Genomic DNA, 72,089 nt, shown 5'->3' with positions numbered 1-72,089 from the left:
TTTATTTGAATAATTCAATTAAATAAAAATCACTAATTTGGTATGCAAGGAAGGGCTTAAAACTCACTAAGAAGAAAAGTTAATGGATGTTAATTGGAAACATATGGTTAAAACTTATCGATAGTTATTACAGTTTCATGTTTGTAAATAAAGTAATGTTTAATTTATTTTTGATTATCGTCAAACGACATTTTAGTTCTATTTTCAGCACTTCGGATCATGATCACTTAAAATTTAGTACGAACACTTCCAGCACTTAAATTTTTAATTTCACCAAACAAGTCCGAAATGACATGCCAGTTTTGTTTTGACTGATTAAAGAAGCTAATGATTCAACATATGGGTCCTACTTGTTTCAATATCCAATTGAAAATTGCCACGTACTCTGTAGAAAAAAAAACTCTCCGTGTTTCTCCCATTTTCCAATCAACCGTTTCCCTCGTGTCGAAATTACCAACGTGGTCAACTTTGATGGCCCATGCAGCTGTACAAATTATATGCCCCTTCGAAGAATTTGAATATTAAAATTCATGACAACCTAACTTTTCTCTTCCAACTTTTTTGATTGCCCACTACTCCAGCTACCAAATTATCACTTTTTTTAATTAAATATTCAGTTGCTTGGCTTCTACAAATTTAAGTATAGACGCCTATGTTGATAACTTACTGATAAATGCTGATGGACATTTCGGCCCGCGGGTGATTCGTAATTAATGCAAACCACGAGGGCCTGATGATGGAAGGAAAGCCTACCAGGATGAGCAGAGAGCGTGGAGGCGCGTTTGGTGAGCAGGACGCGCAGATCGCCCTCGCCCCCGCCGCCGCTGCCGCCTTCAAAGAGACAGATCAGAACCGCAGCTCTCGTCGAACGGGGCCTGCGGCGGAGAGACTCCGGCGCAATCTCCGACCCCTGGCCGGCGCCTGTCTCGGAACTGTCCAGTGTTTCGGGCTGCTGCCGATCCGTTTGCCGGAAGGAGGAGGTGGCTCGTAGCAACGGAGCCGTCGCGCCAGAGGGGCGAGCCCGTGGGAGTCCGGGAGAGCGAGCGGAGAGGCTGTTGATGGAGTAGTACTAGTCATGGTTCGATTGGTGGGTTGGTTGCAAAATGGCCAGTCAATTATATAGGTACGACGGGATGTCTTGGGTAACAGTCGTGGCACGTGGCATAATGGGTCAAGAAGGATAGCCTGGACAAGCCATTCCCTTCTTGGGTCCATGGGTCCATCCACTGATCACACCTAACTTCTACCACAAGACCAAGTGTTACAAGATATTGAGTAATCCTAGAGTACTACAAATGAGTAATAATCCATCTGGAAGGATTTCGGTAACGAGCGACCTTGGATATAAATTAATATAAGCACGCTAAAGGAGAAATAGTTTATTTTTCGATATAGTGATTGCGCATGACACGAGACAATCGTTGCATTTGAGGCCAAGAAGCTCCCTTGGCTGTCCCATCTCGCGCGGCGGGAAGTTAAAAAGACCGAGCGCCCGCCTATGCAGTATTCACCTTCCATACGTGCCTGGTGGATGTTGTTTCAGATTCCGCCGTCTCGGGATGGAACATCGCGGAGAGGGCAGGAATCTCCATTTTGCACCCGGCTCGGTTCATTCCCGTTGCTCGGGAAGCCCTGAAGAAAGGGAAGTTGAGACCGCAGCTTCTTGATCGGTTCGGTATGCACGCACAGGTAGGGACAGCGAGGGATGCGGAGCTGAGGGTAAAGATCGTGGAGGGAAAGCGAGATTCGACAAGGAGTTACCGTGATTTTTACAAAGCAGAGCAAGAGAAGTTGCAGCAGCTAATAGTTTCGGATAGGAGTAATCTCTCTTCTGTCCACATTGACCAAGATCTCAAGGTGAAAATCTGCAGGGTTTGCGCCAAAGCTGGACGTGGATGGACTAAGAGGAGGTATCGTGACTAACGGAGCAGCTAAGGCCTTGTCTGCTCTGAAGGGAAGAGACAAGGTAACCACGGGAGATATCGCCACTGTGATTCCAAAGTGTGTGAGGCGTCGGCTTTGCAAAGATCCCTCAGAATCAATTGAATCTGGTTTTGGATAGTTTTCACGCCGAAGTTCTTCTTTTATGAATGAAATGCTTAAAGTGAAGTAGGAGAGATTGGTTATGGACAGTGATCCTCCTGCAAGAAGTCCCTTTTTCTCAATTTTCTTGCCATTCGATGCGTTTGATCTGCGATTCCATGTTGGGTTATGAAACAGTTGCGATTTTCAAACCGAGTTTCCATTGCAGTTGTGTGCTTTTCCTCTATCTGTTGCAACGTTCCTTCTCCTCTATTCGTATACATCACAATGTATCGATCAAATGGCAAGAAAAGCGTGAAACAAATTCTAGGTAGTGAAAACGGCGGAGGTGCTAATTCACGGCTAGCTAACAGATATTGATCATGATTTCGAATTTGCTACCAAGCACTACTGTTCCAAGGAATGAGACTTATTGACAGTCACCAACTTGGCAGCTTAAATTCAGGTTTTTCTCTCTACATTGGATTAAAACAGATAGCTACTCTCAGAATGTTGAGGCAGGAGCTGCATTGAGATTGTTAGTGATTATGCAACAAGACAGAACATCCTAGGAATGCCATAATTTGGAAGAGAGCTCTGCAAATGCCGGTGGCCGCTCGTAAACGACGGATGCGATCCCTATCAATATCACAGCTGTTAGACCAAATATATCATACTTTTTATCCGCTGTTTGATAGTCGAAATGTTGGAGCAGATACTTCACTCCCATCCACTCCGCTTCCTCCGCTCTCCTGTTCCTGTCCTGTAACACACACATGAAATTTAAGCGGCTTCCTAAGATAAATTTCTCAGTAGAGCAAAACGTTTTCCCGACAAAAACAAGGAGCAGTCACCGTACCTGAAGAAACATTTCTAAAGGGGCATCGAAGATCGCTTCCACCTCAGATGGATTCGGGGTTGGACGATATGCACTCTTGTCAAAAAGAATGCCTACCACAGGAATCACCGTGATACCAATCTATGCAAATTGAAGACGGCAAAATGAACTCGAGACAGAAATGTTTCATGATCTATTTTCACTCATAAGATTGGCAAGATCAACAATATCTGCTGATTATTTCGCAATTCCAGCACTAAATTCTGAAGAAACGTGGAGACTGCAGTTTCCTCGAGGCTCCAATTGTGATTGTCGGTAGTATGATCTCCAGCAAAGTTTCCCCATGTCGACGAAACAACATCGTTCAGACAAACGACTAGCTAAGCTTCGGCATCACTAAAACCTTAATCCGAAGATGGAGCGAGAGGGCAAACGGTCAAGGCTCATGTAGCTGCAATAGAACCGATGTATTTACAAGTTGGATTTATGTCCTTACCTTGGTCGCATATGGTTGAAGAACAGTGACGACTTCAACAAGAGATGGGTCCAATCCGATCTCCTCCTTGGCCTCCCTCAAAGCCGTCGCTACGTCGTCGGCATCGCCTTCGTCCTGCTTCCCACCGGGCAATGAAACGTGTCCTGCAGAAGTGAAATACACCGCACTGCTCATGTCTTCACTCATGCATGGAAACAAGAAGTCATAACAACGGGGTAAAATTGAGATAGCTAGTACAGTACCTAGAGGGGGTGAATAGGTATACAAAAAAATTTCTCGATGTTTGCACGATATTTAAACAATTAGAGACTTTGCAACAGTTGAAAATTCAATCGCAAGGCGAGTAAGGGAAAGAGAGAATTGAACACTCGGTTTATAGTGGTTCGGCTTGATTCAAGCCTACGTCCACTCTTGCACGCGACAGCCGATTGGCTGGATTCCACTATGATCAAAGAGATGTTACAGTGTTGATCTTCCTTGATTTCTAGGTGTAGATGATCTACCACACTTGCTCAAGGCGTCACCAAGTATAAACACTCTCAGTATACAATTTCGCTCAGTCTCAACTAACAATCAAAGGATCTTGGACTGGAATTTTTCTATCGATCACACACTTAAAACAACTAGAACGTCTTCCTTTTATACTCCTTCATGCCATCATAGCCGTTGGCACTTACCAAAGGAATTCCTCCAATCTACCCGTTGGACGGAATCAATCAAGAAAGATCATCCGAGCTATATAAGGAATCGATGATAGCCCATCAATCTGTTCGCCCATACAATCGGGATCTCGGTTTCCAAGAATAGAATAATCCAAGATTATTTCGTCGACCATCGGATCTTCAATCGTTCTTAGATAAGATATAAAGAATCGAAATGATTATCCAACCAAAGAATCTATCCTGTGAGGATAGGATCAAATCCTCAATCATAAACCTCGACTTTGGATTTCCTTCAACACTCGGATTAGAAAGACTGTCGGTGAGAATAACTTTGAGTCTTGAGTCTTGAGTCTTGAGTCTTGAGTCTTGAGATAACAAAGTCTTGAGACTATAAAATCTTGAGACTTTAACTATCGATATCCGAGACTTAGATCGATAGAAATGTTTTGTCGGCTTCAAAATATTGCAGGAAAGATTTCTCCAACAATCTCCCCTTTTGATGGTGACAAAACTTTCTTGAAGATTTGAACAACTTTGACCTGCAAAAACATTTCTCAAGCAATATGGCTAACTCATAAAGATTAATAAACAACCAGACTCGCATCCACTGACAAATTGGTTAGTCTTTCATGAGTAATACCATGTAACAATACTTGATATAAATGCAACAGTCAAGCATCAAAATCCACAACCAATTCAGTCTAACACTCAAGTTCAAGTTCTCAAGTCATACTCAAAAATAAACATAACCACAAAAAGTCAAATAAAGTTTTAAAATAATGTTTGTTCAAATTGGTTCTCCCCTTTTTGTCATCATTAAAAGAGGGTGAGAAAGGAGTCATGTCTTGGGAATGCGCACGATCCGGAAATCCCCAATGGTGGACTACTCCTTCGAGCTTCTTCGGATCTTCTCGCGAGATGAGCTACCTCTTCTCTCTTGGCATTGGCTTGAAGTTGTAGAGCGAGGTCTTTGTATTTTTCTTCCAGAGATGAAGATGCTTGTCCAAAGATGCTTCAAGACTTGGATTTCACAATCCGAATATATATCTGGTTACGCATTTCGAAGAATATTCATGATACTACGAAGATCTACGAGAATCATCCGTCGTGCAATGTACTGGCATTGGCTTTCTCGGATGTGTGTGTGCAGACGATGGCGCTTCCGAATGGTCTTGCAGATTTGGAATCGTCGTATCATCTTCTTCGAGCAATTGAGAGACCCGAGCTTCTTCCTCGGGTCTTCTCGGAGATTTTCTTTGATCTTGGCAGCATGAGGTGGAGACCTCTCTTGCTCGCTAACTCCCCCTGTCTCTAGGACATCGAAAGGGGAAGAGTGATGATCAATCTCTTGATTTCCCTTCTCTCATTTATCAAGACCGATCTTTTACTTCTTCTTTTTCTTCCTCAACTTCTTTCTCCTTCTCTCTCTGTTCTTCTTCTTCTCCGCTCTCCGTGAAGTTCTCGTCGAATAAGACCGAACGTCTTGTTCTTGTCGATGCTGGAATAGTGGGATCTTCATCATCATCATCTTCATCCTCATCCTCAGGATAAGAATTCTTTTCCTCTTTTCGAAGAAGCACTAAATGCCTTCTTTCCTTTTCCTTTTGAAGGCATTCGGTTTGGAGATTTCACTTTGAATTTCTCCATTGCCTTAGAAAGTTCTTGCAGACGCATCTTCATTAACATTTTCAACCCTACCACCATCTTATCACACGGTCTAACACAAAAAGTATGTGGCAGTTCAATATTCGGATGTATGAAGATCTTGGTCACTGATCAGGATAAGGCAATTGTCCTTTGTCTTTTGACACAGTTACTGTACATATGAAAAGAATAGTGTGCGGGAGAGAGAACTTCCGTCCGAGTTGATCGCATACATCAACTTTGCTTCGAAAGAGACACGAAGTCTTTGAAGTAGACTTAGGTCTTAGACAATTGATCACAATCTTGTGAAGCACAATGTTGATAGCGTTCATTCTTGAATAGATAATTTTCTTATCTACATCCCTATCTTTGACAAGATCCGAGTAGTTCGAGCGGTGAGACTTTAATTGGGAGATAGCGTCCCAGTTCAACTCCAACTATGTCCGCCAACATATTCACATCTACCACATAGACTTTGTCTCGAACATCGAATGAAATTCTATTCGCATCCAAAAAGCTAAGATTTGAATAGAAATAAGCAGTCGAGATGATCATACCGTCGTAGAGTCGGAGCGAAAGTCTCAAGTTGAAGCAAATTCAACTTCTCTCTTAGGTTCAAGTTGATGGAATCCGGGAAGTCAAAATCGACACTTCTAGGGTTGATTACCCCTCTTTCAACAGGTGATGTAATACACTTTTTCTTGATCCTTGGATTTAAACAAATCCATCCGATTTCCTTTCGCCTTTGCCGCCACACCCATTCTAGGTTCAAATTCAAGGAACATTTTGTCATCATCATTCGCGTCAATCAGATTTTGTCTGGCATACGAGGATCTCTTGGAATGTTCGCAAGAGCTTCCTCTGCTTTTCCTTTTGGGGCAATTCCCATTCCTCCATTTTCTTCAGAAAAGATACTCATTCCCATAATTTTTGTCCTTAAGGAAGTCATCTATGTAGTTCAATGGAGTACTGTGCTTTTCAATGCACAATAAAGTTTATACAAAAAGGAAGGCTTTTGAACTCTTGCTTGGGTCGGCATCCTCGATTATCTCTTCTTCCAGATTATGACTTTCACTTTGTGGGGCGGGGAGATGCTGAATGACGTGGAGGAGAGCGAATCGGACTTTGTCGCCGACAGATAAGTCTTCTTCCTCAGTGAGATCGAAATGAGTCGGTCCCTTCTTCATTCTTTGTGGTCCCCGTTCGCGATTCTTGATGATTTCCTTGAAGACGACATCTTTCTTTGTCTATTGGAGGATTCCTTCACTTGCTTTCCCAAGAAAAATGACCACTTTCTCGACGATGAACAAAGAGTAGAAACAAAAGTATCGAGAGAAGAGTGCTTTTTAGGGTTTTGAAGATTTGGGGAAAGAAAAACTATATATATATATAACTTAGTTTTTGAAAAGGGAAGTTCAATCGGTGCAATGGAAAGTGAACGATTACTTCTTTTCAAAATCTATAATTGCCAAAATTATTAAACAAAAGATCGTACCTTTTCGACTAAATGACAATTAGTACCTTTTAGAAGAAATACAACTTACGTCTTTATCCACGAATGTCCGAGTCTCGGGACTTAGAGTCTAAGAGATCGAGTCTTTAGAGTTGGTGAGTCTCTAGACTTTAACTTCTTCAAGCTTCAAAATGTTGAGTCTTGAGCGGATAAAGTCAAAGCGATTCTTCTCCAAAGGCTTTGTGAATATGTCTGCTAGTTGACTTTTTGAATCAACAAATTGAATCGAGATTTCTCCATTTTGAATATGATCTCTAATAAAGTGATGTCGAATCTCAATATGCTTTGCTCTTGAATGAAGGATTGGATTTTGGTGAGATTTATAGCACTTTGGTGTTGTCACATCGATTTACGTGCATGAGTCTTCAATGCCAAAGTCTTGTAGCCGTTGTTTTATCCATAGAATTTGCGAACAGCAGCTTCCAAGAGCTACATACTACCTTGTTGTTGAAAGAGCTACGGTGCTTTGTTTCCTCGAAAACCAAGACACGATTCTGTTTCCAAGTAGTTGACAAGTTCCGGAAGTGCTCTTTCTATCGATTACGCAACCGGCGGATCGCATCCGAGTATCCTAGAAGATTAAAGTCTCCCTTCTTTGGATACCAAAGACCGATGCTTGAAGATGAAGCAACGTATTTGATAATTCGTTTCACGGCCTTTGAGATGTGATTCTCTAGGATCGATTGAAACCTAGCACGAGATACAAACACTAAACAAAATATCGGGTCTAGAAGCGGTAAGATAAAGAAGTGAACCGATCATGCTTCGTACAGCTTTTGATCTATTTTCTTCCCTTCTTCATCCTTGTCTATCTTCGAGAACATGACATTGGTATGTCGATCTTTTTGCATTTTCCAATCCAAACCTTTTGACAAGATCATTCGCATATTTTTCTTGATGGATGAAAGTTCCTTCCTTCATTTGTTTCACTTGGAGTCCAAGAAAGAATGTTAATTCTCCCATCATACTCATTTCAAATTCATCTGCATAGACTTAGAAAATTTCTTGCAAAGACTTTCATTAGAAGATCCAAAAATAATGTCATCAACATATATTTGAACAAGTAAAAAGTTTTTGTTTTCCTTTTGATAAACAAAGTAGTATCTACTTTACCTTTGACAAAACCATTTTGTAATAAAAACTTACTTAATCTGTCGTACCAAGCTCGAGGTGCTTGCTTTAGACCATACGAGCCTTTTTCGGTCAAGAGGCGAGTCGCTTCTTTGGGTCTTCAAATCCGGCGGTTGTTCCACATAAACTTCCTCATGGATAAATCCATTTAGGAAAGCACTTTTGACGTCCATTTGGAATAACCTGAAATTTTTGTAACAAGCAAACGCAAGTAATAGACGAATAGCTTCTAACCTTGCAACGGGTGCGTAAGTCTCGTCATAGTCTATTCCTTCTTCTTGCGTATACCCTTTGGCCACGAGCCTTGCTTTGTTTCGTACGACTTTTCCTTTTCGTTCATTTTGTTCTGAATACCCATTTGGTTCCAATAACAGTTTTACCTTTTGGTTTAGATGTCAATTCCCGGACATCATTGATGTTGAACTGTCTAAGCTCTTCTTGCATAGCTTCGATCCGGCTTTCATCGGATAAAGCTTCTTCTAAGCTTTTTGGTTCAATTTCAGAGATGAGAGCCACAAGCACTAGATTCTTCATGAGCGTCTTGATGATGGACTTCGGAATCCGAGATGCTTCTTGAGATGTAGACATTTGAAGATCTAGAGCGGATTCGGTCTCATCGTCGAGTCTCAATGGATTCATCTTGCTTGAGTCTTGGAATTTGACATTCATTGATTCTTCCATGATCGGCTTTTTTATTGTAGACTCGTAGGCTTTGCTTGATGTAGAATATCCAAGGAAGATGCCTTCATCCGATCTTTCTTCAAACTTACCAACTCGATCATTTGCATTTTTCAAAATAAAGCATTTGCAACCGAACACATGAAAGTATGAAACAATAGGCTTCTTACCTTTGAACAATTCATAGGGGTTTTATCAAGAATAGGTCTTAAAAGACTCTATTTATAATATAGCAAGCAGTTGAAACAGCTTCAGCCCAAAATCGTGAAGAAATTTTACTTTCAATTAAAAGTGTTCTAGCCATTTCTTGAAGAGATCTATTCTTTCTTTCCACAACTCCATTTTGCTCTGGAGTATACGGAGAGGAGAACATGTGATTAACACAGATTTATCATGAATCTCGTAAAAATCTTGATTTTCAAATTCACTTCCATGATCTGTTCTTATACTAGAAATAGCACATCCTTTTTCATTTTGAACCTTTTTAGCAAACTTTTCAAAGTACGAAAAGGTTTCGATTTGTTTGCTAGAAAATATACCGGGTAAAACGAGAGTAATCATCTACAATTACTAGACAATATTTCTTACCTCCAATGCTCGGGTTCTTGTTGGTCCGAAGAGATCCATATGAAGCAATCGTATTACATGATTAGTAGATACATGATTTATTTGTTTAAATGAATTTCTTACCCTTTCCTGAATGCATGGAGTACATAAGTCGAGACTTTTGGTATGGTTTAGGTAGACCTCTAACAAGCCGCTTTGAAGAGATTTTGGCTAATTGCTTCTTGTTGATATGGCCAAGCTTTCTATGCCATAGAATTGCTTCATCTTGAATTGAAATTAAGCATTGTTCTTCATTTGGCTTTACATCAAGGAGGTAGATGTTTCCATGCCTTCGACCCATGAAAGATCGAGTCGAATCTTTGCTAATTCGAACAAATGCCTTCTTGAAAGAAGATCTTGTAACCAGTATCACACAATTGGCTAATCTTTGAGTAGATTGTAGTTGAGTCCTTCCACTAGAGAGACATTGCTTATTGTGAGATTTCCAATTTTCGCAATTCGAATCCCACAATACTTCCTTTGCTATTTCCTCCGAATGAAACTTTTCCACCATTCACTTTAATAAGCTTTATGAAACACTCGAGTCTCTGTCATGTGTCTTGAACATCCGCTGTCAAGATACCACTTTACCTTCTTTTTGACAGAGACTGCATTCAAAAAAAGAGTCTCAAGCTTTCTTTGGTACCCAAATTTTCTTGGGTCCTTTCGTGTTAGTAGGATAAGCATTATTAGGCCATACTCTCTTCTGAGGCTTCCAAACCATAGGACACTCTTTTCAAAATGATCCGATTGTTACACTTAGAACACCTTAAAGCATTTCGACCTACGGAGGCTTTACAAAGACTTTTTTGAAATGATTTTTTATAAGCCTCTCTCGATGGTCTTTTCTTAATTCTTTCTTTTACTTTTGGAAAATCAATCAAAGGGATTGTTTCTTCTGTCATACCTAGACCCGACTTATTAAAGTAAGGTCTTTGGATTGAAAAGAACTTTTCAAGTTTTTCGGACCCTATTGAAAATTTCTTTGAAATATTTGATAAATCAGTTTTTAAGAAAGCATTTTCTTTTGAAAGATTGTCTTCACTCTCTTTAAGAGTAGAAACATTCAAGTCTAAATTTTTACCTTTTCTTCTAAAATGATTTCCTTTTGTTTTAAAATGAGTTTTCCTTTTTAAGTTCGGAAATCCTTTTAAGAGAAGTCTTAAGACTAAAACATAACTCATTAATATATTTAGAGACTTTGACAGGATTTTATAATTACTTACCTCAAATTCACCTCGAGTCCTGATCCAGTACGAGTCTGATTGCGCCATTAGACACGGGTTGGCATATTCCTCATCACTCTCTTCACACTGTATCGCTCCAGGTTTCGGCTTTAAGAGCTTTTCGAAATTTCTCAGCTTTTCCTCTTTTCTTTTCGAAGAGGACGGGTTGGGTACGATGTGTCCCTTCTTTTTACATTCGAAGCAAACTACTTCTTTGTTTGGTTCCTCATCATCAACAGACTTGGTCCGCTGTCTCGAGAATTTTGTTTCCTTGGGATAAACCTTCTGCCTTTTCTATTCAGTTTTCTGAATCTTCTTATCATGAGGGCGAGCTCCTCATCATTCATATCATCTTCAGAATCTGCATCATCGTAATCATCATTTGATTTTAGTGCAATAGATTTCTTACCTCTTGGATCTTCGTCTTCATTAATTCGTTCCACTTCGTAAGGCGAAGAGTTCCAATCGGTTCGTCTACGAGATAATGGCATGATTCTTTGCGTCTCTCTTATTGAAGTCTTTATATGATTCCAATCCTTGGAGAGTCCACGTAGAAGCTTGTTCACCTTCATGGGATCAGAAATTTTTTTGTCCTTGGTTCTCAAGACCATTGACAATATCTGTAAAAAACGACTAAACATATCGGGTTATAGATTCTCCTGGTTTCATTTTGAAGGATTCATATTGACCAAGAAGAATGTTAATTGGTCTCCTTCACTCGATCCGTTCCTTCATAAGTGATATGTAACTGTCCCAGACTTCTTTGCTGTGACACAAGAAGATATTCTGTTATATTCAGTTGGTGACAAAGCACAATATAAAGAATAAATTGCTTTAGCATCAAGTGCTTGTCTCTTGTTTATTTCTTCTTGAGACATTCCCCGGTTTCAACGGTTTCTTTTCCTCTTTCGGTGTTTGATGCAGCAGCAATAGTGATTCCTTTTTCCACTACGTCCCATTCCAGAGGATCCTTTGATCGTAGGAAAGCTTTCATCTTGTTCTTCCAGATGTTGTAATCCTTTCCATCGAAGTAGGGAGGTCGGTATTGCTTTGCCCTCCATCAGCCCGGTGCTAGCATACTAGCCATGGATCTTTTACTGAAGTAAAACACTTCAAACAAAGTAAGAACACAGGCTACGATACCAATTGAGATAGCTAGTACGAGTACCTAGAGGGGGTGAATAGGTATACAAAAAATTTCTCGATGTTTGCACGATATTTAAACAATTAGAGACTTTGCAACAGTTGAAAATTCAATCGCAAGACGAGTAAGGGAAAAGAGAATTGAACACTCGGTTTATAGTGGTTCGGCTTGATTCAAGCCTACGTCCACTCTTCGCAGACCGATGACACCGATTGGCTGGATTCCACTATGATCAAAGAGATGTTACGGTGTTGATCTTCCTTGATTTCTAGGTGTAGATGATCTACCACACTTGCTCAAGGCGTCACCAAGTATAAACACTCTCGGTATACAATTTCGCTCGGTCTCAACTAACAATCAAAGGATCTTGACTCTGGAATTTTTCTATCGATCACACACTTAAAACAACTAGAACGTCTTCCTTTTATACTCCTTCATGCCATCATAGCCGTTGGCACTTACCAAAGGAATTCCTCCAATCTACCCGTTGGACGGAATCAATCAAGAAGATCATCCGAGCTATATAAGGAATCGATGATAGCCCATCAATCTGTTCGCCCATACAATCGGGATCTCGGTTTCCAAGAATAGAATAATCCAAGATTATTTCGTCGACCATCGGATCTTCAATCGTTCTTAGATAAGATATAAAGAATCCGAAATGATTATCCAACCAAAGAATCTATCCCGAGAGGATAGGATCAAATCCTCAATCATAAACCTCGACTTTGGATTTCCTTCAACACCTTTGGATTAGAAAGACAACCGGTGAGAATAACTTTGAGTCTTGAGTCTTGAGTCTTGAGTCTTGAGTCTTGAGATAACAAAGTCTTGAGACTATAAAATCTTGAGACTTTAACTATCGATATCCGAGACTTAGACGATAGAAATGTTTTGTCAGCTTCAAAATATTCTGGAAAGATTTCTCCAACAAAAATGACACGACGATGATATCGGTGAGAGCATGTAAAGCAGTTGATAGATGACGATCAAGCTTTTGGATCTCATCTAACTTTTTTATACATGAGAAATTACCAAAAAAATGTCCTAAACTTATTATACAACAGTAAATTTAGTAAAAAACTTTTCAACTTAGCCAATTTAGTTATAAACATTTTGAAAATTTGCTAATGAGTCATTCGGACTAATTTTGTCCGGAAATCACTAACATAGATAATGGCCATCCTACATGGCACGGCTAGCACTAATGTAGACAACTTTTGCAATTCTTTAAGAACATTTATGAGTTTTCTTCCTTTTTTTCCCTTTCGCCCCTTTTTTCTTTCCTTTCTTCTCTTTTTTGAATTTCCGGTCAACAGGGCCACGGTGATAGCCGACCACAGGAGACAAACGGCTCCGACCAGCCAACAAGCGAGGGTCATGACTTTCGCTTGAAACTAGGTGATGGCCTCGAGTCCCTCGCCTGTGGTTGACGAGGTTGTGACCCCTCGACCAGACTAGGCAAACATTGCTAGCATCATCAATATAGAGTTGGAAAAGAAAAGAGTAAGAGAAGAACTAAAGAGATAAGAGGAAAAGAAAATTAAGAAATAAAAAAAAAATTATCAACATCGGCACTGATCATTTGGCAAAAGATGAGTGTTATCTATGTTAGCGATTTCATATTAAAATTGGCTAAAATAATTATTGGTAAAATGTCAAATGTTTAAAACTAAATTGATCAAATTATAAGGTTTAAGACTAAATTGGCCGTCGTATAATAAGTTTTAAACTTTTTCGATAATTTTCCCATCATCAAAGTGTTCATTGCAATAAAGTTTGTCTACCACCTCATTTTTTTCCTAAGAGGCTTTGGAGCCTCACTAAACCAAACACGCCCTTAATAATAACTCTAGCATTTTTCATCTTCTAATGAAAGATTGGATTGAGAACTTAGCAATTTAATTATTCCCCTCATGTCGATATTGCCAGCGTGGTCAAATATTGATGGCTCATGCAGCTGTACAAATTCAGCCGCTTGGACAAATTATGCTTGAAATCGCGACGTACTGAGATGCCGACAAACCTTTCGGCATGGATTAATTCGTAAATTACGCAAAATATAATGCCTAAAAATCGAAAGAAAGCCTACCTGGGCTGGTGGCAAGAGTGGAGGCGCGTTTGGTGAGGAGCACACGCAGATTGCCATCGTCGCCTTCGAACAGGCAGATCAGAACGGCGGCTCTCGCGGAGTTGGGCCGGCGGCAGAGAGATTCCACCGCAGTCCCTGACCTTCGACCGGCACTCTTGTCGGAGCTGTCTGGTGTTTCGTGTTGTTGCCAATCCGTTTGCCGGGAAGGAGGTGGCGGCGGTGGCTCGTGGTGACGGAGCCGTCGTGCCAGGGTGGCCAGCCCATGGGAGAGCGGAGAGGCTCTTGATGGAGGAGTAGTCATGGGTTCAGTTGATTACACCTAAAACCGGCGGTGTATTATAGAAGAGATGGAACCTTCTTGGGTCCGTCCGTTTGATCCCACCTAACTTCTGCCACAAGACTAGGGTGTTACCAAACATTGAGGGGCCTGGTAATGCTAGGGAAATAAACTTGATGGCGAACCTTCAAGATGGAGTATCTATAGATGTCGTTAATTAAAGCTTAGAGTACTCAAAATGAGCAGCAATTTTATTTATAAGGACGTTATTAATCAACGTTCTTGGATATTGATTAATTTAAGCATGCTAAAAGAGAAATATAACTTAATTTTTCTAAATCCGTGATTACTTGTAACACGATACGATCAACATTATGAGATTGTTGCTGTTCCACGAGAAGGTGAGGGCGTTAATGAAGATGTGAGTATTGATAATGAATCTCTAATTGATTTTGATGTTGATTATTTTGAAAAAAAAAAAAGCAAGCGACTATTTTTACACGCATGAGTAAATTTGGGATCTTAGTGGAAGTCGGGAAATTTAATTTCAGACAAAAAAATTTCGGAATGGAATTGAGATTAGAATTAAAAGTTGGGGATCATTTTAGGAATTAACCCATTATGCTTCCATCAACAACCTAAGATGTCTCAAACTGAAAAAAAAAACAAATATATACATATATATATATTGGGAACCTATTTTTGCAATATTCCATCAAGAAAAAATGTTCAGCTTCTTCAAAAGTATTTTAGTAGGATTTAGTATATCCAACAATTATAGAAATGGGTGAGTTTGTGCTTAAAACATGGCGACAAGAGAATGCTCGGATCCTGGTAAATGCTTTTTCCTAATCTAAAGTTAACTCCAAGTCTCAAGAAAAGGGGATGAGCGGCTATTATTGTAGTATGAATTGGTAAGATTGTACTGATATAGAGAAACATTAGCAAAATATTTCTCTATGTCTTCATATTGTTGATTTTGTGAATAAGACCAGTCAATTAGACTTTGTTACGCCCCAACTGCATAAAAAAGAAGAAGGGAAAATGACATCACTATCCCCCTACCAGTAGGACGCAATCCCAAACACAACAAATGTGAACACGTTATCAAAATTATATATTCATCTATATACTTACGGAAAATTGGTTACCAGATCAATCAAGAGTTTTGGAATTCATAAAGAAAGTATATATACATATCCAAGCTCAATTAAACCCCAAAATATCATCTTAGGCATATACAAGTATCTAAACTCATATCCAAAATCTAATTGTAAAAAATTTCTTGTTAATAGCGCTCCCATCGATTCAAATCCCCACTTTCTCAGGGGGGATGAGGTGGGGACGTGTAAGTTTCAAGATTGGGGTTTGACTCCCACGCCCTGCAAGAGGCAGGACAAAAGTCTGAGAATAAGTGTAGAGTAGGACTAACAAAAAAAAAATAGTGCTCCCATCCTACGTAGCTTGAAGAACTTGACAAAGATTTGGAATGAATAGTGTGAGAAACCACAGTTTAATAAGTAACACAAATCTCTTTTAAGTAGATCGAGCATCTGCTATGCAATTAAAATTGGAGACTCATTTATCCAAATTAAGTATATAATGTACTGTAAAATCTAAATATGAGTGCTATCACTTTAACTCAGTTTTATACTTATCAGAATATTTATTAAAATTCCAAAAATCAAAAGGATGGTAAACGCTCCATTCGGCTTTATGCAATAAATATGTTTTAAACATTACTTTTTCATTTTAACAAAATCATATTGTGCGATGCCTTTTACAACTTATGATATATCAAATCCCTATCACTTTCAAGACATGAGTTTACAAATTTGTATAAGATCACAACTCCAAATCGAAAGTTATGCCACTTGAAAAGTTTCCAAATCCTATTAAAGATTAACTAAATGTCGAACTTACAAGTCAACTAAAGTCGACTAAAACTTTAGTAGGCAACACCATATTCTTGAGTCGAATCGTCTACTTGACAAAAAAAAAAGTTGAACAATTACTTTGCCAACAAAGTCGATCTCATCTTTGAACTTCAAGCTTATTATCAAAAGAAAACTCTTTTGAACTATTGGAAAACCATAAACCCAAAAGATGGTCAGAGACGGGCGAAGAACCATTGCCATACACAGCAGTTCAAAAAACTGTTTCCAGCAGTGCACAAAACTTTAAGAATTTATCCATATCAAATCATAACCCTAAATTGACTTTCCCGAAGTCCCAAGCGGTGCACAAAATTTTAAGAATTTATCCATATCAAATTATAACCCTAAATTAACTTTCCCGAAGTCCCACTTTTTGATACCCTGAATTTTTTTTTACAACATAATTTCACAACTTAAAAACTCTAGAATCAACCCGATGACCTAGAATCCGAACAATCCCTAATTTACAGCATAACTACAAAAACTCTTTCAATTAGATAAATAAAAGTTTCGAATAATTGCTATGGAACAGAAATAATCCGGCTTAACCAAGCCTCTGAAGAGTGCGTGCAGCGAGAGCCCCCCACGTCTCCTCTTTGTTTTTTTGTCCGTTTCTCCGGACTCTGCTTTCCTTCTTCTTCCTTTTTGGGGTTCTTCTTGGACAGACTGTGTTTTCTCTCTCTCTATCTGCTCTAGTAAATCCCCTTGCAATGGCATCAATTGAAGCAAGACCAAAGAAAGGGCTTCAACGAGACGCTTGGGCTTGGGAACTTTATTCATGGACATGAAGCTTCGAGGTTATTACCCATTGATGCAAACTACGCGCACACATTCCGCTGAGAAGAGAGAAAGGATAATTCAAGTAGGACCGAACGAAGTCTTTCTTTTTTAGCACAAGAAAACGTAAATAGGAAAGTTCAAAGGCGTTCCTCCACTACAGTGGTGGGGTGAGGGCAGGGACAGCAGAGTGGCATAAAAGACGACAGTCTGAAACAGGAGCAGACTCCAAACTGACAGTGGCAGTGAGCAGACTTTAAACTGACAGTGGCATAAAAGACGACAGTCTGAAAGTGGAGGGACCACTTTGGAGTCCGCTCACTGCCACTGTCAGTTTGGAGGGATCACTTTGGAGTCTGCTCACTGCCACTGTCAGTTTGGAGTCTGCTCCAGACTGTCTTCTTTTATGCCACTGTGCATAAAAAGAACCACGAATAACGTCCGTACCTTGATCCCTCGCCGCGCCATGGATTGTACCTCCATTGTCTCTATCCTGGTCGACTTCATCCAAGTGAAATACCAGGGGAAGTTGACTTCACCCTTTGAAACTCACCCTGTTGCCGGCGGCATCGCCATCTGCAGCCTGCTCCTGCATTCCTTGTTGCTGCGTCTTGCTAATTGGGCACCATCGTCTAGCAGCCGTGCTCCTCCTTGTGATGGAGCATCGAACCTGCTCATCGACTTCGCCGGTTCGATATCGGTGGCTTCACTCGCGTGGTTGCTGCTCCGTGATTCCTTCCACTCCATCCCCTGGTTCGTGCTGCTCCTGTTGCTTTCCATGAATCTGTTGCGCGGCCTCAGTCGAAAACTTTGGCTGTGGTATTACCGCAAACTTGTCCTCATGATCATCCGTGCGGCGCAATCTTGTGTATGGTATGGTGGAAGAGCACAGCCACATTCGCCACGTACGGACGTTGATCTGTATTTCATGCTGGAAGTCTGAGGGCCATTATCGTTCAACTGTTCCCTGCTTGGAAAACTAATTTAACCACATTAAAACAAATGATAAGTACTTCAGGAAACTTGCTAGTTTTGGGGCTTTCTTCTCTTTATCTGATGCGATAAGGAGTCCCCAAGCCTTCGGCATCATCATCTTCCGACCGCAAGAAAGGAGAACTGGGAACAAGTACAAAACCACCTAGTATCGTTCCTATACCTGGCCATGAACCATGATGGACCTAGCAACTAGATCTGATCAAGATAAGCTAAGCCCCCAAAAGAAATTGGGATCTATTGTTGAGATTGAAGATACCTCAACAATTATTATGACGAGGAGAATGGTGGTATCTGTTAGCCATATAAAGGGTAGAAATTTTTCTAGAGGTTAAAGCTTGACCCCTTCGAAAACATTGCAAGTGTTGCAGATTTCCTTCTTTTTTCTGGTGAATCTCTTTGTAGCTTTCTATTTGGCCAGCAGATCGGTGTGTTATTTTAAATTTGTTGCTGGTATACAATGGTTTTGCTCATATATCCGTATGAACTGGGATAAATAGATGCCATGGAGACATGAGCACAGCCGCAATTTCAAAAATCTTCATTCTAACATCGAGTGATCCAAATCAAAATGAAAGATGCCAGCCTTTTCATCTGTCCCAGATACACCTTCACTGCTTACTATCTATTCCGATGATAATATAGCTGTAGTTTGTCATTGCAGAATGTGAGTCATTACATCATTTAGTCTTCATTTGACCTCTCACAGGAGACAACTAAATCTTTGCTGTGGCAAATGCGTTAACTTGCAATCCAAGACTACGTTGTCTAATTGGCTGATTGGTTTTTGGCCAGGAGCTTGAATTGTTGCTCCAGTCGGACATTCAAGTTGCTGGGGCGGTGAAAAAAGAACACTGAAATGTAGATATCTTATCAGGAGACTTTAGTTCAAGATAACTGAATTTTGGCAGACAGTAGATGTTAGAACCAAACTTTTCCCATCTTCATGTGCTGGAAAAGAACTACAGTTCACGAATGCAAAGCTAGATGGATAGTATCCAGAAGCTTGAGATTAGTCTGTACAAACTACACAAATCTGATGTTCATGTTTGTGGAAAGAATTAGACCAGCAAGCTTCCTGACAAGTTGATTCATAATCAAATTATGCATCCCAATGTTAATACTTCAATATATGACATAAGCACAAATGTCTTCCAGTTCAAAAATATCATATTTATCTGTTTTTACTGCAGAGAACAAATTCTTAGATGTCAACTGTAGCAATGAATCCAATTGACTTGCATAAGAACGAAAGTTGAAACATCAAACAGAAAGGTGTTCTCCTGACTCCCAAATTCTTTTTGTCTTGGTAAGGGTACCCCCGACTCTGCAACTCCGAACATTTTGCTAGCTGCTTTTGGAGACCAGCATTGCACGTCTTTTCTTAAGTACCTCCAATTATGTGCCCACTTTTTTCTGCAAAAATTCAATTTTTTCATCTAGTTCAGCAGTAGCAGGGTCTTCAGGTACTTCCACTATTCCAGCAACCTGTATTAAACGCTGTTTTGTATTAGCGCATTTTCTGTTCATGATTACTTATTGTGGAGATGAGTCTATATATATGATATCAAAAAGGAATGTGGCTATTCAGCACATCGCATGGCAGCATCTTGTATTCAATTTTGGGTAAAGTCTATTTAGCCAGAGAGCACTACTGCAATACAAGCACGCCATGGTAAAACGCATTTGATAAGTAATCAATGGGCAAGGGCATTCATTGCAGCCATAAGCACCCACCTTCGTGTCCCTTATCTTATTACAAAGGGCACAATAGTACTACTCACTGGTATCATCTTCGATGAACAAAGCGTAAAGTGTGAGTTGACGGAAGTTAATGACAATCTTTTGCTGTAGTGGAAGGCAATCTGTGATGATTATGATTGCACTGCAGACCACTGCAATAGCCAAACCTGCAAAATTTACTCCAGACACTTTGTGGTCGCATGGTTAGGTGGATTTAAAATAAGAAAGAGTATATGCTTGTGGATCTGATGTTTCAAAGTGAGCCCTTCAAAAGTGCACGGAGTGTTGAAGTCATTCTCACTTCCGCGCAATGAAAGACAGAGCGTCAACATTCTTCACGACATACGTCAACAGTGCTCCTGATACAAGAAGAAAAAGGATTTGTGGGGTAAGCAGGTTGTTGCATCTGAGGGCAATGCAGCACATAATTTATGGAGCAGAGTGGAGCAGCTTTGCTCAGTACTGTGATAGGCTAAACATTTTACACATTCAAGACAAGCCTTGCACGCACCACCCTTCACATGACAGTTCCAGCGGCAGAGAATGATCATGCAGTGGAGAAAGATGAGGCAATCAAGACAACCAAAGACCTCACCTATATGTTCCATTCACAAGCTTTGCACCCGGTTCTGCAGTCGAGCTCTGTGTGGATGCCAGGGGATGCTGATGGTCGAAATGGTAAAGAACCGAGTCATTAAGCACCACGAGAAGGACAAGTAGATATTCTGATGATAATATTGTTTTTGTCATTGCAGAATGACAGATTGGTTACATCATATAGTCAGCATTTTACCTCTGAGAGGCAACAACTAGATCTTTGTTTTGGCAAACGCGTCACGTTGCTTCAGCAAATAAGATTTATAAAGACAGCAACTTCTTTTGTGATATATCCTCTATGTATCTGGAAGCTCTTGGATCTGAATAATGCAATCTAAGACTATGTTGTCTCACTGGCTGACTGGTTTGCATCCAGGAGCTAGAATTGTTGCTTCAGTCAGAGATTCAAGTTGCCTGGGCCAAGGTGAGAAAAGAATACTGAAATATAGATTTATTTTTTTGGGAGGCTTTAGTCCAATACAACCGAATTTGGTTGACCGCAGATGTTAGAACCGAACTTTTCCCATCTTGATGTGCTGGAAAAGAATTTTCAGTTCATGAATGCAAAGCCATATGGATAGTATGCAAAAGCTTGAGACTAGTCTGTACAAACTACACAAGTCTGATTCAGTTTTCGAGGAAATAATAAGACCGGCAAGCTTCCTGACTAGTTGATTTATAATAAATTACGCAACCCTATGTCAGTAATCCAACTCATAACATAGAGTAAACAAGTCTTACACTCAAATAATGATATTTATCTGTGTTTCTGCAGAAGATAACAATATCGGATGTGGAGTGTTAGCAGTGATTCCATTGACTTGCATAAGAGCATAAGTTGAAACATCAAACAGAAAGGTGGTCCTCCTGCCTCCCTATTTCTTTTCCTCTGGATGAGTGCCTCCCCAAATCTGCACTTACATGCACTTCGTTTGCAGCTTTTTGAGACCAGCACTGCACGTCTGTTTTTTCAAGTACCTTTCAATTGTGTGGTCACTCTGTCCGCTTTGTCCTGCAGAATTGGAATTTTTCCATTTTGTCAGAAGATGCCGTTTTCAGGAAGACAGTCTAAAGATGTCGTTTTCAGTCTCTTCAGTCCACTTTGCACAAAAGAACCATCAATGATGTTCGCGCCTTTACCCCTCACAAAGTTGGCATAAAAGACGACAGCCAGAAGATGCCGTTTTCAGGAAGACAGTCTGAAGATGTCGTTTTCAGTCTCATCGATCCACTTTCCATAAAAGAACCATCACCCTTCACCCCTTGGGGCGCCCATGGATCTTACCTCTATCGTCTCTATCCTTATCAACTTTATTCAAGTGAAATACCAGGCGAAGTTTCACCCTTTAAACTCACCCAGTTGTCACTGGGGTCGCCATCTGCAGTCTGCTCCTGCATTCCTTGTTGGCCCGTGTCGCCAATCGGGCACCACTGTCTAGTGGCCATGTTCCTTCTTGTGATGGAGCATCGCGCCTCCTCACCGACTTCCCTGGTTTGACATTGGTGGCTTCCCTCGCATGGATTCTGCTCCATGACTCCTTCCACTGCATCCCTTGGTTCGTGCTGCTCCTGTTGCTTTCTGCGAATCTGTTGTGCGGAACCATTCAAAAACTTTGGCTGTGGTTTTATCGCAAACTTGTTTTCATGATTATCCGTGTGGCGTGGTCTCGTGTATGGCCTGGTGGAAGAGAGCGGCCACTGTTGCCGTGCACCGTCGTGGATCTGCGTTTCACCCTAGAAGTCTGAGTGCTGTAGTTGTTCAACCGTTTCCTGCTTGGAAAAAAGTAATCTTATTCTATATGGCCACTTTGAAACAAGTGATAAGTACTTCACGAAGCTTGCTAGTTTTGTATAAGAGGCACTTCGGGCTTTTTCACCTTATCTGAAGCCATAAGGAGTCCCCAAGCCGCATCATCGAATTATCTCCCGACCGTAAGAAAGGAGAACTAGGAACAAGTAAAAACCACCCACGTATCGTTTCTATTCCCAGCCATGAATGGTGATGCAACTTGTAGCAAGTAGATTCGATTAAGATAGGCTAAGCCCTCAAAAGAAATGGGGATTTATTTATTATCAAAGAGATTGAAGAGAACCTCAACAATTGTTACAACGGGAAGAATGGTCGATTCTAGATATTGTTCTTAAGGCGAAAGCTTTCTGACCTCCTTGAAAACATCATGAGTGTTACAGATTCCCATCTTTTTCTGATGAATTTCTTGGGAAAATTGCCTGAAAAAATCTTAACCCTTTTGACAATTTGTCAATTTAGCTTTTCACGCTAATTTAGTCCAAAAAATGCCTATCTGAATGTCCAGCCGGCGCCGGCCATCCTGCGGCGGGAGGCTGGCACTGATGTGGTCGCCGGAGATAAAAATGGCGGCGTTTTCCACAATAATTAAAAAAAAGAAGGCAAGAAGAAGAAGCCGTCACTATGCTCTTTTCTTGCCCAAATCATCAAACGCTCGCCCAACGCCCCAGTCCAAAGAACTCTAACCCGAAATCAACTGAGATCTCGCTCAAATCTCTTCAAATCTCAACTCAAATCAAACGATTCTACTCGAGCCCAAGTTGTACCTTTCCACATTTAAGAGAAAACGCAGACGTTCGTTTTTTCTAAGCAAACCTCAACCCAAACCGCGAATTACAGTGGAAGCTGCTTTATAGCTTGGACTTGGAACTGCTCTAAACATGATTCGGATGAAAAAATCGTTGGCAACGGAAGCCTTGCTAGCGATGTAAATTGTGTTTTGACGACTTGATCATCAGGTGGGGACAAATGGTTGTTTCATTCTCACTTCTGCTAGCTCTTTGTGAAAATGCCTAAGCGAACTTTTGTGAAAATTTCCTTCTGGATCTGGATATCTGAACGTTCATCACGTATCCAACTCGTAATGAGCACTTTTGATTCATTCGTTTACTCTCATTTTATGATGTTGAACTTGCTTCAATGCATTATGAGTAATTAGATGCTCACAACAATCACTAAGGAAAATACTTTGAAGTGCACACTTTCTGAAATGCATTTGAATTCTCTTATAGCATCTGTTCCTATTGAAAGCGTTCATCTCATAGCATCTCTTCGTCTATTCATCATGTTTGCTTATTGTTTTGACTATCAGAAGTGTCCCTTCGGATTCTCTTTGATCTTATGCTATCCTCACTTTTTCCCTTGCAGATGGTCAAATCACAAAAGGAAACTCTGGTGTGTCCAATTGGCATGGAGTGTATCCAAAAGTTTTCACCAGAGCAATGTTGAACAAGAATCAATGTCAACCCATCATGAGGATGATACTTGTTTGATAGATAAAGCTCTTAAGGCACAACCAAAACTTGTGAAACAAGATTCAGCAAAACCTGAAGAAAGAAAATTCTAGATTGAAGATTATGTTAGTTGTGTTGTTGATTTTTATAAAAATAACACACTCTGAGTTTGCTGTAAATTGTGTTATTTTGAACATGTTTTGTACATGTATGTACATTGTCTGTGGGATAAATGAAGTTAAGGTTTTTTGCAATCTGAAAAGCACATATGTTTGTGACAATGTTCTTTATGATGTTTGGGTTTTTAACAGTTCAAGGGGTTATAGCCCCTATTTATAAAAAGGTTTCTACAACCTCAATGGTAAGTATGGAATTGGGGATTTAATTAAGTCAATTCTTTTCTGCACCTCTCATGGCTTTGTTGTTGATACTGAAGAGAAAGGCTTTTTGCAGACTTGCGTATTTATCCTGCACCTCTCATAGCAAGTTTGTTGTTGGTGGTGAAGATAAAAAATCTCATTCAAGATTGTTCTTGTTTTTCACCCGCGAAATCTGATATACAAATTTGTTCTTAATAGCTCGAATGTGGAAGATACACATGGAAGAATTACGTAAAATCTAGAGCAATCTGTGCAGACAGTAAATTGGATTTCTTGTCCTCCAGGGCAATCTGTGCTGGTGCTGAAAAAAGCCACACTCACTATATTTGTGCTCGCAGTATATTGATTCCCTAACAAAAAGAAACCCAACCAAGTTTGTCGTTGATGACTGTCTTTGTGCTGACAGTGAATCGATCCTCCAAACCAATGAACCATCATCGAGCCAAAAATATATATATATATATCTCAACAGTACTTCATGGAGCTAACCTATCATCGACAAACAAAAATATGGGCGATTACGTCACTTCATTGAACCCATCAGCAACAAAAACTTTTAGCCAAGTCGCCTGCACTAAACAAGCTGACTAGATCTGGCCAAACGACGTCAACGATGGTCATGGACGAGCACGCGTCGCTGGCAAGCCGCTCGTCCAGATTTGGCTTCACCTTTCCTCGTGCCCCTCTTTGCCAAAACCAACTTTTGATCTCGAATTCTATTCCTAGGGAGCAATTACTCAGCTGCCGCAAGGGAATTGGCCACTTTGGGGGATCTTGGAGATCGCTCTTTCTTCTTGGTGGTCTCATGGTGGGAAATGCATGCGCTTCGTGAAGGACGCACAAGGAGGTCACTGGGCGACGCCCAGAGGGAATTTCTTCATCTCTCTAGCTATCTCTCCTCATATGATCGATCTTTTTATGGGCATTGGAACAGAGGGCAATGGATCATTGAGAGGGAGCAAAGTACAAAATCTCCATCCGTTCACAGATTCGTTCACAGATTCGAGAGGTGGCTTCTCCATCAATATCCATCGCCCATCATCTCCGGTTAGCGTTGAGCCTCCATCGCCTTGCCGGCCACAGCCCGTCCTTCGGATCACTTTCGAGACCAGAGCACATTCAAGAAAATCGATTCAAGAATTATATTTGGAAAAAAGTTATATAGCATGCTAGTAAGTCACGTTGAACTGAAAAGTTAATAAAAATTCTTCACGTCAGATTTCGAACGGCAATTGACACGTGATAACTGACACTGATTGAAAAAACTTTTAGAATAAAGTAACTTTACACAACTTTTAATGTGTCACTTTTTGCTGTCGGAGACTTCCCATCAGTCTTTTCCAGCATGGAAGTTTCAGAGACTTCCATAAAAGGACCATCAACGCTGTCCCTGCCTTCACCCCTCCTCACGGCGCCATGGATCTCACCTCCATTGTCTCTATCCTTGTCAACTTCATCGAAGAGAAATACCAGGGGAAGTCAATTTCGCCCTTCGAAGCCCACCCTGTCGCCGTCGGCGTCGCCATCTGCAGCCTGCTCCTGCATTTCTTGTTGGTGCGTGTCGCTGATCGGGCACCACCGTCTACCGACCGCGCTCCTCCTTGTGATGGAGCACCGCAGCTCCTCATCGACTTCACCGGTTCGATATCGGTGGCTTCACTTGCGAGGTTGCTGCTCCACTCCGTCCCCTGGTTCATGCTGCTCCTGTTGCTTTCCATGAATTTGTTGCACGGCCCCATTCAAAACCTTTGCCTGTGGTTTTACCGCAAACTTGTTCTTATGATCATCCGTGCAGCGCGCTGTCGGGTGCGGCATGGTGGAAGAGCGCAGCCACTTTTGCCGCGCGCGGTCGTGGACCTGCGTTTCATGAGGAAAATCTGAATTCCTTGCTTGGAAAAACAATGTAACCACTTTAAAGCAAATGATAAGTACTTTGGGGAACTTGCTAGTTTTGTATAAGAGGCAGGGGCTTTCTTCTCTTTATGGGAAGCCATAAGGAGTCCCCAAGCCTTCAGCATCGAATTATCTCCTGACCATAAGAAAGCAGAGCAGGGAACAAGTAAAAACCACTGGCGATGCACTGTGAAGCAAATAAATCCAATTAAGATAGGCTAAGCCTCAAAAGAAATTGGGGTCTATTATTATCAAAGAGATCGAAGGTACCTCAACAATTGTTACGAAGATAAGAATGGCCATTTCTAGTAGCCATATAAAGGGTAGAAATTGTTCTCAAGATTAAAAGCTTCTGACCTCTTTGAAAGCATTGCGGGTGTTGCAAATTTCCTTCTTTTTTTCTGGTGAATCTCTGTGTAGCTTTCTGTTGGCCAGCTGATCAATATGTGTCATTTTACATTCTTTGCTGGTATACTATGGTTTTGCTCATATGTCTGTATGAACTGGGATAAATAGATGCCTTGGAGACACGAGCACAGCTGCAATTTCGAAAGCTTTGCTCTAACACTAACATCATTAAGCAATCCAAATCAAAATGAAAGATGTCAGCTTTTTCATCTCTGTCCTATATCAACACAATTGCCACTTACTGGCGGCCATCCTGTTGATAATATAGTTGAAGTGTGTCATTGCAGAATGAGAGTCATTACATCGTATAGTCTTCATTTTACCTCTGAGAGGTGACAATTACAAATTTGGTGTGGCAAAGGCATCAATTTGCAATCTAAGACTACGTTGTCTCACTAGTTGATTGGTTTTTGGCCAGGAGCTTGAATTGTTGCTTCAGTCGGACATTCAAGTTGCTGGGGCCAAGGTGAGAAAAGAAATGCTGAAATGTAGATTTTTTTTCTTCAGGAGGCTTTAGTTCAAGATAACTGAATTTTGGTTGACTGTAGATGTTAGAACCGAACTTTTCCCACTCTTCATGTGCTAAAAAATTTGCAGTTCATGTATGCAAAGCTAGATAGATACTATGCAGATGCTCGAGACAAGTCTGTACAAACTACACACATCTGATGTTTGTAATTGAGGAAATAATTAGACCTGCAAGCTTCCTGATTAGTTGATTAATAATCAAATTATGCATCCCAATATTAACGTTGATAAATGACAGAGCACCCAAGTCTTGCACTTCAAAAATATGATATTTGTCTGTTGTTACTGCATAGAACGACAATCTTAGATGTCGACTATAGCATTGAGTCCAATTGACTTGCATAAGAATGCAAGTTGAAACATCAAACCAAAAGGTGTTCTCCTGACTCCCGAATTCTTTTCATCTTGGTAAGTGCCTCCCCAACTCTGCAACTACATGCACTTCCCTTGCGGCTTTTGGAATTGATGAAATTAGCAGGCAATGGAAAGGTAAAGGCAAGTAAATAACGTTTAGCGGCATAACTTCTCTTTTGAGCCATTGTGCAGGACTGAACCCGGCACTGAATTAAAATTAGCACCTCATCATCCACCTGGTACTCGGTTCATACATAATCCTGAACCGTAGAATGATTCAAACGGACCCTGGAAAAAGAAAATGTAAATGTTGCAAAATAGATTAGTACAAGAGGTGAGTATCAGCTGTGTAATCATGTATTGCTACAACATAATTGCCTCGCAAGGTTTCGGAGGAAATAAGTAGAGGACTTCTGCGCCCTTAGGAGCGCTATGCTAGCTTCTCTCTCGTTTTTCGCTGGCTGTTTTGAGTCGACTGTACTCTCCATACAAGCTTTTGCAACTCCTATAGGAAGTACGAGGTAGAAAAATATTTAGCATAAACATGGAATCCAAAATTTATTTTGACAATGTGAAAATAGGAGATGTCAACCATGCAAACTCTTGGCAATTGACAAATGCGAGTTTCAGCAACGGACAATGTTTGCATGTGCACTGAAGAACGATTTAAACATGGTGAAGTTTGTCATACCAGTTGGAGCGATGAAACAGCCCGACCAACTATAGAGTTGTGCAAACGTAACCTACATGCCATGCGTTACCGTGTGTGGAAAACCATCAAATGGTCTATGGCGTCAAGAGCTGAATGTTAAACAAGTAGTTGATTCAGCAGCAACCCATGGATATTTTTTATACAGCCGACATGGAGTTGTTCAAGATGCTATAAATGGACTGCAGAGATTTGAATGCTCCAATATATAAAACTAAATGCTCAAACGGTAAGAGATATGTCAACTTACTTGCCAGTCAAAATCAATGGTGTGAATGGAGAAACTTCATTGGCCTTTTGAATGTCTTTACTGATTAAACCTTCAAACCACCTGCTTGCTATGCTTGAATACTCACGACACTCCTAGGAATTGAAAATTGAAAAGCAAGTCAACATTGAGAAACCTGAACAGATGCTAGAGAAGGAAGATGGACATTGTGTAGAACTAAAGTTTCATGCATGACCAATGGATCACATCACTAATGAACCACTTTCTCAATATACGTAAGATTTGGCATATTTTATGGGTGATAAAGATCTCATACCATCTCTGCCTAACAAAAAGTTGTTTATCACGTATTATATTTTTGGATAATTAAAAAAAGTTGTTCATCGTCTAAATCTGCGGTATCGACAGTAACCTATACAGCCAAGATTCAACCTTGCTGTGCACTTCTAAATAGGTAGGAGTAGCCCTTGACAAAATTGGAAATGAGATATTAATGGCTCTATTACAGGTTAAATGTTCTTGCTGAAGTTTTTCGTAGGAAAAACTGCTCCATACTATTACTAAGTAACTAATTTACTCAATACATGTAAGACTTTGATTTCAAATTTTGGGTTTCATCCAAGACCCTTTTGGCCAGTATAGGGTAGAGCAAATGGATTCTGTTGCAGAAAGATTCATGTGAAGTCTGCTGACCAAAGTTGCACGGGGCAATTAGGGAAGACAAACATCGTGCAAGGTGGAGGAGGAAATGGATTGATACTGCTTTCACATCCAGTGTCATTTTAAAGAAAAACAGAGAACAAGATGAAAATGCAGAAAAAGACAAAGAAAGTGATGCCGTTTCAAAGAAAGGGACACATGAATTTAAAGGCAAAGGTGAGCTCCCACAAAGATTGTGTCTTCTGATAAACACTTTCTTTTAGACAATTTTATGTAATTTTTTGTATTATATGAACTAGACCAGATTATTTGGCACATTAAATGTTTCAAATTTATTGTATCCTCTACGATATTGCACGTCTTTTCTTGAGTACCTCCGATTATGTGCTCGGTCTTTCCACTTTTTCCTGTAGAATTGCAATTTTTTTCATCTAATTCAGCTATAGCAGGGTTCTCGGGTACTTCCACTATTCCAGCAACCTGTATTAAAAAATGTTTGGTATAAGTGCATTTTCTGTTGATTATTAAAAAAAATGTTTGGTATTGTGGAGGATGAGTCCATATATATGACGTTCAAAAAGGAATATGGCTATTTACCACATTACATGGCAGCATCTTCTATCCATTTGTTTGCTGTTTAGTAAGAGAGCCCTTGTGTGATGGAAGTGCAACGTGGGTCAAACACATTTGATATGAGCAATCAATAGGCAAGGGAATTCATTGGAGTCCTAAGCACCCAGATTTGGGTCCCTTATCATCTTGCGAAGGTCACATTAGTACTCACTGGTATCATCTTTGATGAACGAAGTGTAAAATATGAGTTGAAGGGAGTTAATGGCAATCTTTTACTGTAGTGGAGGGTAATCTGTGATGATTAAGATTGCACTGCACACGACCGTAAAAGTCAAACCTGCAAAATTTACCACAGATGCTGCATGGGAAGCACGGTTTGGTAGATCTAATATAAGCACGGTTCTGTCCCCTCTGCATTCCACAGGCAAGGGTGAGTCCCATACATCAGTTTGTGGATCGTGCTTTCACACACTAATCCCTACAGATTCCTGTGGGAGGACCAAATCCTATTGATTTTAATTTTCAGCAGGTTCCTTTATCATTTGATATGAACTTGGAAGTTAATCTTCTTCTCAGGTTTATAAAAACCTGAATGTTTATTGTGGAAAACAATTCCCGGGAGAGTTATCATTATGCTAAGTCAAATAATGAAGCTAAGTACATGATCTACAGAAGAACTTAAGACTGCAGGACTGTCAAATGCTTCTGCTAATTCAATAGCAGATATTTAAAAATTGTAATCTTTAACTGGAGTGCAAATGTTACTGAAGAGACCAAAAATACTTTCACAATCATTACAACGAGGAGGTTGGGGAGAGGTTTCATTGTTTGTTTCAAGGTTACCGAAGATCCTACTAGACCAAAAGACTTGGAATTTTTTTATTTTTTTTACTGAAAAGAGAAAAAGAGAAAAAGAGGCATGTTAATGAAAAATGGTGCTTTTACTAGCATTTTCAGATATTGACTCTTTATTATCACATTGGCACTTGTCTAATGTTGTCATATGGTCGTTTCTAGTTGCCAAAATAAAGTTATGAACTAGGATAAATAGATGCCTTGGAGATGCGAGCACAGCTGCAATATAGAAGTTTTGTTCTATCGTGACAGAGTTATCGCTATCAAAAGGAAAAATGTCAGTTTTTTCATCTCTGTCCCATATGCATGGGTACTGCTTCTTAGCTATTCTGATGATAATTTTGTTTGAGCTTGTCATTGCAGAATGACAAGAGTGGTTATGTCATATAGTCAGCACTTTACCTCTCAGAGGTGACAACTAGATCTTTGTTGCTGCGAATGTGACAACTTGCTTTGGCAAATAATATTTATAAAGGCAGTGACTTCTTTTGTGATATATCCTGTTTGTATCTGGAAGCTCTTGGATCTGGGTGATGCAATCTAAGACTATGTTGTCTCACAGGCTGATTAGTTTTCGTCAGGAGCTAGAATTGTGGCTTCAGTCAGAGATTCAAGGTGCCAGTGCCAAGGTGAGAAAAGAATGCTGAAATATGGATTTCTTTTTTGGGAGGCTTTAGTTCAATATAACCGACTTTTGGTAGACTGCAGATGTTAGAACTGAACTTTTCCCATCGTCATGTGCTGGAAAAGAATTTTTGCAGTTCATGAATGCAAAGCCATATAGATAGTATGCAAAAGCTTGAGACTAGTCTGTACAAACTGCTTACATCTGATATTCCTTTTTTTGAGGAAATAATAAGACCCACAAGCTTCCTGGCAAGTTGATTCAATAATCAAATTATGCATCCCTTTGTTAGCACTCCAACTCATAACATAGACCAAACAAGTCTAACCCTCAAAAATATGATATTTATGTGGTTTTGCTGCAGAGAATAACAATCTCAGATGTCAAGTGTCAGCAGTGATTCTGTGTAACTACATGCTCTTTGGTTGCATCTTTTTGAGACCAGCATTGCGCATCTTGTTTTTAGTACCCCCAATCATGTGCTCACTCTGTCCTCTTTTTCCTGCAGAGTTGCAATTGTTTCATCTATTTCAGCCATAGCAGGGTCTTCAGGTACTTCCACTATTCCAGCAACCTGTATTTGGTACTAGCAAGTTTTCTGTTAATTATTACTTATTGTGGAGGATGAGTCCATATATGTGGTGTTAAAAAGGAACTAAGCTATTCACTGCAGCAAATGGCACTGGCAGCATCTTATATCCATTAGATGGCTAGAGTCTGTTTAGTAAGAGAGCACTTCCGGGATGAAGATGCACTGTGGGTAAAACGCGATTGACATTAGGAATCAATGGGCAAGGGCATTCATTGCACTTGTAAGCACGCAGACTCGGGTCCCTTATCTTCTTGCAAAGGTCACAATAGTACTCACTGGTATCATCTTCGATGAACAAAGCGTAAAGTGTGAGTTGATGGAAGTTAAGGGGAATCCTTTACTGTAGTGGTAGGCAATCTGTGATGATTATGAGTGCAATGCACACAACTGTAGAAGTCGAACCTGCAAAATTTACCACAGACATTGCATAGGAAGCACAGTTCGGTAGATCTAAATTAAGAAAGAGTATATCGTCGTGGAGGTGATGTTTCAAAGTGGGCCTATCAAAAGTGCAAGGAATCTTGAAGTCGTTTTCACTTTCCATGCGGTGAAAGAGTGTCGACAATATTTACGACATATGTCAACACTACTCCTTCCCAATACGAGAAGAAAAAGGATGTGCGGGGTGAACGGGTTGTTGCATAATAGAGGGCAATTCAGCACAAGAATTATGGAGCTGAAAAGGGCTGCTCTGCTCCACCCTGCGATAGGCTAGACATTTAACGTATTCATCACGAGTCTTGCACGGACCATCCTTCATGTGACAATACCAGCGGCAGAGGATGATTGTGAGATAAAAGAGGCAATCAAGACAAGCATAGACCTCACCTAGTATGTTCTCTTCGCAAGCTTTGCACCGGATTCTGCTCTCAAACTTTTGTGTAAGATCAGTCGATGCTGATTGTTGAAATGGTGAAAAACCGAGTTCTTATTGGCTCCAGATCTTGTGAATGTAGCCGTGCAGTCCATGTCGAGGCTGAATTTGCATCGCTGCAGTAGGAAACCATGGTATGTTATTTATTTTTGTGATCTCACATTTTCTCTTAAAGTTGCGACTATTCGACATGGAGTTTTTTCACGCTTCGTATCCTTTCGTGACAACCGCCCATTTGGTAACCGTCTTGATGGGAGACGGGATATAAAAAGGAACGTACTTTCATTTCTGGCGTGAGATGACAAGGTCTAACACAAACTCTCATATTTGGAATACACCATCAGTATGTGAGGAAATTGGGTTAGTAGCGTGTTCCCAATTTTCTTTGATTTCAGGTTTTTCTGACGAACGTGAACAAGAACAATGGCTGGAGGTTTGTCTTTAATTGATCCTGACTTCCGCATCATGAATTTTATGTCTTACATTTGGTATCAGAGCAAGTTTAGTACATCTGCCTTGTTTTTCTCGAAATTGGTGTATTTTCGGGCTTTTAGAACATGAACAGTAATTATGAGTTATGAGGCCAAGAGAGAAACTCACAAATTCCGGGCAAAATTCGGCGATCCACCCCTTGATTTCGGACCCGCACTGTCGCACCACCATAAGGAATATTAGCCATGAGTTTTTCCAGTATATCGGTGTTTGCCGGAGGCTAATGGGGCGGCGGAAGTCATGGTGGTTGAGGATTTGCGTTTGTGGAGTTTTTCGTTTGATTTGAGGGCTATTTCTTGGTCATTTTCGCCGTAACTTGGACCCATGTAGTTGTGCCGGCATGCTTTACAAAACCCATCATTTATTTCGGTTTGAGATGGGCTGCCGGAGAAGAAACGGGGCTGAAATCGCGGCTGAAAATGGCGAAAAACCGACGGAAAAGCTTCTATTTGCGCGAGGAAGAAGGCGCGTGGATCCCACGCGCGTGCTGCGGTTGCAGGCGCGTGGAGCCCATGCGCCACACGCTCTCATGCGCGCGGCAGTTGCTAGGCGCGTGCGTTGCACGCGCCTGCGCACTGAACCACGCGTGTGTGGGACATGCGCCCGCGCGGATTCTGCACGCGCCTGTGCGCTGGACTGCCCATTGTCTCCCACCCACAGCTGCTTTTACCTTTTTGCCACATTCATTTTAAATTTTTGCAATCATGCGCTTGGCCGATTTATTTACTGTTCTGCCCTTCGGTGGTTTTATTTACTATTTTGTCATTTCATGTATTTTATGAATATTTTGTGCATGAAATTAAATGTCCAATGGTCCATATATTTAATTAATTAGGGAGTGGCCACAACATCTTTAATTAATTAAATTATATATTAAAAGCCTCCGGATCATATTTAGAAATGGACATTGATTATAATTAATTATATTAATATGATGAATTTTATCCCACAGGAATTTTCATTATATTAATATGATTAATTATGATGAAATATCATATTATTTTTCTTAATTTACCCACAGGGATTAATAAAAGGCATATAATATGGTAGCTTCTTCATGAAGTAATTATGAATCTACTTAAATTAAAAACTTAGCCCACAGGTAGTTTTTATGTTATGTGATTCATATTGTGACATGTTTACATTGGTAAAACATGATTTATTTATATTTGCCTCAAATTTTGTGACATAAACATGATTATTTGATATGCAGTTTCGCAACCTATAAATTTTTCTGAATTTAAGTTTGATGTTTCCATACTGAATGGTGAGAACTATAAAGTTTGGAAGGAGTCAGTTCTTCTTCAATTGGGGTGGATGGACATTGACTATGCCATAAGGAAAGACGAACCACCTGCTCCTACTGATTCAAGTACTCCAACTGAGATAGCTCTTTATAACCAATGGGAGCGATCCAACCGCGTTTATGCCATGTTTATAAGAGCTAAGATATCTCCTAGTATTCAGTATTCGTGGTTCGGTTGCTCAGCATAGCAATGCTAAGGCTTTATTGGAGGCCATAGATGCGCAGTTCGAGAGTTCTGAGAAGGCGCATGCCATGACCTTGATTATGAAGTTTTCATCGTTGAAGCTCACTAATGTTAGAGGTGTGCGTGAACACATCATGCAAATGAGGAACATTACAGCTCAGCTTAAGAACCTTGAGGTTGAGATATCTGAATCATTTCTTGTGTATTATATTCTGAACACTCTCCCACAACAGTATGCACCTTTCAAGATCTCTTATAACACACATAAGAATAAATGGTCAATTAATGAACTCATGACCATGTGTGTTCAAGAGGAAGAAAGATTGATTATGGAATTGGGAAAAAGTGCTCATTTGGCAACACAAGGAAATAATAAAGGCCATAGCAAGCATAAGGGAAAAGGTAAAATACCTCCCCAAGTTGATATTAAGAAAGAATCCAAATGCTTCTTTTGTAAACAGAAGGGACATATAAGGAATGATTGTGTCAAATTTAAGGCTTGGCTCGAGAAGAAAGGTAATCCAATTTCTTGTGTTTATTATGAATCTAATATGACTGATGTAAGTCACAATACTTGGTGGATTGATTCTGGATCTACAATCCATATTTCGAATTCCTTGCAGGGTTTTCAAAACCATAGGAAGCCAGTGGGAAGTGAACAAAACATCTATTCAGGAAACAAGATGCGTTCGCATGTGGAAGCTATTGGGACATATAGACTAGTTCTCAATAGTGGTTTTGTTTTAAATTTGGAAAAGACCTTTTATGTTCCTAGTTTTTCTAGAAACTTAATTTCAGTTTTAAGACTTGTACCTTTGGGATACTCTTTTAACTTTTCAAATTCAAACTTCTGTTTATCATTTAAATCTGAAATTGTCGGGAGTGGTACTTTGTCTGATGGTCTTTTTCGAATTAATTTACAAGACAATGCCTATTATTATGCGATGCATGTTCATGATAAAGCTGGTATAAAACGATGTGTTGTGAAAGAACATTCCTCTATGTTGTGGCATCGGAGATTGGGACATATCTCCATAGAAAGAATTAAGCGATTAGTAAATGATGGAGTACTCGGTACTTTAGATTTTACTGATTGTGATACTTGTGTGGACTGTATAAAGGGAAAGCAGACTAACAAGACAAAGAAAGGTGCCAAGAGGAGTACAGAAATATTAGAAATCATACACACGGATATTTGTAGTCCGGATATGGACTCATGTGGTAAAAAATACTTTATCTCTTTCATAGATGATTACTCACGTTACATGTATCTTTATTTGATTTATAATAAGTATGAAGCATTAGATGCCTTTAAGGTATTTAAGGCGGAAGTAGAGAAACAATACAATAAGCAAATTAAGATCGTGAGATCAGATAGAGGTAGAGAATTCTATGGTAGATACACTGAAGATGGACAGCACCTAGTCCATTTGCAAGGTTTCTTCAAGAGCATGGGATAGTTGCCCGATATACTATGCTTGGTTCTCCGAACCAAAATGGCGTAGCGGAAAGAAGAAACCAAACCTTATTGGACATGGTGCGTAGTATGCTTAACAACTCCAAACTTCCTAAATTCTTGTGGACTGAAGCACTTAAGACGGCAGTGTACATATTAAACCGAGTTCCGACCAAGGCTGTCCCAAAGACACCTTTTAAGTTATCTCCCGACCGGGTCTCCACTATTGGTAAGGCAGTCATACTTCCTTCACCTAAAAGAGAACTTAATTTAGCGGCTCTATGCGTGCAATTCCCTCCACACCAAGGGTTGGAAACCGAGTTTGCATCATGTGCGCGTTTGGGGATGTTCATCTGAAGTGAGAGTTTATAATCCACAAGAAAAGAAGTTGGACCCAAGGACCATAAGTGGGTATTTCATTGGATATGCCGAAAGGTCTAAGGAATACAGGTTTTATTGTCTATCTCACACTACTAGGATTGTGGAATTAAGAAACGCTAAATTTCTTGAAAATGACTTGATCAGTGGGAGCGATCGATCGAAGGACCTTGATCCTAAGAAAGATCATACATATACTCAACCTTCCACTTCAAGTTTAAGATTGGTTGTTGCTCATAATGCCCCTTCAATTCAACCGGCTATTGAACAACCAATCGTTGAAGTTCCATAACCTACTGATATTGATCTAGTAGATCCAGTTGTTCAGCAATTACCAGAAACTGTTGAACAACCAGTTGAGCAACACGCTCCTCAAGAGAATGTTGATGCAACATTGAGAAGATCTTCTAGAATAAAGAAATCGGCTATTCCTAGTGATTATATTGTGTATTTACAAGAATCTTACTACAATAATGGAGCTGAGAATGATCCCGAAACGTTTTCACAAGCCATGGATAGTGATAAATCCAATTTGTGGTACAATGCCATGAAGAAAGAAATGAGTTTAATGGCATCTAACAAAGTCTGGGATTTGGTTGAGTTACCTGATGGTGCGAAGGCCATTGGTTGTAAATGGGTCTTCAAAACTAAGAATGATTCATTGGGTAACATTGAAAGATATAAAGCTAGACTTGTTGCCAAAGGATTCACTCAAAATGAATGAATCGATTATACGGAGACTTTTTCTCCTATATCTAAGAAAGATTCTCTTCGTATTGTTTTGGCATTGGTTTGAAATGGAATTACATCAGATGGATGTGAAAACGGCGTTCCTCAATGGAGAACTAGAGGAGGAGGTTTACATGAAACAACCTGAAGGATTCTCCTCTAATAAAGGTGAGCATTTGGTGTGCAAGCTTAAGAAATCTATATATGGCTTGAAACAAGCATCCCGCCAATGGTACTTAAGGTTCCATAAAGTCATCTCTTCATTCGGTTTTGTTGAGAATGTCATGGATTAATGTATATACCAGAAAGTCAGTGGGAGCAAAATTTGTTTCCTTGTACTATATGTGGATGATATACTACTTGCAACCAATGATAAGGGGTTGCTCCATGAGTTGAAACAATTTCTCTCTAAGAGTTTTGACATGAAGGATATGGGTGAGGCATCTTATGTCATTGGCATTAAGATCCATAGAGATAGACCTCGAGGCATTTTAGGACTATATCAAGAAACCTATATCAATAAGGTCCTAGCGATATTTCGGATAAAAGATTGTTCACCAAATATAGCACCCATTGTGAAGGGTGACAGGTTCAATTTGAACCAATGCCCGAAGAATGATCTAGAAAGGGAACAAATGTACAACATTCCATATGCTTCGTTGTTGGAAGCTTGATGTATGCTCGAGGTTTGCACTCGACTCCGACATCGCTTTTTTGCTGTGGGAATGTTGGGAAGATATCGAGTAATCCAGGTTTAGACCTTTGGAGAGCTGCAAAGAAAGTGATGAGATACCTTCAAGGTACCAAAGACTATATGCTTATGTATAGACGGACTGACAACCTGGAAGTGGTCGGTTATTCGGATGCGGACTTTACGGGTTGCGTTGATTCACGAAAATCAACATCTGGATGCATTTTTATGTTAGCTGGCGGAGCCGTGTCATGGAGAAGTGCCAAGCAGACTTTGACTGCTACTTCCACTATGGAGGCTGAGTTCGTTTCTTGTTTTGAGGTTACCTCGCATGGTGTATGGTTGAAGAGTTTCATTACTGGGCTTAGAATTGTTGATTCAATTTCTATGCCATTAAAAATATATTGTGACAATTCAGCTGCGGTTTTTATGGCAAAAAATGCCAAAAGTGGCAGTCGAAGTAAGCATATCGACATTAAGTATTTAGCCATAAGGAAACGTGTTAAGCAGAATAAAGTGGTCATTGAACACGTTAGTACTGAATTGATGATAGCCGATCCTTTAACTAAAGGCATGCCACCAATGAAGTATAAGGATCATGTAACTAGTATGGGAATAGGTCCCATAATGTAATTTGTCGTCATATGAACGATTTTTGTTGTATGAAACTCTTATTCAATTGTAATGTTGATTCTCAATTTTGGTGTACACATTATGTTGTTTATGAGAATAACATTTAACCTTGGTTGTAGAATAAACATGGGGTTTATTCATTAAGATATGTTGTCACATATAGGTTGACATTAAAGAAATAAGATGCATTGTGATACATGGAAGATATTACTCATTCTTAGAGGACATGTCGCCATGATCCATGTATTTTGTTTCTTTTCTTTAAGCATAAAGTTTTTGTGGAATTAGTTGGATAATCCATATGATGAAAATGATGGGATCAAGTGGGAGAATGTTATTTATTTTTGTGATCCCACATTTTAGACCCACATTTTCTCTTAAAGTTGCGACTATTCGACATGAAGTTTTTCCACGCTTCGTACCCTTTCGTGACAACCGCCCATTCGGTAACCGTCTTGATGAGAGACGGGATATAAAAAGGAACGTACGTTCATTTCTGACGTGAGATGACAAGGTTTAACACAAACTCTCATATTTAGAATACACCATCAGTACGTGAGGGAATTGGGTTAGTAGCGTGTTCCCAATTTTCTTTGATTTCAGGTTTTTCTGACTAATGTGAACAAGAACAATGGCTGGAGGTTTGTCTTTAATTGATTCTGGCTTCCGCATCATGAATTTTATGTCTTACATGGTAAACATTACATTTAGCTCCTCCAATTGATCGAAAGCAAGAGAGAGAGGGTGATCATGGAGAGACGGGTGTTGCATCTCCGTGGGGGATTCAGCGCAGCTTTTGTGGAGAAAGAATATGCACGCATGGCCTCAATAGACCACCCCCAAGATCGCTTGCTCGCAGGTTTTGCATTTATTTCTACTTTTCATCCTGAGATGATGGGGTGTGAGCGGCTCTTGAGCATATATTGGATGGCCATATTCTGAGAATCCTCATCGAGGCTTAGTTGTGACTGGGCAGACGAAGCTATATTGGGCTGTGCAATAACAATCGATTTGTTCGAATGGCAAGAGAAGGTTTTCATATATAAAAGGCGAAATATTCATTGAAATATATATAATATCTATATCACTAGACCGGTGAGGTCGTGTATTTCATCGTGTCGTGATCAACTTTGCTAGGAAAATAAAATGATACTGTTTATGTATGCGTGTTATGCTTGGGTGAATCAAGGCGGCGACATAAATGGATGAAAAGCATCTCTGAAAGACGACAAGCAAGCGGTGACGACTTATGCCCTTCTCATTCCTCCCTTCTTTTACTCATTTCTCATCCCCTGTTTGTCCCTTTCACGTGGCCTCTCCCCATTTCTCTCTCCTCTCTAAAAGTTTCCACAAATATTCCTCCTCAATTCCTCGTTCTTTCTTTGTCACGAAAAGATGACATTTATGATGCAATTTGGATGAAATAAAGATTAGGATGCATAGGCATTTTTCATCTGTGGCGATCATTTTCATTTCACTAGTTTGTATGATTTTTTTGCTAAAATTCGAATTTATTATGGTCCGATGAACCGCATAGGGTTGGACCATGCAACGTCACCTGATGATCCTATGTCCCCATGGGGCACATATGAGATCTCAATTGAAGTTGGAGATTTTTTTTAACAAAAAAAAAAATTGAAGTAAAATTGAGATTAGAATTAAAGTTGTGAATCTTTTTAGGAAATTAGCCCATAATGATTCATGATTCCATCAAAATAATCCAAAGGGTCTCACATCGAAGAAAGTGGGATCTTTTTTCTTTTCTTTTTTTCGTTCTCCTCTTGGCTAGATTATGCTTTCATTTTTTTCTCCCTTTTTGCTCTAATGATTCCCTTACCACGGTGTCAAGTAGGGGTGAGCAGCGGTCTAGGGTCGACCTTGGACCGACCCTGGACCAGCCCAATCCTACCGGTCCCAGTCCGCTTCCTAAGGGGACTGGGTTGGTCCTTGGTCCTGAAATTCCAAGACCAACACTGTACGGGTTGGTACTCGGTCCTAGGAGTTTTGGGTCGGTCCAACCCTGGACCAACTCTGTATATTATATTATATTATATTATTTATAATTCTTTTATATATTCAAACCTAAGTAAAATGTTTTTATATTATATTATATTGAGATGTTCTATCAATAGCACTAATAGTAATTTCAATTTAAAACTTTTGTTGAGTATTAATTATGTGTCGTTTGTTTTGTTTTCAGGTGTTTAGAAGTTCAAGTGAATTAACAAGGTGTGAAGTTATATATTCATGGTTTATATTAAGTATTTTGAATTTTTTATGGTTTAATTGTATTTTATTAATTAATTTCAGCCGCATTTTGCTTTTCAATTTATGTCAAATGGTAGAAGTTTTTGAAGAGTAGAGTAGTACTGCAGTTACTATGGTGATTTGCTAGTCAAGTGGTGTGAAGCTCATTTTTTGATTGAGTGGACTCTACATGATCGAATGCAGGAAAATACTTTTGCATATGGCTTTATGAATATTAAAGATAGATGATTACAAGAACTTTCCATTTTGTCCCATATCTCGATAAGCGGTTAGCAAGTACGAAATTTCTATTATTGTGTCATCTTAAATTTGCTAAATATGTATTGATATTTATAGTTTAGTTGCACAATGCCGCATTATCGATGGATGTGTAATTTGAATTTGTAGGTTTGCTTTTTTATGGAGTATAAAAAATAAGACGAAAAAAATTATCGATCGGTCCCGGGATGACCCTGGAACCGGACTGAACCCATTGGGTCGGTTCGGTCTTTGGTCCCAAGCTCAATCGGGTCGGTCCTCAGTCCTAAAAATTGAGAATCGACACTGTACGGATTGGTCCTAGAGTTAGGGGGTGGCTTGGACCAACCCGGACCATGCTCACCCCTAGTGTGAGCAAGATCAAAGAAAGGGCTTTAACGAGATACTTGGGCTTGGGCTTACTGTGTTGCTCTTATTTATTATTTTTTGCCAGCCTAGTTATTGAAACTTTATTCCTGTACGTGAATCTTCCAGGTTAATTGCACACACTGCTGAAACACCGGAAAAAATAAATAGGAAAGTTTAAAGGCGTTTCCCCACTGTCCACCCTGGTGGTGGGTGAACGCAGGGACATGATTGATGTTTCTGCTTCTTTTATTCGAGGTGACATTTGCACCTATTCATGCTGTGAATATGAATGATGTCCAAATTTCACTTCGAATAAAAGAAGCAGAAGCGAAGCTCCCTGCCTGCGCCCAACACGGCGCCATGGATCTTAGCCGATCGTCTCTATCCTCGTCGATTTCATCCAAGTGGGATATAGGGGAAGTCGACTTCGCCCTTTGAAACACACCCCGTCGCCATCGGCGTTGCCATCTGCAGCCTGCTCCTGCGTTTCTTGTTGCTGCGTCTCGCTGATCGGGCACCACCATCTAGCGGCCGTGCTCCTTCTCGGGATGGAGCATGGCACCTCTTCATCAACTTCGTCGGTTCGATATTGGTGGCTTCGTTCGCGTGGTTGCTGCTTCATGACTCCTCCCACTCCGTCCCCTGGTTGTTCGTGCTGCTCCTGCTTTCCGTGAGTCTGTTGTGCGGCCTCATGCAAAAACTTTGTCTGTGGTTTTACGACAAAATCCTCATGATGATCATCCGTGCCGTGCAGCGTGGTCTCCCGGTCGTGGATCAGCGTTTAAGGCCGCATGTCTAAGCTAGTTTTGTATAAGATGCACTCGGGCCTTCCGTTTATATGAAAACATAAGGAGTCCCCAAGCCTTCGGCATCATCAAATTATCTCCCAACCATAAGAAAGGAGAGCAGGGGACAAGTACAAACCACCTATGAACGGTGATGGACCTTGTAGCGACTAGATCTGATTAAGATAAGCTAAGCCCTCAAAAGAAATTGGGATCTACTGTTATTGAAGAGATCGAAGATAACCTCAGCAATCGTTTTGACGAGTAGGTCTACTCTAGTAGCCAAGTAAGAGATGGTAATTGTTCTTGAGGTTAAAGCTTCTGATCTCTTTGAAAACATTGTTGAGTGTTGCAGATTTTCCTTCTTTTTCTGGTGAATCTCTTCGTAGCTTTCTATTTGGCCAGTGGATGGATATGTGTCATTTTACATTCTTTGCTGGTGTACTATGGTTTTGCTCATTTTTCCATATGAACTGGGATAAATTGATGCCTTGGAGGGGCGAGCACAACTACAATTTCAAAAGCTTTGATCTAACGCTAACATCAACGAGTGATCCAAATAAAAATAAAAGATGTCAGCTCTTTCATTTTTGTCCCATATACACCATTACTGCTTAATAGCTATTCTGATGAGAACATAGTTGTAGTTTGTCATTGCAGAATGTGGGAGTCATTACATCATATAGTCTTCATTTGACCTCTGAGAGGTGACAACTAGATCTTTGCTGTGGCAAAAGCATTAACTTGCAATCTAAGCGCGTGCATGACAACCCAAAATTTCTGTTCCAAAAATAGTTTTTACGTTCCTGCACTGTTTACGGAAGAAAATCCGTTTGATAAACCTATTCGGTTTTCTATTTACGGAATAGATTTCTATTCCGAAATAGGTTTGGAAGAGAAATTATAAGTTAAAATTTTCTACTTCGATTTCTAGAAAAGAAATCGAAATAATTTCTCACTAAACCCTAATTTCGGTAAGTCCTCCCCTCATCTGCTCTACGTCTTTGCCTCCTCCTCTTCCTCCGCCTCTCCTCATTTTATTAAAAATAAAAATAAATAAAAATAAATATATTCATTTTATTCATTTAAAAATAAAAATAAATATATTATTTTTATTTATGATAAATAAAAATAAATTATTTTATTTATGATAATAAAAATAAATTATTTTTATTAAAAATAAATTTATTATTATTTGCCTTGAGTGTTTTGCCAAACCAATTTTTTTTTTATTCATTTTAAAATAAATTTATTCATAAAATAAAATAAAATAGAATAAATAAAATAAAATAAAATTTATTTTTATATTTTTATTTTAAAATAAAATGATATTTTTATTTTATTTTTTATGATTTATTTTATTTTATTTTATTCATTATTTTTTTGTTACTAAATCATTTTTATTTTTATTTTTTATATTAAAGGTCGTCGGCCGTCGCCACCGCCATCCGAAAGGAAGAAATTTTGTATTATTATCAAACGAATTTCTATTTTTAGAGTAGAAATTTTGTGTCGTTATCAAACAGTTATTCTTGCTTAGAAACTCTTCTAGAAATAAAAATAGAAAAATCTATTTCTGTTCCAGAAATAATTTCTGGAACAGAATGGTTGTTATGCACGCCCTAAGACTACATTGTCTTCTTTGGTGATTGACATTCAAGTTGCCTGGGCCAAGGTGAGAAAAGAATGCTGAAATGTTGATTTTTTTTTTTTTTTTTTTTCTGTAGGCTTTATTTCAAGATTACTAAATTTTGGCAGTTTGTAGATGTTAAAACCAAACTTTTCCCATCTTCATGTGCTATAGAATTTACAGTTTATGTATGCAAAGCTAGATAGATAGTATGCGACGCTCGAGACAATTCTGTACAAACTACACATCTCTAATGTTCGTATCTGTGGAAATAATTAGACGGCAAGCTACCCGACAAGTTGATTCATCGTCAAATTATGCAGCCCAATGTTAATACTCCGATTCATAAAATGGAGCACACAAGTCTTGCACTTCAAAAATATGATATTTATCTGCTTTTACTGCAGAGAACAACAATCTTGGATGTTGACTCTAGCAGTGAGTCCAATTGACTTGCATAAGAATGCAAGTTGAAAAATCAAACAGAAAGGTAGGTTCCCCTGGCTCCCATATTCTTTTCATCTTGTTAAGTGCCTTTCGAACTCTGCAACTACATGTAATTTGCTTGTGGCTTTTGGAAACCAGCATCGCACGTCTTTTCTTGAGTACCTCCAAGTATGTGCCCACTTTTTTCTGCAGAATTTTAATTTTTCTCATCTAGTTCAGCAATAGCAGGGTCTTCAGGTACTTGCACTATTCCAGCAACTTGTATTAAACACTGTTTGATATTGGCGCATTTTCGGTTGATTATTACTTACTGTGGAGATTAGTCTCTATATATGATATTAAAAAGGAACATGACTATTCACCACATTGTATGGCAGCATCTTGTATCCAATTTTGGCTAAAGTCTGTTTAGCATGAGAGTTCTACTGTGATACAAGCGCACCATGGTAAAACATATTTGATACGAGTAATAGATGGGCAAGGGCATTAATCACAGTCATAAGCACCCAGATTCGTCTCTCTTATCTTATTACAAAGGGGACAATAGTACTGCTAACTGGTATTATCTTTGATGAACAAAGCATAAGTGTGGGTTGATGAAAGTTAATGGCAATCTTTTACTGAAGTGGAAGGCAATCTGTGAGGATTAAGATTGCACTGCGCACAACTGCAAAAACCTAATTTACAGTTTAACTACAAAAACTTCTTCAATTAGATAATTAAAAGTTTCAAATCCTTACCAATTGCTAAGAAACACAAATAATCTGGCTTGACCAAGCTGCTCAAAAGTGCATGCAGCGAGAGCCCCCTGTCTCACTTTGTCTTTTTGTCTGTTTCTCCGGACTCTGCTTTCCTCCTCTTTTGGGGTTCTTCTTGGCCAGACTGTTTTTCATTTTCTCTCTATCTGCTCTAGTAATTTCGTTGCAATGGCATCAACTGAAGCAAGACCAAAGAAAGTGCTTAAACGAGACACTTGGACTTGGGCTTACTGTTTTGCTCTTATTTATTGTTTTTTGCCAGCCCGGTTATTGAAACTTCAATAGGAAAGTTAAGTTCAAAGGCGTTCCTCCACTCCAGTGGTGGGTTGAAGGCAGGGATAGCAGAGTGGCATAAAAGATGACAGTCTGGAACTGGGAGGATCACTGCCACTGTCAGTTTGGAGTTTAGTTGCTACAAGGTGCATTCCCATTCATGGCTAGGTATTGGCACGATACATGGGTAGTTTTTACTTTCTTATGGTCGGAAGATAATTTGATGATTCCAAAGGCTTGGGAACTCCTTATGGTTTCAGATAAAGAGAAGAAAGCCCCAGATGCCTCTTATAAAATACTAGCTAGCTTCCTAAAGTACTTGTCACTTGTTTTAAAGTGGCCATATAGAACAAGATTACTTTTTCCAAGCAGGGAACAGTTGAACAACTATGGCACTCAGACTTCCAACATGAAATGCAGATACACGACTGTGCGAGGCGAAGACGGCTGCGCTCTTCCACCATGCCATGCACGAGACTGCACCGCATGGATTATTATGAGAATGAGTTTGCAGTAAAACCACAGCCAAAGTTTTTGAATGGGGCCTTGCAACAGACTCACGGAAAGCAACAGGAGTGGCACGAACCAGGGAATGGAGTGGAAGGAGTCGTGGAACAGCAACCAAGCGAGTGAAGCCACCGATATCGAACTGGTGAAGTCAATGAGGAAGGATGATGCTCCATCACAAGAAGGAGCATGGCTGCCAGATAAGTGAAACGCAGCAACAAGAAATGCAGGAGCAGGCTGCAGATGGCGATGATGGTGGTGACGGGGTGAGTTTCAAAGGGTGAAGTCAACTTCCCCTGGTATTTTACTTTGATGAAGTCGACCAGGATAGAGACAATGGAGGTTAAATCCATGACGCCATGAGGGATGAAGGCAGGGACATCATTTGGGGTTCTTTTTATGGACAGTGGCCCTCAAAAGAAATTGGGATCTATTTGTTATTGAAGAGATCAAAGATAATCTCAAAAATTGTTACAAGGAGTAGAATAATCGTTTCTAGTAGCCATATGAAGCATAGAAATTTTTCTTGAGGTTAAAGCTTCTGACCTCTTTGAAAACATTGCGAGCGTTGCAGGTTTCCTTCTTTTTCTGGTGAATCTCTTTGTAGCTTTCTGTTTGGCCCTCTGATCAACATGTGCCATTTTACATTCTTTGCTAGTATACTATGGTTTTGCTCATATATCCGTATGAACTAGGATACATAGATGCCTTGGAGACACGAGCACAGCTGCAATTTCAAAAGCTCTGTTCTAACATCACTGAGTGATCCAAATCAAAATGAAAGACGTCTGTTTTTTCATCTCTGTCCCACATACCCCATTACTGCTTACTAGCTATTCCGATGAATTTTAGTTTGTCATTGCAGAATGAAAGTGGTTATATCATATAGTCTTCATTTGACCTCTTGAGAGGTGACAAATAGATCATTGTTGTGGCAAATGCATCTACTTGCTATCCAAGACTACTTTGTCACTATTCCCTGCAGATTCCTGTAGGAGGACCAAATCATATTGATTTTAATTTTCAGCAGGTTTCTTCATCATTTGATATGAACTTGGAAGTTGATATTCTTCTCGGTTTTATAAAAGACTGAATGCTTATCGTGGAACTTGCAATCTAAGACAACTAGATCATTGTTCTCAGGACTGTCAAATGCTTCTGCTAATTCAGTAGCAGATGCTTAAAACTTGTAACCTTTAACTGGAGTGCAAATGTTACTGGAGAGACCAAAATACTTCAACAATCACTATGACAAGGAGGATGGGGAGATGTTTCATTGTTTGTTTCAAGGGTAACCAAGATCCTGGTAGACCAAAATATTAAGAAGTTTTTGCTTTACTGAAAAGAGAAAAAGAGGCACGTTAATGAAAAATGGCGCTTTTACAAGCATTTTCATATATTAACTCTTTATTATCGCATTGGCACGTGTCAAATGTTGTCACATGGTCGTTTCTAGTTGCCAAAATAAAGTCGTGAACTAGGATACCTTGGAGACGCGAGAACAGCTACAATATAGAAGCTTTGTTCTTTCATGACAGAGTTATCCATATCAAATGAAAAATGTCAGTTTTTTCATCTCTGTCCCATATGCACAGGTATCGCTTACTGGCTATTCTCATGATAATTTCGTTTGAGTTTGTCATCGCAGAATGACGAGTACTTACATCATATAGTCAGCACTTTTCCTCTCAGAGGTGACAGCTAGATCTTTGTTGCTGTGAATGCGTCAACTTGCTTCAGCAAATAATATTTATAAAGGCAGCGACTTCTTTTGTGATGGATCCTGTATGAATCTGGAAGCTCTTGGGTCTGAGTAATGCAATCTAAGACTGTTGTCTCACTGGCTGATTGGTTTTCGTCAGGAGCTAGAATTGTAGCTTCTGTCAGAGACTCAAGTTGCCAGGGCCAAGGTGAGAAAAGAAAGTTGAAATACAGATTTCGTTTTCCGGAGGCTTTAGTTTAATATAACTGACTTTTGGTAGACTGCAGATGTTAGAATTGAACTTTCCCATCTTCATGTGCTGGAAAAGAATTTTTGCAGTTCATGAATGCAAAGCCCTGTAGGTAGTTTGCAAAGGCTGAGACTAGTCCATGCAAACTATTCACATCTGACATTTATTTTTCAAAGAAATAATAAGACCGGCAAGCTTCCTGACAAGTTGATTCATAATCAAATTATGCATCCCTATGTGAGTAGTCCAACTCATAACATTGAGCACACAAGTTTTACACTAAAAAATATGACATTTATCTGCTTTGCTGCAGAGAATAACAATCTCAGATGTCGAGTGTCTGCAGTGATCCCTGTAAGTTGAAACATCAAACAGGAAGGTGGTCTCCCGCCTCCGCAATTCTTTTCTTATCGATAAGTGCCTACCCAACTCTTCAACTACATGCGCTTTGGTTGCATCTTTTTGAGACCAGCATTGCACATCTTTTTTTTTAGTACCCTCAGTTGTGTGCTCGCTCTGTCCTCTTTTTCCTGCAGAATTACAATTGTTTCATCTAGTTCAGCCACGGCAGGGTCTTCAGGTGCTTCCACTATCCCAGCAACCTGTATTTGGTACTAGCAAGTTTTCTGTTAATTATTACTTATTGTGGAGGATGAGTCTATCTATATGATGTTAAAAAGGAGCAAGGCTTTCACCACAGCAACTGGCGCTGGCAGCATCTTGTATCCATTATATGGATAAAGCCTATTTGGTAAGAGAGCACTTCTGGGATGAAAATGCACCGTGGGTAAAACGCATTTGATATGAGTAATCGATGGGCAAGGGCTTCCATTGCAGTCATAAGCACCCAGATTCAGGTCCCTTGTCTTCTTGCAAAGGTCACAGTAGTACTCACTGGTATCATTTTATCGAAGCGTAAAGTGTGAGTTGATGGAAGTTAATGGGAATCTTTTACTGTAGTGGAAGGCAATCTGTGATGATTAAGATTGCAAAGCAGACAACTGTAAAATTCGACCCTGCAAAGTTTACAGCAGAGCATCGACACTCTTCATGACATGTCAACAGTGCTCCATCCTGATATGAGAAGAAGGTAGGATGTGCAGGTGAACAGAATGTTGCATAACTGAGGGCAATTCAGCACATGATTTATGGAGCAGGAAAGAGCACCTTTGCTCCAGCCAGCAATAGGCTAAACATTTGATGCATTCATCAGAAGCCTTGCACGGACCAGCCTTCATATGACAGTTCCAGCGGCAGAGGGTGATCTTGCAGTGCAGAAAGAAGGGGCAACCAAGACAACCATGGACCTTTGCACCTGATTCTGTTTTAGAGCTTCGTGTGGAAGACCAGTGGATGCTGACGGTCGAAATGGTAGAGAACCGAGTCCTTAGTGCCTCCAGATCTTGCGAACATAGAGATAAACCCATGCGTGCCATCCATGTCGAGGCTGAATTTGCATTTTTTGCAATCGGAAACCATGATAAGCAACTAAGGACGCATTTGATAACGTTTCGATCTAGGAAATAGTTTTTTTTTTTTTTTTTTTCTGAAGCATTTTTTTCTATTTTTGTTCTCGGGAACAATTTCTAAGTATTTTAAGACGTTTGGTAAATATATAAAATTTTTGTTCCCAGAAAAAAATACGTTAGATACGCAAATATTTTTATGATTTAGAATTTTTTTAATTTATTAATAATTTTATTACATTTTTTTTTTTTTTTTTTTCCTTTTTCTTCTCCTCCCTCTTAGCCGACTGTCGACCTTGGCCATGGCTGGCTAGCGACTGGCCAGACAAGGGCTGGCGAGGTCCCCCCGAGCCTCACGATGGCTGGGCAAGGTCATGGCCGAGTGACACCGACGTTGTCGAGGTCGCTGAACCTCGTCTGGCAGGTCGCTTGACCGGCTGGGGGAAGAAGAGTGGAAGAGAAAGAAAGAAAAGAAAGAAAGAAAAAACTCGTTTCTTATTTCTAGAATTATTTTCTGGAACAATAAACAATTTTATTTTTGTTTTTTGTTTCCGTTCTAAATCTATTCTCAGGAACAAATTGTTTCCAATAATAAAAAAATTACCTAATGCGTTTCTATTCTATTTCTATTCTAGAGAACAAAAGGATAGAAATATGTGTTTAGGAGAGTGTTACTAAACCCTCCCTAAGCATTAAATTTAGCTCCTCCATTTGTTGGAAAGCAAGAGAGAGAGTGTCATCTTCGCGGGAGACACGTTGCAAGTTTTGTGGAGAAAAGTATCCACGCATAACACCACAGACCTACCCCAAGATCGCTTGCTCGTAGGCTTTGCATTTGATTCTACTTTTAATCCTGAGATGACGGAATGTGAGTAGATGATCTTGAGCATCTGTTGGATGGTCACATTCTGAGAATCCTTGTCGGAGCTTAGTTGCAACTAGGCAGATGAAGCTACATTGGGCCATGGATTAACAATAGACACATCCGAATGAAAGGGAAGGTTTTCATATATAAAGGTGAAATATTGATTGGAATATATAACTACATATATCACTAGACTAGTGAGGTCGCATATCTCATCATGCCATGACCAAGTTTGTTAGGAAAATAAGATGATATTGTATATAAATGCACCTTACGGTTGGGCGAATCAAGACACCAACATAAAGATATAAGGAGCAAAGTATCTTTTGAAGACGACAGGTAAGCGGTGAAGACAATGACCAGTTTAATGTAGTTTCTTTGTAATTAAACCTAGTCATCAGATGTGTCCCCTTACAACCTTCTCATTCCTCCCTTCTTTTTTACTCATTTCTCATCCCTAGTTTGCCGCTTTCACGTGCCCTCCCCCCATTTCTCTCTCTTCTCTAAACGTTTCCACAAATATTCCTCATTGATACCTTTTTATTTTCAACCAAAAAGAAAATACCTTAATTTTTCTCTATCTCGAAAAGATGAAACTTATGTACGATGCAATTTGGATGAAATAAAGATTATGATGCACACACATTTTTCATCTATGGTGATCATCTTCGTTCCACTAATACGTATATTCCTTTTGCTAAAATTTCTGAATTTATTATACTAATAAGGGTCAATCCTTGTTTGAACCAGGTCACATCCTTTTTCCCAAGCCAAAAAGAGGAAGAAGATAAAATTCTCTCTTTTTATCATATTTATCCTCCCCTACCGAGGTGTGCGCATGTATATATAAAAACCTCTCTTCAACAACTTCTCAGCCTCCTTTATTGACTAGACAAAACCGGGCAAAGTCATTATCTCTCCATGGAGCGCTTGGTAATTTCTGTGACAACGATTCCATCTCTCTCTTTGAGAAGTAAAAGTTTCAAATCCTATTGATTGCTACAAAACAAAAATAATTGGGCTTGATAAAGCCTCTCAAACGCGTATACGTCGAGAGCCCCTTTGTTTTGAGAAAATATTGAGTACATTAGGGAGGCTAACTCAACAAATTACTAGTTCATTCATTGAGCGGTACATATCGCGTCGGGCCCACCTTACATTAAGTTTCCTCTCTCTGTCTTTTTGCTTTCCTTTTTTTTTTTTTTTTTCCTTTATTTTGTTTTTGGGTTCTTCTTGGCCAGACTATGTTTTCTTCTTCGTTTCTCTCTTTCTGCCATGGAAATTCCCTTGGGACGGCAACAACTGAAGCAAGACCGAAGCAAGACCGAAGAAAGGGTTTGAATGATACATTTGGGCTTGGACTTACTGTTTTGCTCTTATTTGTTATGGTTTGTAAGCCCAGTTATTGAAACGTTAATTAGGGAGATAAATCTATTAGGTTGTTATGTATTGATGCAAAACTATATGGAGTGAGAATAAGGTGAGTTTGCTCGGTGGTAAGAAAATTGAATGGGATGAGGCAAGTAGAGTGAGGACGCTTTAGTTTCAGATATGAACTCTAACTTCCATATTCTACTGAGAAAGAGTGGAGAATTAGACTCCATTTATTCCAGTTGATGCGGTCGGCTTCATGAAAGAATTCAAGTTGGATAAAACCCAAGTCCTTTTTTTTTTTTTAACCCGAGAAAAAATAAATAGGAAAGTTCAAAGGCGTTCTTCCACTGTCCACTCCAGTGGCGGGGTAAAGGCAGGGACATCGGTTCCTTTTAGTTAGAGCTACTTTGAGTAAAAGAACTGATGTCCGTCCCTGCCTTCGCCCAACGCGGCGCCATGGATCATGGAAGTGAAATAGCAGAGGAGTTGATTTCACCCTTTGAAACCCACCCCCTCGCCACCCGCATCGCCATCTGTGGCCGCCTCCTGCATTTCTTGTTGCTGCGTTTCGCTAATCGGGCACCACAGCCTCGCGGCCCTGCTCCTTCTCGTGATGGAACAACGCGCCTCCTCTTCCACTTCACCGGTTTGGCATCAGTTATTTCGCTCACGTGGTTGCTGCTCCATGACTCCTTCCATTCCGTCCTCTGGTTGTTCGTGCCGTTCCTGTTGCTTTCTGTGAATCTGTTGTGTGGCCCCCATTCAAAAACTTTGTCTGTGGTCTTACCGCAAACTTGTCCTCGTGACTATCCGTGCGCGCACTCTCATGTATGGCATGGTGGAAGAGCGCAGCCTTATTTGCCATGCCCGGCTGTGGATCGGCATTTCACGCCAGGAGTCTGAGCACCGTAGTTGGTCGACTGTTCCTGCTTGGAAAAAGTAATTTTAATTGTATGACGACTTTAAATCAAATGATTAGTACTTTAGGACGCTAAGCTAATTTTGTATAAGATGCACTTGGGGCTTTCTTCTCTTTATCTGAAAACATGAGGAGTCCCCAATCCTTTGGCACCATTGAGTGATCCAAATCAAAATGAAAGATGTCAGCTTTTTCATCTCTGTCTCATGTACACCACTACTGCTTTCTACGTATTCCGATGATAATATAGTTGTAGCTTAACATTGCAGAATGAGAGTCGTTACATCATATAGTCTTCATTTTACCTCTGAGAGCTGACAATTAGAAATTTGCTGTGGCAAACGAGTCAACTTGCAATCTAAGACTACGTTGTCTCACTGGCTGATTGGTTTTTGGCTGGGAGCTTGTTGCTTCAGTTGGACATTCAAGTTGCCGGGGCCAACGTGAAAAAAGAATGCTGAATGTAGATTTATTTTTTATTTTTTTCAAGTGGCTTTAGTTCAAGATAACTGAATTTTGGCAGACTGTAGATGTTAGAACATAACTTTTCGAATTGTCATGTGCTGGAAAAAAAATTTCCAGTTCATGAATGCAAAGCTAGATAGATAGTATGCAGAAGCTCAAGACTTGTCTGTACAAACTACAGACATCCAATGTTCATATTTGTGGAAAGAATTTAACCAGCAAGCTTCCTGATAAATTGATTCATAATCAAATTATGCATCCCAATGTTAATACTTCAATATATGACACAAAGCACAAAAGTCTTCCAGTTCAAAAATATGATTTTAAATGTGTTTTCACTGCAGAGAACAACAATCTTGGATGTCAACTGAAGTAGTGAATCCAATTGACTTGCATAAGAACGTAAGTTGAAACATCAACCAGAAAGGCAGGTTCCCCTGACTACTGTATTCTTTTCATTTTGGTAAGACCCTCCTCAACTCTGCAACTACATGCACTTTGCTTCCGGCTTTTGGAGACCAGCATTGTGCGTCTTTTCTTGAGTACCTCCAATTATGTGCCCACTTTTTCCTGCAGTAATTTTTTTCATCTAGTTCAGCAACGGCAGGGTCTTTAGGTACTTGCACTATTCCAGCAACTTGTATTAAACACTATTTGGTATTAGCGCATTTTCTGTTGATTATTACTTATCATGGAGATGAGTCTATATATATGATGTTAAAAAGGAACATGGCTATTCACCTCACATGGCAGCATCCTGTATCCAAATTTGGCTAAAGTCTGTTTAGCAAGAGAGCACTACTGTGATTCAAGCGCACCATGGTAAAACGATTCAATATGAGTAGTCAATGAGTGAGGGCACTGATCAGAGTCATGAGCACCTAGATTCATGCTCCTTGTCTTATTGCAAAAGGCACAATAGTACTACTCACTGGTATTATTCTTCAATGAACAAAGCATAAAGTGTGAGTTGATGGAAGTTAGTGGCAATATTTTACTGTAGTGGAAGGCAATCTGTGATGATTAAGATTGCACTGCACACAACTGCAAAAACCGAACCTGCAAAATTTACCAGACACTTCATAGTGGCACAGTTAGGTAGATTTAAAATGGGAAAGAGTAAATGCTTGTGGAGGTGATGTTTCAAAGTGGGCCTTTCAAAAGTGCATGGAGTGTCGAAGTCCTTGTCACTTCTTTGCAGTGAAAGACAGAGCGTCGATGCTCTTCACAACATACGTCAACAGTGCTCCTCCTGATACGAGAAGAAAAAGGATGTGCAGGGTGAGCAGGTTGTTGCATCTGAGGCAATTCAGCACATAATCTATAGAGCAGAGAAGAGCAGCTCTGCTTTGCCTGGCGATAGGCTAAACATTTGACACATTCAACACAAGCCTTGCACACACCATCCTTCATATGACAGTTCCAGTGGCAGAGAATGATGATGCAGTGGAGAAAGAAGAGGCAATCAAGACAATTATAGACAGACCTCACCTATATGTTCCCTTCACAAGCTTTGCACTTGATTTTGCAGTCGAGCTGCATGTGGAAGACCAGTGGATGCTGATGGTCGAAATGGTAAAAAACCGAGTCCTTAGAGCCTCCAGAAGCACAACGAGCTATTCTTAGCTATTCTGATGATAATAATGTTTGAGTTCGTCATTGCAGAAAGACAGATTGGTTACATCATATAGTCAGCATTTTACCTCTGAGAGGTGACAACTAGATCTTTGTCCCAGCGAATGCATCAACAAGCAAATAAGATTTATAAAGACAACGACTTCTTTTGTGATGTATCCTGTATGTATCCAGAAGCTCTTGGATCTGAATAATGCAATCTAAGACTATTTTGTCTCACTGGTTGATTGGTTTTCGTCCAGGAGCTAGAATTGTTGCTTCAGTCAGAGATTCAAGTTACCAGGGCCAAGGTGAGAAAAGAGCGCTGAAATATAGATTCGTTTTTTGGGAGGCTTTAGTCCAATGTAACCAAATTTTGGTAGACTGCGGATGTTAGTACTGAACTTTTCCCATCTTCATGTGCTGGAAAAGAATTTGCAGCTCATGAATGCCGAGCCATATAGATAGTATGCAAAAGCTTGAGACTAATCTGCACAAACTACGCACATCTTATATTCATTTTTCGAGGAAATAATGACCTGCAAGCTTCCTGCCAAGTTGATTCATAATCAATCTATGCATCACAATGTTAGTACATTAATTCATAACATGAAGCAAACAAGTCTCACACTCAAAAATATGATATTTATCTGCTTTTGCTGCAGAGAATAACAATTTCGGATGTCTGAGTGTTAGCAGTGATTCTGATTGACTTGCTTAGGAACCTAAGCTGAAACATCAAACAGAAAGATTGTCTCCTGCCACCCCAATTCTTTTCCTCTGGATAAGTGCCTCCCCACCTCTGCAACTACATGCGCTTTGCTTGCGTCTTTTTGAGACCAGCATTGCCCATTATTTTTTTAGTACCTTCAGTTGTGTGCTCACTCAGTCCGCTTTTTCCCGCAGAATTGCAATTTTTTCATCTTGTTCAGCAATAGCTAGAGCCGTTAAACGGGTGGGTCGGGTCGGGTAATGGTCGGGTCATTAATGGTCCGACCCAAATTGACCTATTAACCCATTTATGACCCATTAATGTTTAATGTAAATTTTTCGACCCAAACCCGACCCGACCCATACCCAACCCATACCCGACCCGACCCAACTCATATTAATAAATATATTTTTATATTTAACAAATTTAGAAAAACTTATTCCCATGTTTTTTTAAAGATTATATTATTAAAATACTTCCAAGCTTTTATATATATATATTATTTTTTAAAAATTGTATTGCTAAAATAGTTTTATACAATATAAATTTAATGGACAATTTTTATAAATTTTAAAATAATTATTTAAAAAAATCGAAATTTAATTATTTTTTAAAAAAATTAAATTTTAATTATTTTTATTTTATTTTTAAAATATAATTTTCTTTTCTTTTTCTTTTCTTTTTCTTTTTTCTTCTCCTTCTTCTTCTTCTTTTGGCCGGCCGCCCACGACGACGGCCGGCGACCGGCCACGGGCGAGCCTCGAGCTCGAGCTCGCCGACGCCGCGAGCTCGAGGCTCGCCGGATCGGCGAGGCTCGAGCCTCGCCCGACGCCGAGAGCTCGAGTCTCGCCAGATCGGCGAGGCTCGAGCCTCGCCGACGCCGGCGAGCTCGAGCTCGCCCTCGCCGGGCGGCGAGGCTCGAGCCTCGCCCGATGCCGGCGAGCTCGAGGCTTCGCCAGATCGGCGAGGCTCGAGCCTCGCCCGACGCCGGCGAGCTCGAGGCTCGCCGGATCGGCGAGGCTCGAGCCTTGCCGACGCCCGGCAGAGCTCGAGTCTCGCCGGATCGGCGAGGCTCGAGCCTCGCCGGCGTCGGCGAGGCCTCCGCCTCGCCAGATCCGGCGAGCTCGAGCTCGCCGACGCCGGCGAGCTCGAGGCTCGCCCGGCCGGTCGCCGGCCGTCGCCGTGCCGGCGACCGGAAGGAGGAAGGAAAAAAAAAAAAAAAAAAAAGAAAGAAAAAAAGGAAGAAAAAGAAAAGAGAAAATAAAAATAAAAAATTATAATTTGGATTTTTATAAAGTTGAAGAGAGAATGGAGGAATTATAATGTTTTTGTTAAAGATGAGTTTTCAACCCAACCCATTTAAAACCCACTTAAGACCCACCTAGCTTAAACCTATAATTGTGAAACCCATTTAACTATCTTTTGTTATAAACAAGTGACCCATTTATGATCCATTTAAGATTTAAATGGGTCATAAATGGGTTTGTGACCCATTTTAACACCTCTAGCAATAGCAGGGTCTTCAGGTACTTCCATTATTATTATTTTTTTAAAAATTGATATTACCGTATTTTCTGTTGATTATAATTTATTGTGGGGAATAAGTCTATATATCATGTTAAAGAAAGAAAAAAGAACCGGGCTTTTCACCACATCACAAGGCAGCATCTTGTATCTCTTCATTGGCTAATGTCAGTTTAGTGAGAGAGCACTTCTGTGGTGAAAGCATACCGTGGGTAAAACGCATTCAATATGAGTAATCAATGCGCAAGGGCATTCATCGCAGCTGGAAGTACCTATCTCAAAGGTCACAATAATGCTCACCGGCCTAATCTTCGATGGACTTAGTGTAAAGTGCGAGTTGACGGAGGTGATGGTGATCTTTTATCGTTGGTGGTAATTGTGGAAGGCAATCATGATTGACATTAAGACTGCACTGCACAAGAACATGAAGGTTGAAAGTGCAAAATTTACCAGACACTGCATAGGAAGCGTGGGTCAGTAGATCTAACATAAGAAAGAGTAGATGCTCGAGGTGGTGATGTTTCAAAGTGGGCCTTCCAAAAGTGCATGGAATGTTGAAGTCGAAGTCACGTTCTGCGCAGTGAAAGACAGCGTCAATTCTCTTCACCACATGCGTCAGTGATCGTTCCTTCCTGACATGGGAAAAGTGGATGTGCCTGGGTGAACGGAGTGTTGCATGCCTGAGGGCAATTCAGCACATGATTTCTGGAGCAGAAAAGAGCAGCTCGGCTTCAGGCAGTGACGGGCTAAACCTTTTCATATTCATTACAAGCCTTGCCCGCACCATCTTTCATATGACCTGGCTCCAGCGGCAGTGGATGAGCGTGAATTGCGGAAAGAAGAGGCAATCCAGACAAGCATAGAACTCACCTAGTATGTTCTCTTCATAAGCTTTGCACTAGATTCTGGTTTCGAGCTTCACGTGGGAGGACACCAGTAGATGCTGATGGGCAAAATGGAAAGACGGGGGTTGCTTCTCTGGGGTAGATTCGGCGCAGCTCTTGTGAATTAAGAATATGCACCGTGTAGCAACCATAGACCTCGCAGGCTTTGCATTTGATTCGACTTTTGGCGCCGACATGATGGGCTGTGAGGAGATGCTAATGAGCAAAATGTTGGATGGTCACCTTCTTAGAATCGTCGTCAGGCTTAGAGTTGTGACTAGGCAAACAAAGCTATATCGGGCCTTGCAGTAACGCTCAACCATCCAACGATCCTCCTCATTGTAATATATGGGCTTTAAAAAAAAAAAAAGGAAAAGAAAGGGTTGAGAAGTCAAAAAAGGAAGCTGAGGGAGAACTGTGGAACCTTCTGCTGTTTTAAAGAGAGGAGAGAAGGAGGTCTTCAGCAGAAACGAAAAACAGGGGAACGAAAGAAACAGGGGAAAAGAGAGAAAGAAGAGAGGAAAAAGAAAAAGGAAAAAAATTTGGCACGTTTGTGATCCGGACGCCTCATCAAGCCGACTCAAGTGTGTTTTGCAAAGCCGGTAAGAAATCGAAGCCTTTAATCACTTACTTGAAGCAATTGCCGCAATTAGGGCTCAAAATTCGGATTTCTTGGATATTCCGAATATTTGTGTGGCGAAGCCCCATTTTGAGTCGTTGAGCTGTATATTTTTGTAGAAATGGTACTTTGGGATGTTGTGAAGCTATAGCATATTTCGGATCGTGATTTAAGTTGCGGTTTATCCGGAACGGAATTTTGAAGTTGGGGGCGCATTCTGATACTGTAGCGAATGGTAGCTTCAAGCCTCTTTTTTTTTTTTTTTTTTTTTTTTTTGTACTGTTTTGGGGCGGCTGAGTTGGGGTTATTGTTGTACATTAAGAGAGCTTTCTAAAGACTGTAAGACGGCTTGAAACGGATTTTTGTGAAGGAAGTTATGGCGTGATGAAGTTGGCACATGGGCTGCACCTAGCGGGAAATGTTGGGCGAGCTTTTATGGCACATAGGTGTCGTTTTATCAACAAATAGGCCTAGTATAGACGAGTCGTTATGCGAATATCCTTTTTACTTGGTTTTTTTATATTGTTTCCGTTAATTGTCAGGAATCCGAGTGCGTTGGTTCGAGTGAGCGTTGTAATCGATTTTTGGCTTTTCTCAAGTGAGTGATGCTATTTCTTCTTTGTATTTTAAACTCATGTTTTGAGCAACGGGGTGGATTATATATTCTATGAGTTGATAAAAAAGCATATTTTGTTGCATAAAACAAGATCAAGTTATTACTGCCATTTCGTTATTTAAAAGACCGAGTTATATTTCGAATTCAATTTAAATGGTTGTTTGAAAAAGGATTTGTGAAATCATTTATGAAAGAATCTTGAAATGTTTTGGAGAATGTTTTGATATTTATATATGTTGGATTACTAAAAATTGTGATTGGCGATTGATGCTCAATATCTCTGTGGACCCTAAGGAGTGTGTGGGTATGCGCATACTAGTCTAGGATATCCTTGTGGGCCGAGCCACCGGCTAATAATAGGTGGAGACCTTGCTAAGGGGGGAATCTTGATCGTCTTGTCACGGGCGTTACGCGTAACCATGGTCCGATAGTTGAGCATGAATTGATCAATGGAGTGGACCATTGATGTGTGATTTGCGTTTGGTCGATGGAATGGACCATCGATGTGATTTGATGAGATTAATCAATGAAATAAACCATTGATACATGTTTTATGAGATTGACTAATAGATTGGACGATTGGTATCTTCGGTATTTGAGTTATGATTATATATTATGTTAAAGTGAGTTACAGTTGTGTTTTAAATATACATAATGATTTCTCGATCCGCTTAGAAAAAATGTGTTACTCACTTAGCCGTAGTAGCTCACTCCTCTTTTATACTTGTTTTTCAAGTTCTTCAGCGAGTTGCGAGTAGGCGTGAGCATTCGTTCGAGAAGGACTTTTGTGGTGGAAACTTTTTGGTATGACTTGTGTATAGTTAATAGGGTTATAAGTTAGTATTTGTAAAAGGTTTATGTTTTGATTTTGTGGATTATAGATATACTCTGATATTGTAACCAAATGTCATTTTTGTCATATATGTGTGTGTGTGTGAATGTATATATATTGATATCAGGTTAAATTTTGGTTATGTTGAGGCTGTGTCCTTTGGTAAAAGGATGGCCATGTCATGCCTCTTTTTCTTGTGAATTGGGGTGTGACACTCATCGTCCGCCTACTAGGTGTTCAAGCAGGGGCTGTCAGTGAAACGGATTTTTCTTGGGCGGACAGCATGCTAAATTCGGGGCGTGACTCGTGAAAGAAGAATCGACACAATTTACAGCCGTGGGGCTGAGCTGCAGATCGGAGACCAGCACGCGAGACATTCCCAACAAGTACAACCTTCCACTCAGGGTGAGGAGATTCAATGCCCGATCACCAAGGCAAATAAGGAAATAAAAAGGCACTTTGAATGGAGTTATAGTTGCTGAGTGATATCAACATGAAGCAAAGGGGTGAAATGAATTGTGCCTCACTCCCGTATTGTTTGATGTTGTATTTTGGTGCTAATTTGTACAATTTGTTATATTATTTATGCTTTAATGCAATAGTCAATAAAACTCCAGTGGTCCATGAAGTTTCATTTCATTTTTCATTCAGTGTTCCGAAGATTCAATGCATGATCACCAAGGCAAATTAGGAAATAAAAAGGCGTTTTGAATGGAGTTATATAGTTGCTGAGTGAATATCAACACGAAGCAAATGAGGTGAAATGAATTGTACTGCACTCCCATATAATTTGATGCTGTATTTTAATGTTAATTTGTACAGTTTTATTTTATTTTACTTACGGTTTAATGCAATAGTTAATAAAATTGAATTGGCCCATGAAAAGTTTCATATCTTGTTCCTTTTCCATAAATTAACTAATAAATAAAACCCAAACATTGTATAAGGCCATAAAGGTGCATTCACATTCGTCTTATATATACGTTAATTAAAAAGTTGTTATCCAACTTACTATAAAGGAATAAACGTTATGAAAGTCCTAAAACTTGTCGCGAAAATGTAATTGAGTCCTAAAACTTGTCAAATTGGTTCAATCAAATCCTAAAGTTAACACCTTTAATCTTTTCTGTTAAAAATGCTGACGTGACATTTAAAATTAATTTTTATTTTTTCATGTGGCTTTTTTAATTATTTTTTATTCATTTTTAAAATAGATTTAAAAACTAAAAATTAGATTTATTCATTTTATCTTATTTTCACAAAAAAAAAGTGAAAATTTATTTTTAAAAAATAGTTCCAAAAAAAAAAAAAAGCAACCTCGTCGGAGGGGCTAGCAATAGTCGTTGGCCCTCGCCTAGCTAGAGCAACGCCTCACCCGAGCTTAGCGAGGGTCGCCGGCCCTCACCTCGACCCTCGCCAAGCTTGGGCGAGGGTGCCCAAATCTAGGCACGTCGACCCTCGTGGGGGGCCGGCAGCCATCGCCCAGCTTGGGCGAGTTGTTGTTGGCCCTCGCAGGGGGCCAGCGATCATTGCTCGGCTTGGGCGATGCCTCATCAGCCCTCGCTCGGGGCCGGCGAGGCTCGCCAGATCTGGGCGAGGATCGCCGACCCTCACGGGGGATGGCATGCCCAAATCTAGGCACCCTTGCCCGAGCTTGGTGAGGGTCACCAACCCTCGCCTGGGGCCGAGTGAGGGCCGGCCACCCGCACCCAAGGCTGGCGACCGTCGTCAACCCCTCTAGTGAGGCTGCCATTTTTTTTTTTTTTTTTTGAACTTTTTTCTTTTTTAAATAAATTTTCACTTTTCTTTTTTTTTTTAATTTTTAAATCTAATTTAAATATAAAAAATTTAAAAAACCACGTGGAAAATAAAAATTAATTTTAAATGCAACATCAGCATTTTTAATGGAAAAGACTAACAGTGTTAACTTTAGGACTCAATTGAAACAATTTGACAAGTTTTAGGACTCGATTACACTTTTTGCAAGTTTTATGACTCAATTGCATTTTCGTGACAAGCTTTAGAACTTCCGTAACACTTACCCCTACTATAAAAGTAACTTACTTAAGACACTATCGCAATAACAGTCCTATAAATTGCTAAAATAAATGTCACTTGACATAACTTAATAGTCTATAAAACTATATTCACCTTTTATGTAAAACTCATGTTTACATTTGCTATTAAATACCATTTGTACAAATGGCATGAACTGAATCTACTTTTTTGTAGTTATCAATTTATCCGTAAATGTATATGTTCAGCAACAATCTTGAATCCCACATTATCAAAAAAGAGTTACTTACAATACAATGGTCTGTAGGCTATGTTGATATGGTTGAGCAAAGTAGAAATTTTAATTAAACTTGTAATTTCCTTTGAAATCTTTGAATACAACTCGATTTCATTTTCAAAAACTAAATAATTATCTGCTTTGGTTATCCTCAAAAACAAATTATATATCAAAGTTGTTGCAAACCCGGTTCATATATATCCAATCCACAACTTCAGCTAAGTTAAATTGAATTTAGATACATGGGTGAAATGTTGGTGTCTGTATAAACTATGAAGACCAACCCAGGAGAACATACCTAGAAAGAACAAAATAAAATGAAGAGGTTCTCTTCCGAGTAATTATAAATAAACCTATCCAAATGATAGAATACATTCAGATGAAATAAAGATTATAATGCATGCGCATTTTTCATCCATGGTGATCATTTTCATTCCACTCATTTGTATATTCCTTTTGCTAAAATTTTGAGTTTATTATACCAATCAAAGTTACAATTTGTATGACCTTAATTTTGAACTGGGTCACATCCTTTTTCAAAGGCAAAAAAGAAGAAGATAGAATCTTCTCTTTTTATCATATTTATTCTCTCCTACTAGGGTGTGTGCCTGTATATACCCCCCCGGCCGCAACTTTTCTATCTCCTTTATTGGCTTCTCTCTCTCTCTCTCTCTCAGTTTTCCAAAGGGTGTAAGGGGAAGCTTCAGTGTTCACATAGGATTGGTTGGACGATGTGGCGTTACATGATGATCCTATGTCCAATCGTATAAGTTTCCAAAGGGTGTGAGGGGTTAGGGGAAGCTTCAGTGTTCACACAGTATTGGTTGGACCATGTGGCGTTACATGATGATCCTATGTCCAATTGTAGGCAGAAATAGGGAAGTTGGAATTTTTTTTTTTTTTTTTTTTTTTTTTTTTTTAAGTTAGAGGTAGAATTGAAACTAAAATTAAAATTTGGGATTTTTTAAAATAAATTAGCCCATAAAAATTCATGCCTCCATCAACAATCCAAGATGTCTCAAACCGAATAAAGTGCAATCTTCCGTTAAGATAGGAATCTATTTTTGCAATATTTTAGCAAGAAAAAATGTTCACTACTTCAAAAGTATTTTAGTAGAATTTAGTATATCCAATAATTATAGAAATAGGCGACTTCATGCATAAAACATGGCAAGACATACCGAAATAATAGGAGCAACCTAAATTGGACTCATTCGGTGGGTCTAGGTAGTGACTTGATGAGAGAATGCTCATGTCACGATATATAATTTGCTCTATAAATGGGTAATTAGAAAAAGGGATAGGTGGCTATTATTGCATAATGAAATTGGTAAGATTTTAATGAATTAGAGAAACAATAATGATATATTGAGTATGTTTTCATTTTGTTGATATTGTGAATAAGATCTATCCTTATCTTTTGTCACACCTCAACTTTATAGAATAGAAAAATCAACACCACCGTGCTCTTACTCAGAGGGCATAGCCTCAATTACAAACTAATGTAAACATGTTGTCAAAACATACATTCATCTATGTACTTGATAGAACAGTGAGTTGGTGACATAATCAAGAATTCTGAAATTCATAAAAAAGTGTATCTCCAAACTCAATTAAACTCCACAAATATCATCTCAAACATATACAAATATCTAAACTCATGTTTAAAATGCAACTGTAAAAAATTTCCCGTCGATAATGCTCACATCCTACTTTAGCTGAAGAAATTTAAAAAGATTTGGAGTAAATAGTGTCAGCAATCACAATTTTGTAAATAACCTAATTTTTTCCTAAGCAGATCGAGCATAAATTGTGCAAGTATATAAAGTAATATTAGAGACTCCTTTATCCAAATCTAGTATCTAATGTACAACAAAACCAAATATGAGTAATATTATTTCAAGCTTTATACTTATTGAAAATATTCATTCAAATTTCAAATATCAAAAGAGCAGTAAACGGTTTGTCTAGTTTTATGCAGCAAATATATTTGAAACATTACTTTTTTGTTTTTACAAAATTATATCGTGCAATGCCTTTTACAACTTCTAATATGTCAAACCCATATCACTTTCAAGATATGAGTTCACAAATTCGTGAAAGTTCACAGCTCACCCCTAACCAAAATCCAAATCAAAGGTTACGCTCTCAGAAAGTTTCAAAGTCCTATCAAAGATTAACTAAATGTCAAACTTACGTATCAACTAAAATTGACTAAAATTTTAGTCGGTGATACCATATTCTTGAGTCAAGAAACCTATGAACAGCTACTTGCCAACAGAGTTGACCTCATCTTAGAACTCTAATTTAAGCAAGCTTACTTTCAATAGAAAACTCTAGATAAGGCTTGGGCCGGCAATGCTTTGATGAGGTCGCTAACCCTTGACGAGGTTGCTGACCCTTCTCTAGTCGATTGATGGCCATGGCCAGCAACATGCTAAATGAAGAAAAAGAAGAGGAAAAGGAAAAAAAGAAAAAGAAAAGAAAAATGTAATAAATTATTTAAAATTTAACAGAAATTCTAAATTACTCAAGATTTCGAAAGTCGTATCAAATGCATTTCTATTTCAAAAATAGAAATTTTAAATAATTACCAAACATCTTCTAATATTAAGAAACTCTCCTAGGGAATAGAATTAGAAAACGAGAGTAGAATAATTACCAAACACATATTAAGAAATCATAAAACCAAAAGATGGTCAGAGAAAGGCGAAATCCGTTGCCAAACACAGTAATTCAAAAATTATATCTTACTAGTGCGCAAAACTTTAAAAATTTATCCCGATCAAACCATAAACTTTAGAATGGGGGAGGGGAACGTGGCACGTGGTAGTCGAGCCCAGTGCGTTACGTTTTGGATCCAGTCTCCAAAAATAGTAGTAATGCAGCCCACGTTGTTCCCCTTGCTTCGCCATCACTATCACATGCGTTCGAGCCCAAGTTGCTGCTGGCCCAAGCCATCTCCCATCTTAAAGAGGAATTTTTGTTCACAAGGTTGCTGAGTACAAGGAAAAAAAAGGAAATGGTAGTCGTATTCGATTGCGGTATCTATCTTGTTCTTTTTCTTTTTCTTTTTCTTTTTCTTTGGGGTTCTTCTTGGCCAGGTTTGCTCCAGTAATTCCGTTACCACAGCATCAACTGAAGCAAAAATAAAGAAAAGGCTTTAACGAGACGCTTGGGCTTGGGCTTACTGTTTTGCTCTTGTTCATTATGTTTTGCCAGCCCGGTTATTGAAACTTTATTCGTGCGCATGAATCTTCCAGGTTATTGCCTTTTGATGCGAACCATGTCAGACAAGGGCGCACTCTGCTGAGAAAAGAGAGGAGAGTTCAAGTGGGACAGAAGAAAATCCTTCTTTCTTTTCTAATCCAAGGAAAAATAAATAGGAAAGTTCAAAGGCTTTCCTCCACTCCAGTGGTGGAGGTGAAGGCAGGGACTGCAAAATGGAATAAAAGACGACAGTCTGAAGCCGTTAAAAAGTGGAGAAGTCTCCACTTTTTCACAGCTTTCAAAGTCACAGCTTCAAACTGTGGTATTTAAGAACCACCAGGGATGTCCCTGCCTTCACCCCTCACGGCACCATGGATCTTACGTCTATCGTCTCTATCCTGGCCGACTTCATTGAAGTGAAATACCAGGGAAGTTAATTTCGCCCTTTGAAACCCACCGCGTCGCCACTGGTGTCGCCATCTGCAGCCTGCTCCTGCATTTCTTTTTGGAGCGTGTCACTAAGCAGGCACCACCTTCTCGCAGCCGTGCTCCTTGAGATGGAACAGCACGCCTCTTTTTCCACTTCAACGGTTTGAAATTGGTGTTTTCACTCGCGTGGTTGCTGCTCCAAGACTCCTTCCACTCCATTCTCCGGTTCCTGCTGCTCCTAGTGCTTTCCGTGAATCTATTGCACGGCCCCATTCAAAAACTTTGTCTGCGGTTTTACCACAAACTTGTCCTCAAGATTATCCGTGTGGCAAGGTCTCGTGCATGGCGTGATCGAAGAGCATGGCCATTTTCGCCGTACCCAGTCGTGGATCAGCGTTTCATGCTGGAAGTCTGAGCGCTGGAGAGTTGTGACTAGGCAGACGAAGCGATGTCGGGCCATGCGGTAAGGCTTGACCATCCGAATGCCGAGAAGGAAGCCTGCTCAAATGCATGGCAACTAGGACGATCCTCCCCATTGTCCGCCTACTAGGTGTTCAAGCAGGGGCCGTGGGCGAAACGGGTTTTCTCGGGCGGAAAGAATGCTAAATTCGGGGCTCACTCCTGAAAGAAGAATCGACACAAGTTACAGCAGTGGGGCTGAGCTGCGGATCGGAGACCAGCACGCGAGACATTCCAAGCTAGCTTAACCTTCCGCTCAGGTTCCGGAGATTCAATGCATGATCACCAAGGCAAATTAGGAAATAAAAAGGCGTTTTGAATGGAGTTATAGTTGCTGAGTGATATCAACACGAAGCAAACAGGATCAAATTGTTAAAATGGATGTAACTTGACATAACTTAATAGTCTAGAAATCTAAATTCACCTTATGTCTAAAAGGAATGTTTACATCTGCTATTCAATATAATTTGTACAAATGGAATGAGCCAAATCTACCTTTTTCTAGTTATCAATTTATCCCTAAATGTGCATGTTTAGCGGCAATCTTGAATTCCACATTATTGAAAAACAGTTGCACATAATATGATGCTTCGTAAGTTATGTTGATAAGGTTCACCAAAGTAATTACAATTAAACTTGCAATTTTATTATCTTTGAATAAAACTCAATTTCATTTTCAAAAATTTAATAATGGTCCACATTGTTTACTCTTGAAAACAAAATATAGATCCAAGTTGTTACAAACCCAATTCACATATATAACCTACGACTTCAGCCATTTAAACTTAATTTAGATCCATTTGTATAAAACAATGAAGACTAAGATCTAGGAGAACATTTCAAGAAAGAACAAACAAAACAGGGAAGTACTGTGACAGCCCAAGCGGCGGTGTGCGGAGAGAAGGGATGGTGGTGCATCCGCACCTCGGTTTCTGGACGTGCGCAAGGAAGAGGTTCCTGTCTTGTCCCACATCGCTTAGGGGAGAGTCCTGGGCTAGCTTATAAGGCTTGAGTCCATCTAACTGTACACACTCTACCCTTGCAATACGCATTTTCTTGGGGTACTATAGGCTGCCCCGAGAAGAACAAAACCATGAGGACTCAGTATCCAAAGTGGACAATATGTGTACAGTCCCACAACATGTGGGGCCATAGCGATGACACTATGCTCCTAAGGGGTGGAGAGTGTGACAGCCCAAGCGGCGATGCGCGAGGAGGAGGGATGGTGGTGCGTTCGCACCTTGAGAGAGGCTGCGCGACTCTGATGGAGGGCGTATGTACCAAAAGAGGACAATATATTGGCTTGAGAGAGGGATGGCGGTGTGTCCACGCCTCTGCCTCTACAATACGCGTTTAGATCACCATCAAAATTCAAATATCAATGGTCAAGTACATTGTATAATCTCCATCAAAAACACATATCAATGATCTATCCATTGATTTATCTCATATCAAACACACGTTGATGGTCCATCAATCAACCAATCTTTTTCTCAATATTTAACCATAGTCACTACTCAACGCCTTGTGACAAGGCGACCAAGATTCCCTCCTTGGCAAGGTCTTCACCTATAAAGCCGGTGGCTCGGTCCAGAAAGATATTCTAAACCTAATATGCATATCCCAAAAACCCCTCACTGGGTTCACAGTTATATTGAGCATAAATAATCATTCTCCAATGCCAGAAATCCAATCCATAAATCAATAACTTAAACCAAACAAATAACATTTGCGGCATAGCCCATCATCCATTTCATATCAATTTCTCAAATCATCATAAACATTTCCATAAATCAATCGCAAAGAATATATATTACCACTCACCTCGTCGTCTACGACCAAACAACAAATGATACTTGTATGGTCAAACTCAAGTCCCTATCAAATAATCGAGGAATAATGTTAAAATATAATAAAACTCTATTTCAACTATGAAACAATTAAATTACGCCTTAATTCTACCAAAAGGACTTCCACGTTCTAACAAATCGCATAACCAAGGCGATTGTTCAAGCCATTCACAACACGGAGTTTAAGCACAAAACTTGATCGCACATTAACTTTCTCCTTCGAATCCCGAACCGAATGTACTTATAATCAATAGAGAGCCCTTCACACATATTACAAGAATCCCAACTTGACCGTCCCAAAATCAAGCCAAAAAATGACAAAATACGGGCCCAAAGCTGCTGGACACGTATTGCTCACTGCGCACGGGAAACTTTGAAATTTTGTTTCGGACAAACCATAAGCTCAAATCATGATCCGTAAACTCTCACAGCTCCACAATACCCTAAACTACCATTCCTACAAAAATATGCGGCTCAACAACCCCAAAATCGGACTTCACCGCTCAATTTTCCAAAAATTCCGAATTTGAGTCATAAACCCATATATTACTTCAATTGGACGAATGAGAGGCCTAATCTCTTACCGGGTGCTGCGTTATGGAGTCGAGTCGGCTTGCGAGGCATCCGTGGCGTGCACGTACCAAAACCCGTTTCATTTCTTCCCCTTTCTCTTCTTCTTCTTCTTCTTCTTCTTTTTTCTTTCTTATCGAGGGACCTCTCAGCTTCTAGGCAAAAGAACGCTTCAAGTGCCATAACTTTGGCCAAAGGGACACTTAAGTGCCATAACTTACGAAAGGTACACTTAAGTGCCAAATTCGAAAAAAAACGGATCACTTGAGTGCCACTCCCAAAGTCCGGCCAAAACGCCAACGTGGCGTATTTCCGGTGAAGCGCGCCCAAAACGACACCGTTTTGCATCGGACGTGGCCAAAACGGCGTCGTTTTGGGCCGACGTGGCAAAAGAAAATTAAAAAATTAATTAAATTAATTTTAAAATTAAATTTAGTTAAAATATTTAAAAATAATAATTTTAAAATTAAATTTATTTAAAATGTTTTAAAAAACTTTAAAAACCTTTAAAAGTATTTTTAAAAATTAAAAAATTAAAAATTTAAAAAAAAAAAAAAGGGAATGGGGAGGCGGGCGAGGATCGGCCCTCGGCCGCCGCCGCCGCCCCGCCGCCGGGAAGGGCCGGCGACGGCGGGGGAGGGTCGGCCGGGTCGCGGGCCTGGCTGTGGGCCGGCGACCCGGCCGAGCCGGCGGCGAGGGCTCGTGAGCCCTCGCCCGATGGGGCAAGGGTCACGGCCCTCGCCGGATCCGGCGAGTCGGCGGCCCTCGCCGGCCGGGCCAAGGCCGCCGCCCGCCGCCAGGGCGACCCCCGGCGGGCGGCGGCCTTGCCCGGCGAGGGCCGCTCGCCGGATCCGGGCGAGGCCGCGCGCCCAGATCTAGCGGCGAGGGCTCGCGGCCCTCGCCAGATCCCAGCGGCGAGGGCTCGCGACCCTCGCCCGAGATCCAGCCGCGAGGCTCGCGGCCCTCGCCGAGATCCAGCGGTGAGGGCTCGCGAGCCCTCGCGCCGCTCGGCCGGCGAGGGCCGCGAGCCTCGCCAGATCAGCGGCGAGGGCCGCGAGCCCTCGCCGGATCCAGTGGCGAGGGCTCGCGGCCCTCGCCCGGATCCAGCGGTGAGGGCTCGCGAGCCCTCGCCCGTCGACCGGGCGAGGGCCGCGAGCCCTCGCCCGATCCAGCGGCGGGCTCGCGGCCTCGCCAGATCCAGCGGCGAGGGCTCGCGAGCCCTCGCCGACCCTCCCCGCCGTCGCCGGCTCTTCCGGCGGCGGCGGGCGGCGGCGGCGGCGGGAGGGCCGATCCTCGCCCGCCTCCCCGTTCCTTTTTTTTTTTTTTTTAATTTTTTAAAAGTTTTTTAAATTTTAAATATTATTTTTTAAAATATTTTAACTAAATTTAATTTTAAATTAAATTTAATTATTTATTTATTTATTTTGTTCCACGTCGCCGAAACGACGCCGTTTTGGCCACGTCAACGTGCAAAACGGCGCCGTTTGGCCGCGCCGCGAAAAAACGCCACGTTGGCGTTTTTGGCGGATTGGCACTCAAGTGATCTCTTTACTCCGATTTTGGTACTTAAGTGTACCTTTCGTAAGTTATGGCACTTAAGTGTCCCTTTGGGCAAAGTTAAGGCACTTGAGGGGTCCGCACGTCCAGCTTCTATTTAGCTGAGCCCTCTCCCCTCTCATTTTTGCTTTATTGACTTTTCAACTTCTTTTTATTTTTCTTCTTTTGGGGCCCACTAGCCTAATATTACATTCTACCACCTATAAGGACCCGGGCCTCCACTGTACACATATTGTCCGCTTTGGACACTAAGTCCTCACGGTTTTGTTCTTCTTGGGTAGCCTATACTACCCCAAGAAAACGCGTATTGCAAGGGCAGAGGTGCAGACGCACCGTCATCCCTCTCCCAAGCCAGTATACTGTCCTCTTTAGGTACATACGCCCTCCGCCATCCCTCTCCCAAGCCAATATATTGTCCTCTTTAGGTACATATGCTCTCCATCAAAGTCGCGCAGCCTCCCTCAAGGTTTTGTTTCCTATGGGTCACCTACACTAACAAGGACGCACCTCCATCCCAACAACGGTCTTTTTCCTCATAACGCGTATGTACAGTTAGAGGGACCCAAGCCTTATAAGCTAGCCTAAGACTCCCCCCCCCCCACTAAGCGATGTGGGACAAGAGAGGGACCCCTTCCCTACATACGTCCGGGGACCGAGATGCGGACACACTATCATCCCTCCTCCCCGCGCACCGCCGCTTGGGCTGTCACAAGTACTCTTCCAAATAATAATAAGTAAACCTATCTAAATGATAGAAAGAACTACATTTGGAAAGAGAAAAACCAGAGCTGTGTAGAGCTCATATCAAAAGGTTCTTGGAAGCTGTTCTATTCTAACCTAACTTTATTAGGAGCTATAATTGTCGGATTGTAAACCAAATTCTAGTGGTACAATTGCTTTAGCTGCTACTATCACCAGTAGCAAAAAAAGCCATGGAAAGGTCAAGAGGTACATTACATACTTCAATACACCTGAAACAAGTAAATTGCTACGAATATCAGAACTCCTGGATCAAAGGCAAGAGGAGAATAAAAAAACGCTATGTGGCCATAGCAAAACTAATTGCAAGTTAACAAGGAACATGCGACAGCAATTTAGCAAAAATGTTGTAGTGCTAGTTTCGGGAAATAAAACACATTCAGAGAACGTGAAGTATCCTGGAATGTCTCATTCTCTCTTGTTGTTTGCACAACATATTTGAAGAATCATAATTTATAGCTTAATTACGAAAATTCCTCCAATTAGATAAATTAAAATTGTTGCTACCAAATATAGTTAATCAGTCTTGTTGAGCTCTCTCAAGCGTGCATAGAGCGAAAGCCCCCCTTTGTTTCCACTCTCTTTACTCGATTTCTCCGAATTCTGCTTTCCTTCCTTCTTTCTTTTTTGATTCTTCTTGGCCAGGCTTTGTTTTCTTTCTTTCTACTCTTGTAATTTATCTTGCAATGAAGCAAGACTGAAGAAAGGGCTAAAACGAGACACTCAGGCTTGGACTTAATGTTTTGCTCTTATTTATTATTTTTTGCAAGCCCATTTCTTGAACTTCATTCATGAAGATAAATCTTTTAGGTTATTATGTACTGATGGATCCTATGTGGAGTAAGGATAGGTCACTTGAAATTAAAGTTGGGCACATAACTTTTTTTTAATAAGAAAAATGTCAGAAAAATTCTAATTCTATTGTATTCATGTCAATTTGACCTAGTATCAATTTAATCATCTCAACTAATTTTGATAAGAAATTACTGACACGGATATTGGCTATCCTGCATGACATGCCTACCCTAACATGGATAATTTTTTTTAATAATAATTCAATATTTTTTATTTACTGTTATTATTATTATTTTCTTTTTTTTCTTCATTCTTTTTTGCCATTTTTGGGCGGGCTGGCGTCACCTAGGCGAGGGTTGCCATCACCCACCATTGGTGAGGCCTAGCCAAAAGAGAGTGATCCCAATCAAGCTTGTCACTTCGTATCATTCCTGGAAAAGGTTGAGCCCTCACCCGTGACTAGGCGAGGCCTTGCAAGAGTCAGCCTCATCCATGCCAGACTTGGTGAGGTCAGCTTGCTTGGTCATTGCCTATAACCAGCAAAAGGAAGAAGAAAGGAAAAAAAAGAAAAAAATAGAAAAAGATAAATATATATTATATTATTATTTAAAAATTTCCACGGCCCAAATCACTTTTTGGTGTCCAGGAAGGGAATCAAGGTCCGCAGACATCCAAATTGACTTTTGGTGTCTTGTATCAAATTTTGGAGTCCAGTGTTTCGGCAAAACATCGCACCAAAAATGAATTTGGATGTCTACAGACCATAGCCAAATCACCGCATCAAAAGTGAATTTGGATGTCTGTGAACCATGATTCCCCTCCGTATAAATAGAAGTATAAACGATGCTCCTGTCGTCACCCCTCA

General features: G+C 40.2%; 2 protein-coding genes and 3 long non-coding RNA genes across 8 annotated transcripts in view; 2 read left to right on the top strand and 3 right to left on the bottom strand.

Moving 5' to 3' along the window:
- Positions 1-1,613, bottom strand: part of LOC104440942 (nudix hydrolase 11) — a 3,378-nt gene extending 1,765 nt beyond the window's left edge. The window contains 2 exon segments of the mRNA XM_010053932.3: positions 754-1,069; positions 1,512-1,613. Coding sequence (XP_010052234.2) covers positions 754-1,069; positions 1,512-1,613 — 418 coding nt within the window.
- Positions 1,614-2,386: 773 nt separating this feature from the next.
- Positions 2,387-14,386, bottom strand: LOC104442632 (nudix hydrolase 15, mitochondrial). The gene is made up of 4 exons (XM_010056037.3): positions 14,053-14,386; positions 3,357-3,499; positions 2,882-3,001; positions 2,387-2,785 (listed from the first exon to the last, which is right to left on the bottom strand). Exons 1-4 carry the CDS (start codon positions 14,351-14,353, stop codon positions 2,591-2,593), a joined length of 759 nt encoding a protein of 252 aa, XP_010054339.1. The 5' UTR covers positions 14,354-14,386; the 3' UTR covers positions 2,387-2,590.
- Positions 14,387-27,407: 13,021 nt separating this feature from the next.
- Positions 27,408-28,208, bottom strand: LOC120288759. 2 transcript variants are annotated; one of them, XR_005546785.1, is made up of 3 exons: positions 28,160-28,208; positions 27,892-28,001; positions 27,408-27,705 (listed from the first exon to the last, which is right to left on the bottom strand). It is a non-coding gene; the product is annotated as an uncharacterized LOC120288759 (long non-coding RNA). The 2 variants fall into 2 exon arrangements; XR_005546784.1 differs by lacking the exon at positions 28,160-28,208 and having other exon boundaries at positions 27,892-28,153.
- A 13,151-nt stretch (positions 28,209-41,359) lies between these two features.
- LOC108958929 lies at positions 41,360-42,601 on the top strand. Its single transcript, XR_005546977.1, has 3 exons — positions 41,360-41,730; positions 41,815-42,131; positions 42,506-42,601. It is a non-coding gene; the product is annotated as an uncharacterized LOC108958929 (long non-coding RNA).
- An 896-nt stretch (positions 42,602-43,497) lies between these two features.
- On the top strand, positions 43,498-46,139 carry LOC120286425. 3 transcript variants are annotated; one of them, XR_005549424.1, is made up of 3 exons: positions 43,498-43,520; positions 43,883-43,965; positions 44,943-45,319. It is a non-coding gene; the product is annotated as an uncharacterized LOC120286425 (long non-coding RNA). The 3 variants fall into 3 exon arrangements; XR_005549428.1 differs by lacking the exon at positions 43,498-43,520 and adding an exon at positions 45,326-46,139 and having other exon boundaries at positions 43,787-43,965; positions 44,943-45,121; XR_005549427.1 differs by lacking the exon at positions 43,498-43,520 and adding an exon at positions 45,374-46,139 and having other exon boundaries at positions 43,789-43,965; positions 44,943-45,121.
- The last annotated feature ends 25,950 nt before the right edge of the window (positions 46,140-72,089 follow it).

Source organism: Eucalyptus grandis, chromosome 1 (genome assembly GCF_016545825.1).
Source record: "Eucalyptus grandis isolate ANBG69807.140 chromosome 1, ASM1654582v1, whole genome shotgun sequence".
Classification (NCBI taxonomy): Eukaryota; Viridiplantae; Streptophyta; class Magnoliopsida; order Myrtales; family Myrtaceae; genus Eucalyptus; species Eucalyptus grandis.
This window is presented reverse-complemented; position numbering and strand designations above follow the sequence as displayed.

Coding starts and splice junctions, on each gene's coding strand:
- LOC104442632 (XM_010056037.3), bottom strand. CDS start 14,353: ATGACTACTCCTCCATCAAGAGCCTCTCCGCTCTCCCATGGGCTGGCC. Junction 3,500..14,052: donor CACTCTTGCCACCAGCCCAG/GTAGGCTTTCTT, acceptor TCACTTCTGCAG/GACACGTTTCATTGCCCGGT. Junction 3,002..3,356: donor TTCAACCATATGCGACCAAG/GTAAGGACATAA, acceptor CAATTTGCATAG/ATTGGTATCACGGTGATTCC.